Consider the following 67,447-nt stretch of genomic DNA (forward strand, 5'->3'; position numbering starts at 1 on the left):
TAAACAAATCATAAAAATTCAGATTAAGGAATCAAAGTTTATTCCCTGCGAAGAAACAGAAAAATAATTTTCAAATCATTCCTGCAAATAAGCGAAGAAGAAGGAATGAACAGCGATTGGCGAAAGCGACGGACTACGGAGGCGGGTTAAATAATGAGCGAAGAAACATAGAAGAATTTGGAAGTTTTAGAAGCGTCTGAATGGCCTCTAGCATCCAGCTCAGTTCAATTTCTGAAATTCCTCGCGATCTTCTCTTTGGACGCCGACAATTTCACGAATATCCTCAAGCATATCTTCCTACAATTTCACGAATTATTATGTTAATCGCCTCCAGTACCAGTATGAGAACGAAAGCCCCAAGTTATCAACAATTTTTGATGCTTCTGATCATTGGGCAGAAATCCCCGTCATACTACAGATCTGTCCTTCACTACGGCAGCAGTTTTGATTTCGAATCCCTCTTTCTCTTTCTCACGGATATAAGGAACGAACCAGGGGTTTCCATTGCAACCTAGTTCTTCTTCTTATCGATTTTCTCGAATCGTGTATATGGAGATCTCTCCTACTTCGTCTCGTATTATCATTGCTTATGATGCTACCAAGGATCGCACTGAACATGAGCTTCAGATGACTCTTAGGAACTTGTGGATGCGAGGCGACATTCTTCGCGGAGGCGATACGCTCATTGTGCTTGGAATCCTTCATAGAGTGCCTCATCCGAGTAAGTTTCTTCATCTGGATTTGAAGTAGTTACAATTTCTTCTTAGCTTTCTTCTGATCTTTACTGCATTTGTGTGGGATATATTGCTACAGTGGGATACCAATTGATAGCTTGCTCTGAATCGTTCGCTGGAACCAGCCTTCGAGCAATGGAGGATGAGGTTTCCAAGAAAGCTGATGCGTACATCGCCATGCTCCAGCAAAGTGCAGACATGTGTGAAGAAGGAGGGGTAATGCTTTGCTCTAACTCCTCATCATCCTCCATTTTTGATCAAGAATTACATGTTTCTTGAGTCTCAAGTTTTAAACTAATAGTTACCTTACGTTACAAGTTTTGTCTAAAAGTTGCTAATACTAATTTAACTGATAAAACACAATAATTAAAAACAATCTGATATACCTTTAACTTTTAATTTAAATTAATTAACAATTAATTAATTATTAATATAGAAGTTTTAATAAATTTGAAATATTCGGTAGATTATTAAATTTTAATATTACCTTAAGGGTTTAATATTAATGTTTATTTATTATTACTTTATTACATGATTTGTTTTTAATTGATTAATAACATATTTAGTGTAATAATATATTAAATAATATTACTTTTGATTATTGTTCTTGAGATCATTAATTTTTATTAATGATTGAAATGAAATAATTTAAAGCATTAATATATTCAATTATAGGGATAAATGTTAATGAACCAAGCTGGTAAAATAAACACAAATATTTAATTCCCATACATAGGGACAAGAATTAAAATATAGCTACTTAACAATTATACCCACCACCAAGTAATTCTCAACCCAAATGGGCCAAAAACAGTCAAATGAAGAAAAAAAATTTATTTATTAATTTCTAATTTTCCTATTAGCTTTTCCTCATCGGATTTTTTTTTCTTTCTTTCAATTATTTATTTATTATTATTATTATTATTATTATTATTATTTTGTGGATAATTGTATCATAATTACGTAAGTTCCGACGGGTTTTACAATAGGGAAAATGGTTTCACAATGATACCAAAATTAATAGAAACTCTCGTATCAGTATAAACTTAACTAAGTAGTTGAGACATCTATTACGAGTAGTTGAGACATCTATTATGAACGTAACTAAGTAGTTCAGATATCTATTATGAACGTAATTAAGTAGTTCAGACATCTATTATGAATGTCACTGAGTAATTCAGACATCTATTATGAACGTAATTAAGTAGTTCACACATCTATTATGAACGTAAGTAAGTAGTTCAAACATCTATTATGAACGTAACTAAGTAGTTGAGACATCTATTCTTTTCTAGTCCTAACATTGGTCGGACTCTATCTACGATCAACAAGTTCAGATACATTAAGTAAAAGAATTGCTAAGTACAAAAAAGAAACAAGGAGAAAAGCTCTAAGAGAAATGAAAGAACTGCTGTTGAGTTGCTTCAATATTTGGTTTTCTTAACATAGACTGAACTGTAGCATTTTTTAGTAGCACGAGTGTGTGCAGTTCTTAGGTAGATCGTATATACCCATTCCTATTGATTGATGGTGTATTAATATACAGGTCAGTATTGAAGTTAGAATTACAGCTGGTTTCCCCATTAAGAATGTTATTCTCCAAGAAATTATGGTCTTCAGCGCGAGCTGGGTTATACTTGACAGGTTTGGCAGTTTATCTGTTTTCTTATTTAGATAGCGTTCTGTTTAATAAATGATGTCCATTCTGCTACATGTTTTCTTATTTAGTAACTCCATTGCTTCTACACCCATAATCGTTTTATCTTTTTAGTTTCTTTGAAAGATGTGATCAAACCGGCTTAATAGTCATGCTATGTTTTTTATTATCATTTTTTTCTTGAGATACTCTTTGTTCAATGATATGTGAAATTGATGTCCATTACATCCATAAACTTTATAAATTTATATGAAACATCTTGGAAAAGTAAAAGAAGATCTTCTGAGAAGGTATTCTTTATCATTTCCTCGAGTGCCCTTTTCAAGTTTCTGAATTTCTGTTTCGGTTTGTATGGTAATTAATGACTTGAAAACTTTAACAGGCATCTTCGACGGGATGAGAGCTTTTACCTTAGACATTTATCTTGCAAGGTTGCTGTAATCCAAGATAACTTGTCTGTGAGAGTTCTGAGAAATAAGGCTACAACTGGGGCAGATAAATTAGAACATAAATTACGGGATAGTGAGCAGACTGTTATCTCCATCAAAAGCTTCTCATTCCAAAGTAGTTCTCTGGATAGCTCATCTGCACAGAGCAACTGGACCAGTTCATCTAGTAGCATGTCTAGGGAGCATGCATCGGATCCTGAGTCATCTTCTCGGCAAGAAAAAATAGGTAAATTTCTTATATCATCCTCAGATTTTGGTCTTGGGAGTTCACGATTCACTTCCTCGGCATGGAAATTAAAGCCAAAAATGGATGAACTTGATGTTAGTTGCATGAATAGAGTGGTTTTCTAGCCTCTATCGAACCTACGGCATTCTCTTTGTCATTGGTTGAACTTGCTGGATTTGGCGATGCTGATATTCGTGAAGCCTATGAAATCAAAATTGTTTCAAACAAATATTCCTTGATCTTGTTTCCTAATATCTAAATTTCAGGTCCTTGGTTATCAATAAAAAAATTGATATTGTCTTATAGGTACAGATTCCAGAGAACAGAATATTTATGCAACTGCTTCTCAGATTGTTATACTTCCAAATAAGGACGTCTTTCAACAGAAATCTTTAGAAGCACCAATTCTATGTTCTGTTTGTGGAACGAGGTCGGAGTTATATTTGAAGGATACCATGAGATTTAGTTTTTCTGACATACAGCTAGCAACTGCCGATTTCTCAGCAGGAAACTTGTTAGGAGAGGGTGGTTACGGTCATGTTTTTAAGGGCGAACTAAAAAATGGACTACTCATTGCTGCAAAAGTGCGAAAAGAAGAAAGTACACAAGGATTTGTAGAGTTTCATTCTGAGATACAAGTTTTGAGTTTTGCTCGTCACAAGAACATAGTGATGCTGTTGGGGTTTAGTTGCAGGGAAAACATAAACGTTCTGGTGTACGAATATATTTGCAACAGGTCTCTTGATTTTCACTTATTTGGTGAGTAGCTTGAATCTGACTGATCTAACTCATCTTCTTTTGATCTTTGCTTAGCTTCCTTTCAATGGGATTGACTCTAGTCCACATTCTGTTTATCCCTTCAATAACCGTTTTTTTCGGTAATTAAATAGGTAAGAAAACAACTGTTCTTGAATTACATCAAAGATATGGCATTGCCGTTGGAATTGCTAAGGGACTGCGTTTTCTGCATGAAGAATGTCGTGGAGGTCCTGTAATACATAGAGATGTCCGTCCGAGCAACATATTGCTCACACATGATTATGTTCCTATGGTAAATAATTATTCTCATCTTTTTTTGTCTTACCATATTGGCCTTTCAAGACTTGGTCATCAAACCATAGATGTTAAATTATTCCAGCTTCCAAGAAAGAATGTGTTCTATTTTTGCTCATCAGACTCGTATTTGTCTTTCTTCACCTTGCAATGTAGTCCCTTTGTCTTTGACATTCTTTTAGATAGGACTTCGGTGATAGCATTCTTTTTTGTATGTTGAGATAGAAACCTAGTCATCCAATGAAATTGAAATTCCTGGTCAGATAAAGTTCACTTTTCCTGATGTCTTTGGGCAAGAAACAAACAGTTCAAGGTTAAACAGTTAAAACCTTAATTTCAGATAAATAGCATCAAGCACTATAGCTGCACCCCTTGCAAGACTTGGGAGGGGAGAGATTTTTTGTGGAGATCATTGCAGTTAAACTGAACAGCATTTTTTTCTTTCTTTTTGTTGTCAACTCAGTTAGGTGATTTTGGTTTGGCCAAATGGAAGACAAAAGATGATACTTCGCATTCAAGCATACTCGGCACATTTGGGTCGGCACTTATGTTCAATAGTTGACCTTTTCATTTTATTTCTGGTGTTGCTAATTATTTATTTGTAATATGTAGATATGTTGCACCGGAATATGCAGAAAATGGTATTCTTTCAGTTAGGACGGATGTATATGCATTTGGAATTGTGTTGCTACAATTAATATCTGGACGCAAGGTGTTCGACGCGATGGATGATATACAAGGACGATCTCTGCGAGAGTGGGTGAGTAATCTGTTATAAGGATTTGTCAGTTGTTAATTTTTATGTTACATCAAGGAGGTTATAATGGGATATTAACATAGTCTCACATTGGGGAGAGAGGGAGAAGACCCTTTGTATTTGTAAGGATAATTTCTATATTAGTATAGGACATTTTGTGTGGAACAAAAAGTAGAAGCTTGTTGCTCCAACCATTATAAATATTATTAGGGGCATAAGATTATGGTTGCTATCATTTTTCCTTGTACAATTGTAAAATGTCATGAATGACAATGTTCTACACGTCTTAAAACCTTCATCAACTCACTCTTCCTCTTGATTTTCAGGCTGAACCATTAATTGAAAACTTAGCATTACATGAACTGATTGATTCTCGAGTTGCAAATACATATGACACATATGAATTATACCTCATGGCCCGAACTGCATACTTATGCGTGCGGATAAACCCCGAGAATCGTCCATCAATGGGAGAGGTAATTTGTCTTTCATGGTATCTTAAGCTTATCTTAGTTTTACATGTTAACCACATTGCTCGCTGATATTTTACCAGGTTGTGCGCCTTCTTGAAGGAGAAAATGATCATTTTCACTATCTGGGGGAGAAGCTAATACCTCGTTATAACAGATAAATGAACAACTACTGGTTTTTTGTTTTTAGCATTTCACTTCTCACATGCTTTTTCTTGTATTAGAACTAGTTTTGTTGCTTTAGAAGGAAGATTGTAGCTGGGAAAACATGCGTTTTTATACAGTTGCAGTCTTTATGGTTTTTCATTCCTTTCTATCCATTAATTTCAGAGGGCTTTACACATTCTAGTTCACTTAGTTACCATGAATACGATCACCAAATTTTATTTATAGAAAGAAATAAAAAGATGAATAAGAACAAAACAAAAAATATATCTTAAGAAATTGATTAACAAAGCTACTAAGATTAACCTATAATAATCTATAAATCAAGATGACAATTTACGGGTGAAAGATATTGATGAATCTTAAATATTTTGCATAAAAAAACTTAATCTAATTGTCGTTCGCCTGAGATCTTCATTTGCAGCTCTTGTTCGTTAGACTGACCACGCTTGGTGAGCAGAGGAGATCTGTGTTGTGATGACTTGAAGAGAATGCTTTGAAGAACAATTCTGCATTGCAAGTAGTTTTGGCATTTGAGAGGACGGCTTCTCTCATTTTTCTAGGTTTTCCTCTTTTTAACTTAACAGTTCTTGTAACTGATACCCATTTGCTTAGCTTAGCAGACTTTCGATTTGTCTGTATCAATATGATTGTATAATTTATTCATAAGGTATCAATAGACTGTTCTAGTTGTTTATAGACGATGATAGGAATGCATAGCAAATTTGTCCCCAAAGAAAAAATCCCTGGCTTGTCATGAGCTCTTCCCTCAGTTGGAATAGCTAGTTTTCCATTTACATCAAGTTGGATTCTATTCTTTCAGCTCTTGTTATAATTTGATTGCACACTTCACTTTTAAGTTTCCAGTAATGTGGCTAATCTATGAGGCTGCTCATTTACCTGTTAAAGATGGAAACAGAACACAATGGACTATTTCATTCTCTCTTGGTTTTTGAGTATCAACCTGCTGTATAATAGCATGTCTACAGGCTGAACATTTTACCAGTGAGGCCGCCTATGGCCTTTCTTCTTATTACATCCTTTAGTGCAATTGTTTGTGCTTCAACTCTATAATCTGTTTTCTGTCTCGTGTAGAATGTTGATTGGTTCGACTCTTCTCTGGTTTTATTGCTTCCAGCATTGTTGCCTCCAAATTTATCACATCTGTCTATTAGGAATCACAACTCTCCGCAATAGTATGATATTGTCCACTTTGAGCTGGTCTCGTACCAATAGAGATGTATTCCTTAATTAGCCAATGTGGGACTCCCCTTCTCGATCTGTTTCATGTAATCTGTGTTTGTTTATTCAAGAATTACTGTAATACTAGGTTGAAGGATTCTATCGTTGTAGAACTCATTGATGTTTCCTTTAAAAAGTACAGAAAATGCATATTCATTTTGCTCACTTTTATCTTTTTCATCAAAAGCACTTGCAACCTGAGTTTTCTTACCATTCTTTCTGTCTGTTGCTGCCAATTTCAGGATCCAAAATGATGGGTTGAGGTGAAAAACAAAATCAAATGAACCTGCAGATCGTAACTTCAGCAAATCCAACCTTTACAGGTAAACAGAATGATTTATATTTTGGAAGAAAGGAGAGTAGCATGAAAATGGTTGATATTCTGATTATGAGTAATGGATTTGCGTGTGAAATTGAAGCATCTCTGATTAGGAAGTCTTATCTAAATAACAAACAAACTTCAGGTAGGTGACTAGTCCAGTCAGATCTTTGAGGTCTAATGATTTGCGTGTCTCCCCTAATTATACGATCATGTATATATATTTTTTTATTGAATTGAATTTACTGTTGCCTTTAGACCTTAGAGACCTAAAAGCCATAACCTACTCAATAATTTACTACAAAAAAACATAGCCAAAAGAGAGAGAAAGAAACAAACCCAAATAATTTCAAAACATCAATCATGGAACCTGAGATGGAAATAAGATAATGAACAGAGACTAAAATGAGTGCAGAATTCAATCATTCATGAAGATACAGACAATATCTTTCTTAATGGTTAAAAGAAATATGTGTTAGGACTGCACAAAAACAACCGAAAGAGAAAATGCAAGGAGTAATTTTGCTAGAGAGAAAATGTAACGAGTAATATTGGCCAGAGAGAAAATGCAAAGAGGAATATTGACCAGATTTATATTCCAAATATCTACCCTATGAATTGAGGTTTAAAGAGAAAAAATACAAGAAGAAATATTAGCTAGAGGTTTATATAGATGACTATGCATAGACAATGCAGAAAATACATTTTCAAAAGTTGCAGGATATATATATATATAGATCGATTTACTATATGTAACATTACTAGATACAGTGTTTGACTATAGTTGTTTTTATTATATATGTTTTTTTACCATGATTATACATAATCATGAGTAAGCTCAGCAGCAAACTCCTAACAATAGGATATGTGTTAGAGAAGGATATGATGGGATGTCCTCCTAATTCAAAATGAAGTTGATGTCTAAAAGCATCAATTGAATGAAATGAATGGCTGAAATAGAAAGATGCCTGAGATTCCCACCTCAGTAATCTAAATATTTTGCCCAATTTGAAATTTTCATAGGACGACAAAGCTTACAACACCACGACATTTAAGTAAGCATCTCTTTACATCTGATAGAATGGTTCTGCTTTTTGAGCATCAACAAGTTTAAATGTCTTTTACTATTTCATTGTTGACAATGAATGTCCTCTACTATTTCATTGGTGATAATGATAACTACAAAATAACTAATATAAGAAACTCGAACAACTTTATAGTTCTCCTAAAATTTGGTTAACTTTCCTACAAAACACTAATAGTATCGGAACATTTTTTTTTTTTTTTTTATGTATATAGAACATATACCAAAAAGTGAAAATGATAACTATGAAATATTATTTTACTTCTTTAGCCATTTTGAGGTTTCAAAATGTATGTTTACCATTGACAAAGGCTCGGAAGGCCATGTTCACTAAGAGGTCCCAAGTCTAAACCTTTGGTGAACTTTTTGTGTTTTTTAATGGGTCGAGACAATATTGCAACTTTGTAAGAATATATATATATTTTTTTAAATTTAACATTAATAGTTATATATAAATAGTTAATTCTTTTAAATTTTATATTCTTACTCAAAGTTTTTACCATAATCCTCTTTGGCCCTTCAATATTAAAAAAACTATTTTCATAGTGATTATGAATTATTATATTTGTAAAAAATAAAAAATTAAATATCTGATTTGATATTTAACTAACCACCATTTTAAAAAAATGAAAAAAAAAACATGTTCAATTAAAAATAAAATATTGAGAATGGGTCTCGAAACAGACTATTGATGCTTTAGATTAGTCATTTTATTCGATTGTGTAAAGAAAAAGTTTGGATTTATAAAATATGATAATAATATTATATTACATATTTATCTCCTTTTATCAAGGGTATTTTGGTAATGTTCCATGTTTTTTAAAAAAAGTTGAAAAATAAAATTAATATAAAATCCTTTTATAGGATCACGTTTTATTTAAACCACACAATTAAAAAAAAAAAAAAAAAAAAAAAAAAAAAAAAAAAAANCTGGTTTTTGTCTTTGAATTTTATAAATTAAATGTTTATTTATAGTCATTGATTTTATTTTAAAAAATATTCACCGGTCTTAGTTCTTAAGGAATTTTGGAATAATATTCTTTATTATTATTATTATTATTATTATTATTATTAAAGGGAAAAAGGTATTTTAGAAAAATAGAAAAGGAATTGCTTTCGGCTGCGGCTGCGGCTGCGGCTGCGGCTTCTGTTTTAAGCGCGCAGAATCTTCTCCACAAGCCGCAGACTTTGTTTCCCGAATATATAAATAAAATTATATAAAATAAAATAAAATTGGATTTTTAGTTTTTTTTTTTAGTTCAATTATGGACCCTTTTATAGTCCCTACACAAAAAGAAGTGGGCCCGGCTCAAAAATCCAAAATCCATTTCCACACGCACGTATCATGCTTTCCACGTGGCGCAATTTGCACTGCTCGTTGTTGCCACCGGGCGTGATTTTTCTCCCTTCATCTTCCCTCTCCCCCTCTTCCAAGCCCCAACACTTCTGTCTCTTTCTCTCTCCCGTTCGTGTCTTTTGGTTTGGACGAATTTCGTTTATTCTTAAGGCAAGCGGTCCGAGGTACTACTAGCTTGTAATCTTTTTGATTGATCGTAAGATAACACATACTGGGTGTTGAAGCTTTGATCACTGGACACCTAGGCGTTTTTTTTCTTTAAATTTTCTAGTACTTGTGATTGCCTTTTTCTTCGCTCTGTCTTCTTTTTATTTCGTGTTGTTGTTTCCCTTTTGATAATCGAGGTTTTCTGTGTAAATTTTGTGGGTTTTTGTTTGTTTTCAAACATTGGGCAGCAGAAACTGTAATTTCTTGAACTGGGTCGCTCTGTTTTCTGTTTATATTTTGTGGGTCTTCGTTTGTTTTCGACCATTGGGCAGCAGAAACTGTAATTTCTTGAAGTGGGTCTCTCTGTTTTCTGTTTATATTTAGTGGGTCTTCGTTTGTTTTCGACCATTGGGCAGCAGAAACTGAAGTTTCTTGAACTGGGTCGCTCTGTTTTCTGTGTAAATTTTGTGGGTTTTAGTTTGTTTTCAACCATTGTGCAGCAGAAACTGTAATTTCTTGAACTGGGTCGCTCTGTTTTCTGTTTTTTCTTTGATCTTTGAAAGGAGTTGGGGATCATGGCTGCACCAGCCTTGGCCCTTTATGTTGGTTGCATATACAAAGATACCTGGTTTTTGCATGTCTTCTACTGGTTATTGTGTTGAGTTATAATCTTGCCTTTCTTTCTCTCAGGCGGCAGAAGCGAGAAAATTGTGGGAATTTTGAGTGAAATGGTTGGTAAAGACATTTTGAGGACAGAGGGCGTGAAGATGTGGTTTGAGAGAGTAATGAATCGACTTTGGTGCTAAAGGAGTTATAATATGGACGGTGGGGTGATAGCCGGATGGAAGGACATTCCTATGGAGCTCCTCTTGCAAATTATATCTCTTGTTGATGATCGAACTGTTATTGTGGCTTCAGGCGTGTGTCGTGGATGGAGGGACGCTATTTGCTTTGGACTCCTCCATCTCTCTCTCTCATGGTACTTGTTCTTATCTGCCTTGAACGCCTTTCTATTTCTTTTGAATCTTTACCGTTTAGTGTGGACGGTGCTTGGGGAGGAGAACGGAACATCCTTATAAAGGGTGTGGAAACCTTTCACTAGCCGACACGTTTTAAAGTCTCAAGGGGAAGCCCGAAAAGGAAAACCCAACAGTTACATTTAGCCTCTGATTTGACTATAGGCCTATTATCTTGTATCGTTACAGGCTTCTGACTTGTTGGGTGTCTGGTTGATATTGATTTTTCTCCTTCTGTTATAGTTTCATATGATATGATGAATTTGGTGTGTTTCTTCTGATTTTATTAGTACTTTACTTATGAACTATGAGTACTTAGATTACCTATTTCCTCGCGTAATCGCAAGAGTTTCGACGAAGAATTGGTGGGATTGGAAGGGAGATAGATGATGTGATGAGTTATGTGTTTCAAAATCTTGCAAGAAAAAGGGATGAAACACCTAATAAGCCCAAGCACATCATAATCATAACACATATCTTAATGATCACCTTGGAACTTGTTAGAAGTATTTTATTAGTGAATTTGTTTGATCAAGATGAATGCCTGGCAAGTCTGATGGCTAATTGTCAGTTGGTGTGAACTTCTTATTCAGGTGCAAGAAGAACATGAACAACTTGGTCCTATCCCTTGTTCCTAAATTTGCAAAACTGCAAACTTTAATCTTGCGCCAAGATAAACCCCAGCTTGCAGATGATGCTGTTGATACCATTGCTAGTTACTGCCGCGATCTGCAGGTCCTCGACCTGAGAAAAAGTTTCAAGCTCAGTGATCGTTCCTTGTATGCTCTGGCTCATGGTTGCCGTGATCTTAAAAAGCTTAATATTAGTGGCTGTACTTCATTTAGTGACACTGCATTGGCTTATCTAGCCAGTTACTGCAGAAAGCTAAAAGTTCTTAATCTTTGTGGCTGCGTCAAGGCTACATCGGACACTGCATTGCAGGTACAATGTACAGATTAAGCGCGTATAGCGGTTATGAAGTTGATTGGTGTAATCCCCGTCGTTTTTCGTGCAGGTTATCGGACAATACTGTAATCATTTGCAGTCTGTAAATCTAGGATGGTGTGAGAATGTGAGTGATGTGGGTGTGATGAGTTTGGCGTATGGATGTCCTGATCTCAGAAGCTTAGATTTGTGTGGCTGTGTCCTAATTACAGGTACATCTCTGGATGAACTGATCAGAGGTGGTTTTTGTTTGGTTGAGTATAATATCTGTGTGATTTATGATGTCTTTATGGAGGCTTTATCAATGAACTTTGAAGCTTTAGTGTATTACAGATTTCAACTAGTCGAATTTCATTGGCCCTACAAAGAGTATTGTTAGCGTCAAATATTCATCACTTCTACCTCTAATTGTATGAGATCTCACATCGGTTGGGGGGGGAACAAAACATTCCTTATAAGGGTGTGGAAACCTCTTTCTAGTTGATGCATTTTAAAACCGTGAGGTTGACGGTGATACGTAATGGGCCAAACTGGACAATATCTGCTAGTGGTAAACTTGAGCTGTTATAAATGGTATCAGAGCTAGACACCGAACATTGTGCCAGCGAGAATTTTGGGCCTCCAAGAGGGATGGATTGTGAGATCCCGCATCGGTTGGAGAGGAGAATGAAACATTTCTTATAAGGGTAGGGAAACCTCTCTCTAGCAAACACGTTTTAAAATTGTGAGACTGACGACGATACGTAACGGGCCAAAATGGACAATATCTGCTAGCAATAGGCTTGGGATGTTACAAATGGTATAGAGCTAGACATCGGGTGATGTGCCAGCGAGAACACTGGCACCCAAAGGGGTGGATTGTGAGATCCCACATCAGTTGGAGAGGAGAACGAAACATTCTTTATAAGTGTGTAGCAACCTCTCCCTAGAAAACACGTTTTAAAATCGCGAGGCTGACGGCGATACGTAACGGGCCAAAACAGACAATATTTGCTAGCGTAACTATGCTTTGCAATTGCCAAGCAAATAGTTTCATGAAGTTGATAGATTAACCAAAATCATGGCTTCTTTGCTTCTCTTGGAAGTCTGTTGGACTCTTTTTCTATACCTTTGTATATCTGTTTCATTTCTTTCTGTTGCTTTTCATAGTTGGATCTGTTTATGTGATCAGATGAGCTGCCTCATCAGAAACTTCTTTTGAGTGTAAATTACGCGGTTGTTTTGTTCTTCTCTCGAACTGTTGTTGAACTGGTTTATGGCTAATGGAAACAATGTCTATTACATGTAGCTGAATAATGTTGATCGTTTTGCCTCATCTGCAGATAATAGTGTGATTGCTTTGGCAAATATGTGCCCTCATCTGAGGTCCCTTGGCCTCTACTACTGTCAGAACATAACAGACAGAGCTATGTACTCTTTGGCCCATAGCATAAAGAACAAGCCTACAAAATGGGCACCTGGGAAATGCAAGAACGATCACGATGGACTTCGAACACTTAACATTAGTCAATGCACAGCTCTTACTCCCCCCGCCGTCCAGGCAGTTTGTGATTCGTTTCCAGCTCTTCACACCTGCTCGGGTCGCCATTCTCTCATCATGAGTGGCTGTCTAAATCTAATGTCTGTGCATTGTGCTTGTGCAGTCCAAGCTCACCGCACTGCTGCTTTTCATCATCCGGCTCATTGAACACTGGAAGAAGCTTAGAGAGTAATGTTATTCACGAAACAACACTTTTTTGTTTGGTTATGTACATGTGTACCTCTGAAGAACGGGAGATGGAACGTATGAAGACTTTGTTCTATCTGTTTCCCCGTTGGACATTTCTATGCCAAGCCTACGTTGTTAGAGACATGCTTGGTTAGTTGTGGAAATGCCTTGAAATATATAAATTTCATAAGTATACTTTTGGACAGAAAACTGCAACAGGTCACCCAACAATTGGTGAAGCAAAAAAATACTCGCCTTTTGACACGAGGCTACTGTTAGGGAAGCTGTGACTAAATAAAAATTGGAGGCTTGTTCTCTAGTGAATGTTGGAACTGAGAAGGATTATTTTCAGAACAAAATCATACATCATGCTTATTTGATACCTCATTTGCAATATCATTTCATATGAAAGTGAATATTGAATCATTGTGTTCAGTGTGCGGATCCTCGATTAGAAAGTTAAAGCTTTACACTTGCAACTCATTGGAGAAAATTATGTATGTATATATTATATGGATATAAAGAACTATTAACAGAGTTTGAGTAAAGTCGATTATACATGGTGGCCAACTTGTGACAACATGGAAGATCATTGATTTTAGCCCAACATTTGTCAACACAATTAAAGGCTGTGTGCTTGTTGAAAGATGAGAGATAAAAACCTTCTTGCATGAATGGATATATTCATCATTTGCTTTTATACACGATTTCTTCATCCTCCACATCAAATGCTGGGTTACAGAGACATCTGAAGAGTCTACCAATACCCTGCAAGACATGAATAATGATATAGAAACTTCAACCATGATCTATTTTCCCATCAAAGAGTGCAAAATATCAAGCAAATACTAAGCAAACTGTTTATAATGATTGCATACAGTGTGAGGTGCTGAGTATGTCCAAGGAATTGTCTTAATCAATCTGAAATGATAATAAAAACTACGTCGCACGAGTTAAAACACTATGGCGAAGACTTGTCTACTTTCAAATTCGTTTTCATTTTCTTGTATTAAGCTAAGAGGAAAAAAGACAACTGTTTTTATCTTCTTTTTTTTCTTTTTAACGTTACTATGGTTCAATTAGATAATTGAAACTTTGCACAATAATTTCAAGGTTAAATTACAGGTTTTGGTTTTGAAATTTCAAGTTTATGAAATTTCTAAACTTTAAAGAGCATTTAAAGGTTTCTAAACTTAAAAAATGTCTAATCTTCTTCAAGCTTTTAATTTTAAATCCAACACGTTAACTTATTTGAATTTTTTTTTTTTTTAACAAATATATTAGACATCAATTATGTGGAATAAGATAGTTTAGGTTTTGAGTAGGGAGAGAAGAGGTGATCCACTTGCCTGAGTAAGAAAAGGAGTTCGATATGATAGTGGTCTCTGGGGATCCTCATCATCGCTGCTCTCTGAACTCGTTCCATCGTCATCTACTGCAGCAGCACTTTTCTTTCTTGACGTTCCACCATTTTGTGCATGCTTCTCCTGCTGATAAGGACACGAAGTAGTTTTCATAACCAGGCGTTAAAAACTGAACATTATCACCCTTCTTCAAAATACATCAGAAAGTGCAAAATATGCCGGCATCTTATACTGTGTGACTTTGACATCACAGAGGAGCCACTATATCCAGTAAAAGGCATCATCAACTAGATCCTTATATAGAAAAGGAGAACTTGTGGGGTATCAATGAGATTTTAGTAAAACCAAGAAAAACTTTAATAATGGAAAAGTAACAAAAATGGTGAACGTGTCTCAAATCTTAATCTCATATTGAACCTGGAATATCTTTCCAAGAATCTTCATTGCCAGAGCACGGGCTTTTAGTTCTTCCTTTTTAACAGTATTATCCCGTAGGACCTGGGGAATGAATTGGACCACAAAAAATTCATTATCTGTGCCTAATAAGAATATTTTTTTTTCAGTATAAAAGTATCAATTCACCAAATACTTATTCCTAAGTCTTAATTGCCTAGGAATAACAAATGCATCATTATTAAGTGCGCCTAACTTCCCTGGTACTTCGATAAGTTCCCAAATATTCACTTCAAAATTAAAGAGAGAGAAAGCTCACCATCTGGCACACATTTACAAGAGTCAGTTCAATGTCCACTACGTTAAGCTTCCACAAAGAATTCAGGAATGTGTCTTTATTCGCTCGTATATGCGATTCAATATCATTTCCTGGGCCACTACCATCCATTTTAAACTGCCGGGAAATATCATCTTGAAGTTGTAACAACTGGAAAGCACCTGGATACATATAAATTGTTGATCTGATTAGGTAGCAAAATATCAAAGAAGAATACTCGATCATCGATGAGAAACAGAGGACGAAGTGTAAGCTTGAGATTTTCCTGCCTTTTGCAGCTGTTATCTGTGACTTCCAAAAATGTCCCTTGTTGCGAAACCATTCAGCCACAAATGGCACGCCAAGATAAATGGCTCTCTTTCCAAGCTCTTGTGCTGCTTGTCTTGAATAAATGTAGCCTATAGTGTGTAATATACTAGCACCAAAAGCTGCATGTCCATAATGAGGAAAAACGAGGATCATCAATATAAATACAAGAAGGCACCTGAATCAATAAGCTTTCAAGAAAATGCCAAACTAATTAAGGTGCCGTTTCACATGGCTAGGCACATAACATCCTTGCATAGAAAAACACAAGAATTCGAGTCTCACAACAAGAAACGGTCAAATTTAGAAATTAATGAAATCTGGAAGGAAAAAGGCGGGAAAGGAAGAGAGTAATTGCAATGTCATAATCATGGTTGTTGTTACCCGCATTTGAAAGTCTTTTGGCTTCAGATTCAGCATGCCGTAAGAATCCATCTTTGTCCCCTTGAACATATTGATTAAGAAAACCCTCAAGCACACGTGCAAGTTTTTCTTCTCTTTCTTTCTGGACAGCCTACATTAGATAAGTTGTATATCAGGGACGTGGAGATGGTCTAGAGAGTGAATCTTGAGCAAAAGGATACATTCTGTAAGTATACATCCTTGTTGGAGCATGGAAGGGTCTGACGTTAAGAGCTAATTTTGCGGGAATCGAAAATCACATCTTCTCAAAGATATTGGCATCTTTTCAAATTTTAAGAGATAAACAGGTGTAAGAGAGAGAAACAAATATGAAGATAGATTACGTTCCAGAGAATTTTAACCACAAAAAGGAATAGAAAAGGGAAAACAATGTTTTGGGGGAGAGAGGGAAGAAGGAACAGAATTCCTCCTTATCTATGATTGCTTATGCACATAAAAGTTGTTTTGAGAAGGATTGGTTACCAACTAAACTGTTGTAGCAAAAGCTTGATCTGACTAGATACAAAAGTGTCTTCAGTGTTATTTGTATGCCTTGAAATGGAAAACTTCCTATTTAAGGTTGTCTTGGCTTGTTGCCAATAATCTGGGTAGGGTAGGCAAAACTTGGCCAATCTGAATTTTTGTTGAGAAGGCACAACAATTCTATATTATCAAGGTCAATCTAATTGTAACTTTGTGGATAAAATTACCTGGTTTTGATTTGCAACCCACAACAAAAAGAAAATCTATATTATGTAACTTGTAAACACCATTAGGCATACTTGCCTTCAACTTATCATGAAGTCTCTCTGGATTACCAGTTTCGCTCTCTAATTCAGATGAAGCCATTGATGCTACCGCTAAATGTCCGATGTAGTCCTCAAATAATTCACTTCCAAATAGAAGTGCAAAGACAGCAGTAGGGTCAAGCATGGATTCCCTGGACATAACAAATCAAATAATGTCAAGAGAAAAACAGCAAATCATCAAATAATAATACTAAATAAATAAGAAGAAAAAGAAAAACAGCACAACACAGTCCAGAGAGAAAAAATCAACATCAATTAATGCCTCTCCACCAAGAGATCTAACCTAGTAATACCGTGCTTCCCATTCCTATCATATGCCTCTCTTTGGACTGCATCACTCAAAACTTGATAAGCTTCACCAAGCACCTACGAAAAGTAATCAAACTATTTCACATAACAAAAAGTAACGCAATACAAAATTCCGGCCGCTAGGAAAAAGCTCCACATTAAGCAAAACATAAACAGCAGAAGGTAAAGAACACGATAAAAACCAGTTTAGTACACTTGCCTGAAACCTATCAGCAGCTTGAGGATCATTCAAATTCTTATCCGGATGGACTTGTTTCGCCTATACAAGAAAAATTAACTCAAACTCCAAACCAATAATCCAATACATTCTCAGTCTACCTATTTCCAAAACCAAACAGAAACGAAACTCAAATTTCTTCAAACAAAATCAATCAAAAAACCTCCAACCTTGAGATAATAAGCCTTACGTATCTCCTCCTCGGAAGCAGAAGGACGAACACCGAGAACATCATAATACTCAGTATCGTTCACCATTTTCGTCCAGTCCTAGATCACGGATCTGCAGCAGAGCAAGATCCTCCAAGAGAGGGAGTAGAAAAGATGAGGAGAAGGGAGAGAAAATGGGGGAAAAGTAAGAGAGAGAGAGAGAGAGAGAGAGAGAGAGAGAGAGAGAGATAGGGCCATTTGTGAAGGGGGGAAGGGGCTTCACTGCGCCTCGCCCGCCCCACCGCCCACTAGCTTCTCCTCGTGCCTTTCCAGTTCTTCACTAATAAACTAATGAAAGAAAAACTGCTTTTTCGCGGGAGAAAACAGTATTTTTTTCAACTGTCATGAGAAAACTGCTTATGACGCTGCGCCAAACTTTCTCTTTCTGATTCGTAGCCCTATTGCGTATTGCCACGTGTATTGCTTTGTCGGCTATTACTTTGGGCCGTATATATGGGCCTTCTTTTTATGGGCCTGGGCTACTTTTATCTTTTCTTAGTGGGCTTTTGGCTTGGCCCACTGTGATGCAGTCTTGGAAATGGGAATATTTATTTTATAATTGGTTGACTTAGGAGGGTCCCCCTACAGCCTCGTATGGGCGGCCGTAATGATTCATTAGGACAATGGAGCTGTAAAACAGGCGGCTTTAATGATTTATGTGCAAGTTTATTATTTTATTTTCAAAAAATAGATTTTTTTTTTTATTTTTTTATTTTTTTTTTATTATCATTAATCTCATCAATATAAAGGATTCACTAAAAATTATTCAAATTAAATTTTGTTCTTGTCGTAGCATGTGACAGTGTTCGGTATTCAATAGCAGTTAAATTACAAATTTAATATAACAGTTTAAAAGTTCACTACTAGCAGATATATACGGTCTCTTTGGACCTTTAGGAGATTCTCTTTAAAGTTTTTAAAATGGGTTTGTTAGAAAGAGGTTTTGACATCACTCTAAAGAATACTTCGTTCGCCTCTTCAATCGGTATAAGATCTCATAATCTACCCTCTTTCGGGCTCCAACATCCTTGCTGGTACTTGTTCCTCTCTCCAATCGATGTACGATCTCAGAATCCATCTCCAGTGTCTGGCTTTGATGCCGTTTGTAACAGCTCAACCCACTACTAGTAGATATTGTTTGCTCTCTTTCGGGCTCCAACGTCCTTGCTGGTACTCGTTCCTCTCTCCAATCGATGTATGATCTCGCAATCCATCTCCAGTGTCTGGCTTTGATGCCATTTGTAGCCGCTCAACCCACCACTAGTAGATATTGTTTGCTTCCCCGTTATCCTGTTACGTATCGCCATAAACCTCACGGTTTTAAAAAGCGTCTATTAGGGAGAGGTTTCCACACCGCTATAAAAAATGTTCCCCTCTCCAACCGACGTGGGATCCATCCCTTACGAGACTCAACACTCGTTCCTCCCTCCAATCAACGTGAGATCTCACATTTAATTATTATAATTTAAAAAAAGTTATAAATATTAGAATTAATACGTACCAATACAAGAACGTAAGCTTTCTTTACGCAAATAAGTTGATAAGTAATTTTTATAACAATATTATGTTTACGAAAGTGAAACCTCTAAGAGTACATCGATGAAGATCGAACACACACGAAAAAGAACATAAGATTAACCTGAATGATAATACAGGGTGACAAAAACAAGTGAAACAACATCTGTAACACGAGTTTGAATCAAAACTTGGAACATATACACAAAAGGGCAATGCTTTAAGCAGTCACAGATGGAGCAGGAACGTTCTGAACACAAATTACATACTCGATTCAATACCAACAAATAAATAAGCTATAGGATCAAGGCCCTGTGGTCTTAAGACCAGTAACTCTAGTTCGTCGAGACATTTTGTAGGACAGAACTGCAATTTGCTGATTTGTACAAGTCTGATCGGATCGTATTGAGTTATGATAAACCAAATTGTACGATGACACACGTAATGTTGTCGGTACTCCCTCGTGCATAAGCTTCTTGAATGAGTTTTCTTGAAGCCATTTCTGCATCTTGGATGTGTTGCACTAATGATACAGCTTCCTGCAAAGCACAAAATAGAGATGAAACTTACAAAATATTTAGTTTAACTTGAGCTTTCTGTGTGTAGATCCCTGTGACTCCACTAAGAACAATTTGCCATAAGAGGGGAGAATCAGCTGGAGGACCTCCTTTTTTAGCTTCAAACCTTCGAAGATTAATGTTTTCTAAAACAGTTTATGCATACGACAACTAATCACATGAAATAGCCATCATTTCTAGGAACATTAGGATTCAAAAGCTCGTTTAAATGTTGTACGACTTGAATAAATGTCTACCAAAACTAGAAAATTATAGTAGCTAGTTATACCTTGTGACACCAAGGTTAGCATAACTCAATTAGTCTAGACATATGGAATTAGAGGTACAAATCCCCGAACCTCAGTGCTGCTGACCTCAAGCATGGAATTGCATAATAGCAAACTCAGCTAATACCCTCAAAGACTTCTGAAGGGATAAGTTAATGGAAATCTTATCACGTTGACTAATTTAGGGAATGATCATGGGTTTATAAGTAAGGAATACATCTCCATTAGTACGAGGTCTTTTGGGGAAGCTTAAAGCAAAGCCATGAGAGCTTAGGCTCAAAGTGGACAATATCATACCATTGTGGAGAATCGTTATTTCTAACAAATCTTATCCATTTTCAACTATCCTACGGGTTTTATTTTATTATTATTATTGTTTTTTTTTTTTTGTAGTTTGTGCCGCCCTGCCCCCTTTTCAGGAGGTTGTGGGGTAGTTGATTTCTAAGATTATGACAAGGAAGACGGGTGCGTGACAGACTATATCAGTCTCTTCTTTTGGTCAATTGATCAATAATGGAGAAAGCCAAACGACTTGAATCCTTCCAATCCCAGACAAGTATTCCCAGATTTAAGATCACCAAATAGCACTATCACATATTCAAAGGTCAAACTAAGAACAAATCTTATAAATGAATAATCAATCTCTCTAATAGAACAAGACAGAGAAAGTCAAAGTAATCTAAAGAATCAATCACCTCATTTGATATGACATTCCAAAGTCCATCGCTTGCAATAATTATAAAGTCTACACTGGGGATTTCTTCTTCCTATTCAAATGAATGAAAATCAGTGTAAAGGAGCAGCTAGAAATAGTGAAAAGTTCTATTCCAAATTTACAGAAGATATAAGAGCACAAGGAAAAGATAAATATTCAAAAAACAGAGCTATGGTTAACGTTTAACAGTTTTAAAGATTGGAATGATAGATCATTAACACTAAACATATCGTGTCCTCAAATATGGTTACCCATCTATATGATCATTAACACCGACATGCAACGTCAGCTAGTCTGAAACTATACAAGCTGCAGCCACACAAGATTTTGAAACAATGACCGCTTGGTTAATTCAAGGGTCATAGCATTTGCAAAATGCTCAGGATAAAGTTTCATTTACATTCGATGAACATATGTAAATTCAAAATAAAGAACAGAGTCGAATTGTACCGATGAGTCTCTTGTGCTTGACTGAATAAATGTATACTACGAGTTCATATAATAAAAGATAGCTTCCCCAACCTTAATTTCGGGATCAGCAACAACGTATCGTTTGAGTAGCTTATCTCCAAAGGCACGTGAAACTGCTAGAATACCACCAACCCTCCAAGTTCCTGGATTAAGTTAAGCAACAAATTAAAAGTTTCAATTCAAACTTTCATGATGAGTATGTTTCAACTAGTTGTTAAAGTTTGTTATGGAAATAATAATGGTGGATAAAGATGGAATTACGTCCTTATGGTTTGAAACTATAGGGAACAAATTTGCAATTTAACCATGATAATGTTAGGATTCACATTTAATACTGGCTACAAATGAAAGCAAAAAAAAAAAAAAAAAAAATNAAAAAAAAAATCTCCAAAACAAGCTCCTAGATGCAGATAAAGTGTAGATCTTATTTTACCAGCCCAAAGAATGAAACCTCCAGCATCTTCAATCCTTCGCCGTTCATCTGATCGATCAGGCTTGTGATCAATAGAGAGGGGAATAGCTGCAAGAAATAAGAAATGTTTCTGCATCTTAATAGCCCAAGAAATTGCAACATATCCTTTGATTCCAACAAATCTTCATTTTCAATACTTCCTACTATTGACAGAAAAAAGAATAAGCAACCTGAACCAGCTCTAGACGCGACTACTCTCGAATCCCCAACATTAGCAACAAGGAGACGATCCCCTAACAGGACAGCAGTTGATGCAGTTGACCCGGCATCTTTCTGCTGACCTCTCTCTTCATTAATATAGTCTGCATCCGTCTGTCTAAAAACCTCAGCTGCAAAATAAGTATTTTCTTAGTTTATGCTCCACTAGCAAGGCAAAAAGAAAACATGAAATCATAGACACAAATTATAACTTCTTACTAATAGCTGTCTTTGTGTCTTTGATAAAGTCTGGATGGCTACTTAGGTTCTTGAAAAGATTGCGCTTAAGATATTCAGCTGTTCTGGAACCTCCATGACCTACATCACAGTGTCTATTAAACTGGAGAAAAGAACGAGCGTCCATGCATCACACTGGACAACTTGGGAATCTTATAAGGAGAGTTCTTAAATGAAGTGCATCAAGTTAAATGCTGTAAAATGATGACTTACATATAGAAACAATTTTTAGAAGAACCCAGATGTAAATCAATCCCCTGATTCAATCTGGCAAGTAAATGATATAGAATTGCAAAGAAATACTAGGTCTTACCATCAAAAACACCAAAAAAAGCGACCATCTGCCCATCGACTTCAGAAATTCTAGTTTCGTAGAAGTCCTCCATTGATGCCCTTTTACCCTTGAAACTAGAATAGCCATAGCTAAACTTTCCAGTATGATTTCCATGGAGAAAACTGAGAGTACAGAAGAGAATATGATTGGATGTGCAAGTTTCACCGCTTCCAACACTTCACATTGTAATAAAATTACCAAAAGAAGAAAAAATTATTTTAGCCAAATGTCTCTTTTATGCTTATTATTTCCTTCAGATCACGGAAACCATGAGATTCATGGGAGCTAAATTTCAATTCTGCACAGAAATACAATTACTGAATCGGATATTGAACGTCTAGATTCGCCTCGCAACCAAACCATCAAACGCATAGAACTAAAGAAGATTAAAGAAGCTAAATGATGAATGGCTGAAAAATCCATTCACAAGGGCAACTCAAAATCACACCCAAGAGATAATGGGCCCTTTGACCACCTTTAAGAACGCTGCCATCGCACATTGATTGCTTCAAGTTTCAAAAAAAAAAAAAAAAAGTGTCGAATGGAATCATATTGCGAAAGCAGGAAGTTAAACCAAAAACTCAGGTCCACCATCCATGCAATGGCAGGTAATCTGGACCACTCTTAACAGCAAAGTCTAGTACAAAAAGAACAGGTCAAATAAAAAATCCATTAGTTTCTTCATTTCAACGCTCATTTACTGAAGCCAAAGGAACAATCCGCCTAGATATATACATCTCCCTCTACAAACAAGGAAAATTCCAAAAATGAACATAAAAATCTGTGACTCGGTGTCTGCATCCAGATAAGGAATATCACGAGAATCATCAATACAATACAACCAGTAAGAAGCTTGAATAGACCAATCCAACGGTCCAACACCATAAACGATCCTTTAATAGGAAGTAGATCAAAAAACAAGGGCGGGAGAAGGAAGGAAAAAAGAAAATCACAATCGAGAGATTAACAGCAGAAAACACCATTGAATTTATGCATGCAAGATGAGAAGTCATGGCAGTGAATAAGAAAAAAATCAAAGACCTGATACCGCCGCCACTGAATAGAACGTTGGAATCCCTCGAGAACATTATAATTTCTGAAACTACCGGCGGTGGTGGAGAGGAAGATGGTTCAGGCGGTTGTAGAGTGGTCTCTTGATCGGCATCCCCAAGCGGGGGAGAAGAGGGAGAGGGTAGAGGAAACAGAGTTTCCTCCGTGGAAGAGTTGGACTTTGTAACAGCGGCGGCGGCGGTAAACGGCGGCGCTGATGCTCCTACGGCTAGACGAAAGCAAAGAAAGAGAAATAGTCGATTTAGTTTAGTTGGGTAACGAAGTTTAGGCGGAAGCTGCCCAATAACACCGTGGAATATTTCTTATTTGGAAGTCTTTTCCTAATAAAACCAGAAAATTAGTTTCTTAATTAATAAAAATACTATTCATTTTTCCATTTTATTTTTTTATAAAATAATTTTAATTTTAGTGTGAGGGTCATGTTTATCTAAGACGTGTTGCCTATAGCTGCATGTCAAATATCTCGGTCGTGTTCGTCCATGATATATTGTCCATGATCGCATGTCAATTCTAAACCCCTTTTACATACTTTCATTTTAAATAGGTCTTTACTATTTCATGTTATGTTAACACCGGGTGTATGACCAGTCACTAAAATCATGTCTACACTCACTAAAATTCTCTCAAATGTACTATACGAAAATGGGACTAGTCGTCAATTCTTTCTAGCTTGAGTTATATGATATTTTAAGCTATGATGTACTTTCTTAACCTTACTTTCTTCCATTGTTTCAAATTGTTTTCAAATGTATTTCTTCACTCACGTTTACTAAAATATTTCTCACAAATGTGACCCAAGTTTCGAGCATACGCCAACATTGTCCACAAATTCTAAATTTCTCACTGCTAACTTGTTCGCTGGGTTAGAATAAGTGTTGCACAATCGTTGTTTCGTTGTCGTAAGAGTGCAACTGTGACATCGAGCGTGCTTCGTCGGGTGATTTTGGTCCAACTCAATTTGCCGGATTTGTACACTTTTGCACTCGCTAGAGCTCTGCAGTTGGCGTAACCAGCTCCGTTCACCACCACCACCACAACGATACGACCAAAGTTCAGTGTTTTTATGTGTGATGTCTCACATTGGTTGAGAAGGAGAACAAACCACCGTTTATAAAGGGTGTGGAAACCTTCCCCTAGCATACGCGTTTTAAAACCTTGAGGGGAAGCCCGAAAGGGAAAGCCCAAAGACGACAATGTCTACTAGCGGTGGATCTGGATTGTTACATTATGATATAAATTTTCATCCAACAACAACCATTGATGGGGCAGTGGCCACTGTTGTCTACAATTTGCTCGAACAAATTAATGTTTACCTTTAATATCGTATCAAATTAGTTTGAATGATTTTCTAAATAAAACAAAAACATTTTAAAGTACTTAGGTAACAACTCAAGTCCATCACTAGTAGATATTATCCTTTCTCGGATTTTTCACTTTTGGGTTTTCTCTCAAGGTTTTAAAATGTGCTTGACATACTCCCAGTGTTTGACTCTAATACCATTTGTAACAAAATATATAAGAGGCAGACAAGACACAAGGTAGTATACCAGCAAGACATTAGGTCCCATGCATATAGAAACCTCTCTCTAACAAACATATTTTAAAACCGTGAAACTAACGGCAATACGTAATAGGCTAAAACAAACAATATCTAAATTATAAAGGTAGGTTAGAAGTAGCACCGACAGCCTCCAAATGCTTAAATGACGATGTTTGATAAAGAAAAAAACAAACTTTATGAACTCGGGTTGACGACTAAAAGAGCTGTTAGTTGTGTTCTTGATTAGGTAAGTGACAAAATTAAGGTCATGTTCTTCCCCACATCAACAAATAATTGGTGAGAGAATATACCAAAAAAAAAAAAAACTAAATTAATAAAAATATTTTAAAAGTTTTTTATAATTTTTTTAAAAATATTTAAAAAAAACATAGCTCTTTACTATTAATATATGAACGAAAATGGTGTATGAACACCTCATAAATTATTTCACAATTAAACGAAATTAAGAATGAAAATGTTATCCAACCGAGTTTTATAATTATAAATAAAATGGGTTTGAATTTTAGGGTTTTGAGAAATCGAAGAAGAATAAATTTACGAATTAATTATTAAGGTCGGAAGATTTTCTTAACCTAAATCAGATAATTTTCGAACTTATTGCATTAAATCTATATATTTAAAAGACTTTCATATATGAAATCAATAAGATATTACAATTAAATGGAGAAATTAAAATCTTGGGAGTTGGAGGGTTTTTGGGTAAAAGAAAAAAAAACAAGACAGGATATACAAGAAAAATGTTGGAAGTTTAGATGTCGTTTTTTCACCACTTGTTTGGTTTTTGGTTATTGAAATTATGATGACAAAGAATAAATTAATCAAACAAAACCCTAAAAAGTCATCCACGACACGAGACTTTTAACAATCAAAGCTTATCGGTTAAATATCCACGTCTCTTTCGATGTGGAATTTTCAATAGCAATAACCCATCTCGAGCGTATGAATATAATAACAATTCATCGAGGACTTAGATTATACTATTATCGAAATATATGTCGGAGATTTATTGATCTGGTCGTACTACTCTCGAGTAAAGGAGTTAGCTTGAATAGATGAAGTTTGTTATAAGTTTCTTGCAACCATATTGATGGGCTGTCTCTAAATCTACTAATATCGATATCGACACTTTATACTAATGTCATATCTCTCAACCATCGAACCTAGAAGCTTCTATTACCTAATTTTATTACATCGAGAGTATTAAGATTAAATCACCGATCAACCTGACATTACAATGGTTTAAACTCGAGATCTCGTGCTCTAATATCATGTTAGATTATTAAATCATCAACCGAAAATCTCACTTTATGGGTCATGTTTGTGAGTATATACGTATATACTCTCGTTAGATCATTATATATGCATTAAAATTGATCATTAGAGATAACGAAAGGAGGGTTTAATAAATTTGTCAAAGATACAACTACGTTTAATAATTTTTACAGAGGAAGATCAAATTATGTAATAAGTAATTTGTTAGAAGAAATATATTTGATCTATGAAGAAACTCCGACTCCGAGGAAATCTATGAAAGGAACATCCTTGTCTGTAAGAGATTCATCTTCTTGTCGTTCTTGATCGTGAAGAAGACGATGATGACAATGACGATGACGATCAGTGTTGGCGATGAAGTTCACAAATGCTAATTCTCTCTTGATCACTTCACTATTGCTACCAAACTCATAAACCCCAAAGGGAATATTATGATTTGGATAGCAAACTCGAGCTGATGAGGGAGTTCTTAACTTATGATAAGTATCATGAAGAATGGGAATGTTATTATCGATTGAACCTTTCAAGTAGTGTCTGAAATTCCAGACCGTTCCATCTTTGTGGGAGTTTTGGAGTTCGAGGAAACTATTGTTGTTGTCGTTGATGTTGTAAGTACCTAAAGATTCTGTTTGGTTCCCGGGAAAGTTAGAAGCTGAAAATTCCTGGAAAGTTCTCTTGCTCCCACAAAGCTTGGATCGTTCTCTTTGTTTTCTAGCCATTATAACATGCCAATGATTCTTCACAGCATTATCCGTCCGACCAGGAAACAATCTAGCTATAAGTGACCATTTGTTTCCATGTATTTGATGAGCCGCCAAAAGTCTTTCCTCTTCTTCTTCACTAAACGGCTTTCTAATAATTCTAGGATCGAGTTGATTAAACCATCTCAATCTACAGCTCTTTCCTAACAAAAATCCAAACAAAAAGTCTATTAAATTAACATCAATACCGAACACGCAAAAACCCCATCAAAATTCATTGATCTTCAAATGAAATCGAGATAAGCAAATTCAAAATTGAACCCTTTTCAAAATAAAACCTTTACGTTACACTAATTATCATCTCAAAGTTCATAGATCGTTCTCTCGCTCTAAAACATCAGATGACTTCAATCGTTCGTTTCAATCACTACAAACGCAAATGAATTCATGATCGGTCGAAAGATTCGAGAAAAGAACCGAAACCCACCAAAGTTTTTGCAACTTGAATTGAGAATCAAAAAAACAAATCAAAGATATGAGATGATGAGATGATGAGATGATAATTAAGTACCTGATCTGCCTTGAAGTTTTTGAGCAATGGAGTTCCAATTCTGGGCACCATATTTGTCAACCAATTGACGAAGCTTTTCATCTTCAGCAGGCCTCCAATGGCCTCTTGAACAAGAAGACTTATACTCATAATCAACATGATGATCCAGGCCAGAGTCCTTCATCATCATCATCATCAAAGATCTTAGAACCCTAGCTAATGGAGGAGAATATAAAACACATATAAGAAATTAATAGCAACACACAGTATTAAAGCAAAGTGGGGTTGGTTTAAGACACGGCTGTGGATAGCCAGTCACTTTTGTTGCTTTCACACGACATTCTTTTATATACCTTTATATATTTATATTTATAATCATAATTTCGTCTCAAAAACTTCAAAATTCGTCCCAATATATCTCTTTCACCCCTCTCTACAATGGTATGTTGGATGATGAAAGTCCCACCACACCTCGTACCTGTTAGATGATGAAAGTCCCACGTCGGCTAATTTAGGGAATGATCGGGAAGCCCAAAGCTAATGCTCAAAGTGGACACTCTCCATTGGTATGAGGCCTTTCGGGGAAGCCCAAAGCAATATCATACCATTGTAGAGAGTTGTGTTCGTCCAACAATACCAATTAAGATAGTATTCCTTGATTATTCCCTAAATTAGCGGATGTGGGACTTTCATCCAACAACGATAATTGTTCGATATAAATTCAAAAATCTAGACTTTTCCAAATACCCATAAGATACGTACTTCAAACTAAGAGGAAAGCTTTCGGTTTTTAACTTAAAACGAAATCTCTCCTAGTGCAATGACTTGGATACGTACTTTAGATATTTACCTTTTTTTTCAACCACATATCACAGTGTATAAATTGAACTTTGGATTATAATTCGTCATGTTGCTTGTTATTATAAGATCTCACATCATCGTCCTAGCATACACGTTTTAAAATCGTGAGGTTGACACCGATACGTAACGAACGAATACAAATAATATTTACTAATAGTGGGTTTCGGCTGTTACAGTTATTATTATTATTATTATTATTTTCATGCATGCGACTAAAATATGTGTCGCGATTTAATGTTTGTTGGTTGGAGGAATATGAATTTATATGGTTTAGGGTTGATATATTTTTGGTATGTCCATTAATAAAGCTCTTGGAGTCATCATGGCGCAGTTGTTTTTGACTATGTAGGCAGGTGCACACTTAAAATGGAGGCAATCTTTATTGAAACTTCAAATTACACCATCACCTTATTATTAATAATAATAATTATTATTATTATATTGTTAAATCATGACGACATTTCAGCTTAAAATTAAAATTAACGACCTTAGTTTAATATGAAATATATATATATACACGAACTAAAACAGATCAAAGCATGAAAAAACGTTGAGCCATCAAACATAAGAGAGTAGGAAAACGAGGGTTGAAACTCAAAGTTCCTTGGTCAGGCTCGACCGAGACCAACCCTTTCCCTGATCTCATGGGTTCATGCCCGTCTTCTAATCTGATTCTCGAAAATAAGAGAGTCATATATAAATATTCGTCGAAGAAGGTAAATTTCTCGTGTGAAAAAAAATTATCTTGCAGGTAGCATTTTTCGTATATAATTTCATTGTTTAATTAACTAATGTCTAAGTGGTTTGCCAAATTATCGTTGACACTCTCAAAACGTCTCGAAACATAGTAAAACCATTATTTTTAGTTTATCTCTTAAGTTCAACGAACGTTATTAAATAATTTATTTCATTAGTAATTTGTCAAAACTTATAAACTTCTTCCTTCCAACAAGCTAAAGAAACAAATATTGAAAGTGAAGTGTTTTTTACGTTTACACCGTGTTCTCTCATAGACTAATAAATAATTAAACTCGAATAATCCTACGTCTTCGGTAGGTCAAGAACGGACCCTAGTAAATAGATACGTAGCAAATTAAATAAACATGAACTAACGTATAAGCTTCAGTATCGTTCGTTTATACGATTATACGACCAATTTTCCGACCTTCAAAATATCTAAAAACGAGTAAATAACGTTGTAGTAATTACGTAGACGTCGAAGGATCGAGATAATATATATATATATATATATATATATATATATATATATATATAAATAAGATGTGAAATGAATTGTAAGAAAGCACAGCTATAGGACTTGTTCTTATATGTTGACGTGTTATCCGACAAATGGCTGAAGTAACCCATAAGAATTAATTACTTATGTATTTAAATTTGCTTTTTTTATTTTTTTTTTTATTTTTTTTTTTCTGTTAGGAGTAAGCAACATTACAACTATTAATTAATTCAAAAAATAAACGAAATTATAATAAAGTTTCTTATTTAAATTTTAAAATAGTTTATTCGATTTATATATTATATGGTCAAGATGAACATAGCTCAACTGATAGTTCACAAATATTCATTCTTTTATGGTCGTAGATTTGAATTGTCACACTACGAGTTTGTTGATATATATATATATATATATATATATATATATACACACACAAACATAAACACGTTAGATAAAGTGGTTGGTTAGTATTGTCTGGTTGATTACGATATATATTGTCAAATAAAATGTGTAAAGATTTGAATTGTTCTAATCTCGTGTTTTATTGAACGTTCGTTAATAGGAGATTAGATATAGAAATTAAGTTAATTAATTTGTGTAGGAGATTAGATTTAAGTTGACATTATTTGGGTTGAGTCGGGTTGTGACAGTATCCATTTATGGCTTCCACAACAAAAGTCGTCATCCGACCAGTGGTCCTTTGCCTTTGCATAAAAAAAAAAAAAAAAATTATTATTTAAAAATACTCGGTAAGTAATTTCATATTATTATGATTGAAAAATTCACTCACATACATGTATCATGACTATTGGGACCTAAATTCATTATTGTCCTTGAATTCTACGGTCATTTTTAGATATGATTAGATGTATAGTACTTCTCTATGCATGGTTCATGCACGTGTATAAGAGTTCACTACACAGACTCGTTAATATACCTTCTAGACATGTATGAGCTATCGTACATTCATCCCGACTTAGATTTTAGGTATTCCAACCGTGAATGATGCTGGAAAAGGTTAGATATTTATACAACAACCTCAAATTAAAAGGTCCAACAGCTAAATCAAGAAACTTGTCAACGACCGACTAACTAACTAGGTATATATATATAAATGGTAATTATCTGTAAGGCGTAATATTTTTGCTAGTGTTACTCATAAGATGTCGTTTTTATCTCTACCTCCTGTTCTAATACTCTAGAAAACCCAATCAATGTCTCAATTCCCCAACGACTTGGTTTCTCAGAAAAGATCAATGCAACAACTTTATCAAGTTCAATCAGAGAGCGGAAAATTTATACATGTTTATTAAGAAAAAGACATTGATTCAGTGATTCGAGATCAATGAGAAACTCAGTGTAATAGCCTAAGTTCACCACTAGTAGATATTGTCCAGTTTAACTCGTTACGTATAGTCGTCAGCCTCGCGATTTTAAAGCGTATTACTAGTGAGAGTTTTCCAGACACTTGTAATAAATGTTTCGTTTCCCGAGATATTTAATACTAGAGATTCACCCGAGAAAATATTGAGTGGAGCAAACAAAGAGTGCTTTTATATCCACAAATTTTACCAACAAGTGCCTTCATTTCACACCACAAACATTCCCAAAATATCCTTTTTTTTTTCTTTTTTTTTTTAATTTCTCCAAATTTCTTAAAACCCTAATTTCAAACTTCCCAAAAAAAAAAAAAAAAGAATCAACTAAAAAATCATTAGGTTCAATGATAATGAAGCAGAGAANAGCTCCCAGTTGCCCTAAAAGCTTTATCCATCACCAATGGCGCTCGACAACTGTATACAACTGAGCACCGCCGCCGCCATGTATGGCACCACTTCCATCCCCAAATCTCACCCATTCTCTTCCACTTTCCACCAAAAGCCAACTCTCTCCCTTCAACGCTTCAACAAATTCCCCACTTCCACGGCGCGATTCAAGTCCTTCTCTCCTTCCACCTCCGTCTCCACTTTCGGCAAATCCCGCTCCGTCACCTGTAAAGCTCGCGGCGCCGTTGACGACGGTTAGTCACCCGATCTAATCTTCTCGGTATAACAATTTTTGTTTTACACAATCAAACAATCTCGTTTCTCCGCCTTCTAGGGTTTAGAAATTCGACTCTGTTTTTCTCGTAAATTGCAGTGAAGGAGGTTACAGAGTCGAGCTGGAATGAGTTGGTGGTGGAGAGTGAAAAGACGGTGCTGGTGGAATTTTGGGCGCCGTGGTGTGGACCGTGCAAGATGATTGAGCCAGTGATTAGGGAATTGGCGCAGGATTATGCAGGGAAAATCGTGTGTTTGAAGCTCAATACAGACGCCAGCCCAAATGTAGCCTCGAAATATGGGATTAGAAGCATTCCCACAGTTCTGTTCTTCAAGAATGGACAGAAGAGAGAGGGCGTCATTGGGGCTGTACCCAAATCCACCTTGTCCGCCTCCATTGATAAGTATCTCGAGGTTTGAAGAATCCCATTCATTAGAGATGGTTTTCGAATCTTCTTCTTCCTCTTCTTCTTGTTGTTCATCTTGTATATGAATATCATCATCATGTTGTGTAAAAATTGGAAAACTCATAATCGTTTCATCAAGAATCTCTTCTTTAATTCTCTGTTTGAGTTTGTGAATTTGAAACTTTTGTGCCCATTTTTTTCATTCTTGGCGGAAATCTATTACCTGTTTATAGAATTGAGAAGAATTTGTGACCAAGTTCAAGTTTATATAAAGTGATTCATGGACAAAAAGCTGCTGTAGCTAAAAGAAAATTGATGAAATTTTCTCTAATAATCATCAATGATCAAATTCAAGTTAAAATTTTGTTTATTTATCTCTTAAACTAAAAGAATGTGTTATAATTCTACAAAATTCATTGAAAATAACTTGAAAAAGCATAACAATTCATTACCTAAATTGAAGCTTTCCTTCACTTGGCCACTCAACTCAGGCAACCCATTTTTGGATTTCTTTCAAATGAACAAAATCCTTGAAGAATCATAACAAAACCCAAAATGCTATGAAGAAATTAAATGATGAAAACTAATAATAAAAAAAGAAGGATATATTAGTGGGAAAACTATAGAAATAGACAGATTACATTTGAGAAATCACAGAAAACCTGCCCCTATTCACCATCCCCAGCCATCAGACTTTCCTTTTTCGTATAATATAAAAGCATATATATTGGTACAAAGTGTGAATCATTATGTCCCGCACCTGTGTTTGCCATTCTGTGCCTGCCTTTCTCTTGCAGGGCCATCGGCAACAAACTCTCACAATTGGAATGAATGCTGCAGAAGCAGCAGCTGAGATCATCAAGGCACCAATCGCTGTATGTCGATTCGTATATATAGCTTGTTTTTCTTCATGGGAATGGCTTCCAGTCGTATTGGAGATTACTTAAGCTGTTTACAGCTCCGAGTCCGCTTAGAAGGTGGTTTCCCAAATCTTGCTGTTGACCATTCATGCTTTGTTCTAGAGCGAGCGACGCCATTCCTATTCGTCTGTTCATAATGGAGTTGTTTCCCATTGCATTTCTCATTCCATTAACCATGGCAGGCTGCCCAAGCCCACTCCCCATTGATCCATATCCACCTCCTCCCATGCCCGAGCCACCGTTGGTTGTTGTTCCGTTTCCCCCTATACAATTTCCCCCATTGTTGACACCTGTATTGCCTGTAGGTAAGATCCCATTCACATTTTTCATATCATTGACCACCGAACCCATGCCAACCAGACTAGACGAGCCATTCATTTGATTGTTCATCATCATCTCTTGTAAGATCTTTTGTACGGAGGACTGTGTATCACTAGGATCAGCATCCCCAGATAAAGCAGATTGTTGCATAGAGATGTTTGCCGGAGAATTAGCAGTACTCATCTGATTGGAACTCTTTGAAGCTGTATGCGTTGGGTGTGAAGGATTGTTGGATGACGAGGGAGTTGGCGGCTGGAATGTAGAAGGGTTTGGTTGTGTAGGTGGAATCGTACTGGATGAACCCGGGGACGGAATCTGAACAGAACTTCCCCCATTTGAGTTACTAGGTTTAGCCATAGTGTTCTGCTGTCTGGAGTTCATAGAATTCTGGTGAAGAAGCCCGACAATGGTGCTTGCTGAGTTTGATGTCGAAGGTTGGTTGGCGTTGCTATTTACACTGGTCACACCATTGCTAGCTAAAATCTGCACTGCAGAAGCCTGAACAAAACTCTGATTATTATTTGGGCGCTGGGCTATGGATGATTGTTGTTGTTGCTGCTGCTGCTGCTCATCAGAACCTTGAGCTTGTGTTGTAAGCCCTGATGACGAACTAGACCTCCGAGGAAACTTGGCTAGACTATCTGGTTGATAATAAAAGAAGATATATTCAATAATCTAAAGAAGAACTTGTTCTTTTAACACATTGACCATTTCTTAATTAGAAAAATATATGATCTAAAGAGAAGTGAGATCATTCGATCATCCGCCACAGAGACCACAATCAGATGACAGTTGAAAAAATATCTGCTAATGATCCATAGCACATAAATATCAACAACAAACATATAATCTTTTCTAAATTTTTAGGTTTATCTTGTTTCTGAAGCAAAACAGAGGACATAACCCACAGAAACTATACAAACTACGGTTAGGAAGCTTCAGATCCGTCCCCCTCCAAATCTCTCCCTCAATTAGATATGAAGGAGCCCTTGCATAACTTCAACAAAAGCTTCCTTTAATTCTCCATCATACCCTCAAGTTATCCCCCTTAATTATTTGACCAACGATCTAAAGTCACAACATAAAGCACCGCAGGTTCAGACTTTAAATCAAAACACTAGAAGGACCACTAGACGGTCACTTGATCCTAAGAATTTGGCAGTAAAAACTGGATAGTGCATTTAATATTCTATGAAAGGCATTATTATTTTGAACCTATGATCATAAAAGCGGTCTAGTTTCACAACTTGTTTCAATGATCATTAAGCCAACCCAGACTACAAAAATATGCTTCTTGCGTTAGAAAACTGTTTGTCATCTGTGGTAGCTTTTGCAGCAAAAACTGCAGTGTATTTAATATTCTAAGATAGGTATTATTGTTTTGAACCTAGAACCTCAAAGAGGTCTAGCTTTACAAATTGTTTCATTGATCATTTGGCCAACCCAGGATAATTAAATATGCTTCTTGAGTTAGTAAACTGTTAGTGTTGTGTGTGGCGTGCGGCACACATAATAGATTATTAACGCAGCCTCCAAACTGCCCTTGAAAAGCTGCCAAAAGCTCATAAAACAATAGCATCAACAAGATCCTACTTACCCATTGGACCGATCCCTGTTTCTTTGCTGTAATCAATCAAGTCCTTCATGCTATTAACCACTTCGGATATCTGAAGAGCCAAAAGAAAAGCCACAAGGGGGAAAAGGTCAAAAAGTAAATATAAACATGTAACAATGCTCCAGTTTTAGAGCGAGAGAAATGAATGGCTGAAACACATCGGTGAATCAATAGGTTACACTATATTCAATAAGCCATAAACAATTGAACATGAAAAGAAAAATATTCAAGAATGTATTCCAAAACTGAACACTACCACTACTGTACTTCAAATACAGAACCATCATCGCACAATCAATCAGATTTAACAAATATGGCAAATTCATAGGCAGATGTGATATTATCACAAATTGGCAACTAGTTCATATAATATAATAAAATTTAATAATACTCCAACATAAACCAAAAGCACTTGTGATCTTCATGATCCATCTAAGAATTTAATTATTTAGACTTCAAAAGGCTGGCAAAAAAAACGGGCTTCTAAGATATGTGGAAAAAGAAATGGCTACTGGGGTTATAAGATGAAGGTAAGGGAGTTTCATCTTCTGTAGAGGAATATCGAGTTATATAGGCAGGAGCATAGCACAATATTTGAATTGCAGAACAAGGTTAGGATTTAACTAGGTGAATCCACAATGCCAGTGAAACTATCAAATTTAACCTTAAATACGTGGTTGAACCTCATGAGAAATTATGTTTAAGATCAAGAAACCTAAGGAAACAAACCATTTAAAAGAAGGTACCCAATGTTAAACAATATGTTTTTTTTATCTCGCTGCCAAGGTAACTCGTGGAATATCACATCTTAAGTAGGAGGCTACCAAGGCTTAAACTCATTCCCTCTAAGCCCTTTATTATTACATGGCCCTTCTTAACCACCATGGTAAATAATATTCAACTACAGTGTAGTTATATTTACAAAAATATTACCCATCTAAAATACAATGAAGTCCAAATAATGGTAGGTAAACAAATTAATTATATGTCAAACATCTTCAATGCCCCAAGACTATAAAAAGTCAACCCAAACCTATATTCATAGGCAAGGAACCCTCATTTTTTAAGGACATGGAATAAATACCATGTCTATTAAAATAAAATTGATATTCATCTTCGACTTGTTTGACTCGTAATGACCACAAATTGATGTGAGTTATTTATTACCTGAAGACAACGTACATATCTCTTTGTATATCCCAAGTCATTTACCAGCGGAACTTCCAAGGCTTTAGCTAATTGCCGCGCTGAAGCCACAAACCTATGTGCAATTCATTAAGGGCTTCAATGAACTTCCAAAACATAATTAACTTCAAAACAAAGCACGTAAAGTTGGTGTGAACCAATTGATATACTTCATGTATAAGAACGTGAATACTTGGTGTAGTTTACATATAACATCTCAGAGTCCAACCTTCTAAAGAGGACAACATACACTATTATATAAGGCCGTCCATCTTATAGGTCTACCTAATATAAAAACCATGTCTCATTACATATAAATCTTTACAAACAAGGAATGAATGCCAAATAATTCCATTCTCACCGGTGAATGAATGGTCAAAATAATTTGAGAATCACAACGCAAATTAGAACGAACCACCAAGGCTATAGTAGTTGACAAGGAATGAACTAAAAAAATTATGTTTACGGAAAAGACAAGGCAAAGGCCCTATAGAATTAGAAGAAACAAATCATGATTCTAATGGATAGATTTAGAAGAAACAAATCATGATTCTAGTGGAAACCACTAGCAATAAACTATCCCTCATTGCAAAAGCAACACGTAAAAGCCCAAGGTCAGGAGAGTGAAAGAATGGCCTGGGAACATATTCATATTTCAGGATGCTATCAAAGAGTAAGCAAGTCACACTAAAATTTTACACGCAGGCAGAAGCAAACAGACAAAGTATTTGTCTAAAGAAATACACATGTTAAGAAGGACGTACATGTTACAATTATTTTGCAATTCAGGAGTTGATAAATTGGATGATGCGCTTTGAATGGCAGACTGGTACTTTTGAGCTGCTGCCCCAAGATGACTAACCTGCATTAAGACATTAATAACTGTCAGTCACAAATTGATGGATGACAGGCTATAATAGTGATTAACCGGGTCAATTAATGTGGGATAGTGTTTTTTTTTTTTTTTTTTTTTTTGGGGGGGGGGGGGAGCAATATGGGCAATTTTTATGTGTAACAAGATGAAGTTAAACCTGAGGTATCAATAATCTCCTCGGAATAAGTTCTTCATGGCGTCGAGCACAGAATTCCCATGAACATATCTGAAAGGAATAACGATGGAAAAACATCAAGAACTGAATATTGCATACAGGTCATAAAATATTCTAAGTTGTTGAAAGCACAACCACAAACATGCAGACACGCAGAAAAGGGAGGGAAAGTATACTTTGCACAACCTTAAGGTCTGGAGAAAAAACAATTCGAAGTTGGCCATCCCGAACAACGCGAAGTTGCTCAAAAACACTTTCCTGTATTGCTTTTGCATAATCCAGGACGATCTCACCAGAAGCATTATGATATTCACGGGGCATGTCAAGATAAAGTAGCTCCTCCATAGTTCCACTTTCATACTTGATCTTAAAAAGCCTGGGAAGAACTTCAGCAGTTGCTTCTGAAATAGTAAAAAGAACATATATATTCAAATTCCATCAAGATCAGAAGTCCACGAAAAAGAACCTTGAAGAAGTATCAATGAAAGTGCTCAACAAATGCCGTTAAAAATGAGCACGCAGCAGCAATTTAAAATTCAAATCAGTAGGCATGATAATCGAACCTACCAAAGCCACGCCCAGGCTTGCGTTTGCATATTTCACAATGCCATGCATCCTGAAAATTTCAAAGAAAATGGTGTTTCTATTGCATCAACGATGAAATGGGGACATGTAAATAGTAAGCTTTCAAAGAATCTACGTTCAAATGATTATGCCAAAAAATTAAAGCAAAAAGAAAATTACATATTATTCCACATAAAAAGTTCAATCAAATTTCTACTGCTATGATGCCAAAAAAATATAAGGACGCAGTGTATCTTGCAGAAGACCTGAGGAAAAACTCCAGTTGTTTGTCGCCCACTTCCATACATGGAAACGCACCACTTCTTTTTGGCATGAGGTGCAAAGTACTCGTTAACAAATTTTCTCCAGAAATCTATGTTGTTGTCCTACAAACAAATTAGATTTGTCAGATAGTCCTCCCCTTGGACACGACAAAAGATTCAAAGTAATATGTTCCTACTTCAGGTCTGTTTTGCTGATGATACATGTAATACGTCAGACGCCGAGCACACATTCCAGGTTCATATCCTGGTTTTACGGGAGATCTTTGCGGAAGGTTCTGCTGTTGTAAATGTTGTTGCAATTGTGGCCGTTGAGGAGGCATACTTTTTAAGAGATGTTGTTGCTGATGTTGTTGTTGTAATTGCAAAAGCCTTTGTTGGTGCATTAAATTAATTTGGGCAGCCGCTGCCTGAGAGGACTGTCTAGACATATGCAGAAACTGCTGCTGTTGTTGATGTTGATGTTGATGCGAATGCTGATGCTGTTGATGCTGCTGCTGCTGCTGCTGCAGAAATAATGACTGGTCTGATTGTTGGGGTTCCATTTTTACTGGTGCCAAACCTCGCATCGAATGAAGTCGTTGTGATTCTAATTTCACTGAACCAAGATTTCTCAATGTTTGCAAATGCTGCTGCTGCTGCTGCTGTCCATGTTGATCACTGCCGGTCACTTGAGGCTCCAACTTTACGGGTCCAACACCAGTCAACCCTCGAATTGCTTGAAATTGTGATTGTTGATTGCTCTGAAGTGCTGAAAACTGTTCCATAGACTGTTGACTTAGATGGAAGTTCTGGGGTTCAAGTTGTTGTGACTGCTGCTGATCTGATAACAACTGGCTGCTAGAAAGGTTGGAAAATTGTGGATTCTGCCCTTGGACAGACGATACGGGGTTTGTCATACTTGATGCTACAAAAGATGATGAAGGATTATTAAAGTTCATTCCATTGCCAACACCCGAAAGAGGGTCTGGCTCTGCTCCGGTGTCAACACCACCAGGACATGGAAGTCCAGAATTAGGAGCCCCATTTCCAAATGATTGATTAAGGAGAGATGACACATTGGACATATTACCAAGCATATTCATACTATTGAACTGATTGCGGGGCGACACGAGTGAAGAAAAAGCCTGTGAAGGCAGCAGACCACCTTGAACTCCCAGCAATCCAGAATCAGATCGCAGAAGTGAGGGTGAAACAGACTGTGCACCACCACCCATAGGAGTAGGTGGCCCCGTAGTTACCATCTTTCCCAATCACAAGCTGAAATCACTCGCCAAAGAGACGCCTACCTACAAAGTGAATACAGTTAACCTACGTGGGAAACTGAAACAAAGCTCAGCTCAGAGAGCATTCTTCCCAATACCCAACCCTACGGACTACAGGTTCATCATTTTGAAGCGATATAAGTGGATAAATTAACGATTGAACACCATTTGGTTCTGACCATTATGGAACCGCACTGTCTTCCCGAGAAGATCGAACCTGGATGTTCCGTATGAATCTCTGTAAAAAAAAAACATGGCAGATCCATTTTAAATTCAACATTCAGAAGAAAAGAAACTACTACAACCAAATCAAGAACACTGATCGATAACCATAATTTCATCAAAAGCACCCGAGACGAACTTCAATTTCTAAAAAAGAAAAAAAAAACAATTAAATCTCCAAGAAGAAATCCAAATCTGAAACCCCACACACCACAGAAAAAAAAAATGATACAAACAACCTGCTAAGCAATTAAATAAAAACCAATCAATAAACTTCAGGTTCACCGCTCAAACAATGAACTCCCATGGTAAAAATCCCGAAGAAAGATTCAAGCAGAAAAACTGAAACCGTAAGACATTCTTGCGCAATCCCTGCTCATATGAGGGAAAAGAAAGCAGAGAATAGGCAAAAGTGAGAGAGAGAGAGAGAGAGAGAGAAGAAAAAAAAAACAAGTCGATCAAAGGACAAATCAACGATCCAAAACATGAAACAACACAACACCTCGCACGTCGAAATGGAAGAGCATAGAGGAAATGAATAAGAAAGGTACTGGTTGAAAGTGAGAAAATATAAAATAAAGAACCTCAATAGCAGACCGAAATTGACTAAATTGTCGAGGCTTCAAGGTTACATCAGTAATTGAGTTTCCTTCGTCCTCCGCCGTCTCCTCCTCCTTCTTCCTCGTCTTCTAGCTCCTGTTCTTGTCGCTCCTCCTCTTCTTCTTCTACTTCCTTGTCTTCTTCTTCTTCTCCTTCTTCGTCCCGAAATTGATATCGGTGAGTATCAGATGAAGCTCAGAAGCACGCTCTGAAAACTCATGGAGGGATTCTCCCACAGAGGGCACGCCCTGCAACTTAGAGAGAGAAGGAAGGAGAGAGAGAGAGACTGTGTCCTTGCGGACGTCAAAATTATATTGGATTGGATTGAATTATTTCTCCATTCTTTCTTTTTCTTTGTTCTGCGTCTCTCTCTTTCTCTCACTAGCTCCTAATGAAGTCAAATGGTTCATGCATACATGCATACATGCATCCATACATACATACATACATACATAACATAACATAAAATAACATGTGTGGCCGTCCATGGTGCGCGTGAGGTAGGATTATATAGGTTGCGGTCCGGTGTCCCTATAACTCCCCCTCTACTTCCCCTAAATTACAACACTGCCATTCTTTTTTTATATTTTAAAATGGTATATGAAATTACATGTTTTTAAATTAAAGGAATTTTTTATTATTAACATTTAATTAAATCCTAAAAACATATTCAGAAAATAGAAAACAAAAAATTAAAAAAAAAAACTCATTTTTGTTAATATAATTTAGATGACAGTGAAATTATTTGATTAAAAAATAATAATAATTTACGAGAAAGTGGTTCAACCTCAATTTCTAATAACACGTGAATCAACAAATTAATAGTTTATATTGGAAAATAAACGATTATTTTTCAAAAAGAACCATAAATGAAGAACAGGATGGGAAATGAATCACTCGTTTTCAATCGATTCTAATATCAAATCGTACCTGTTTGAGAATGATACAAAAGTCGTTTCTTTAATTCAAAAGTATACTAATCACTTAAACTATCGACGTTTAAAATAGTAATCAACGTCTTAATCATTGAACAATTTTCGTATATTACAAAATTTAATAGCTTTTATTTCGAATAAAATAAAATAAAATACATAGTTACTTGTACCAAAACTTTTCCTTTATTATTAAACTTTATTTATTTATTTATTTTTATTTCTATAATGACTATTTTATTTTATCATAATTTTAACTTTATTTATTCGCTAATTTGTTTTTTTTTTTTCGTATTTGAAAAATATTAAAAAAGAAATAAAAAGTTATTGGTTGCGTGTGCAAAATTTTTAAATAATTTAATGCTTGCACACCTTCCATTTTAATTTCATTTAAAGCCACAAATAAATAAATAAATAAATAAATATATATATATATATATATATATATATTTTTTNTAAATATAAATCTTTTTTAATAGCTATAGAAATAGTTATTTTATAAAATTCAATGAGTTGGAAAACATACTTCTCAATTTAGAAGTACGTAAAAAAAACACGGCAATTATTTTTGTTAAGGATGATGCTCTGATACTATCTTAAGAATGAGAAACATCAATGAGATTGAAAGTACAGAAAAACATAGGTGGGATCAAAAGTCGCAGTGGGATCTAAAATACAAGTTTTCATTAACGTTCACACAGTTTAAATAGAATACAAACTACCAACTAATACCTCAAAATAAGAAAAATATAAACTAACGAAATATAAACGTTGTGAACATTAATCACAACTAGACTTTAGATCCCACTGCCACTTTTGATCTTCTGTTTTTCATTTTTAACAATTTTAAATCTTGTAATGTCGGTATAAAAATACACATTATCACGATACTACTTCTAGAGTCGAGATTACTTTTTTTTTAATGTTTACATTATACATTGCTACGTCGTTTTAATTAGTTACGCGGTGTAAAAATAATTTAATTTGGAAGATGTTTATAAAAAAATTAAAGAGTAAAAATAAAAAATAAAAACATCAACATTATTTTATTTATTTATTTATTTTCTTTTTACATTTATACCCCTCCCCCGTTGGACGCCGCCCAGCCACACACTCTGCCACGTCGTTCATATATTTTTTTTTAAAATAAATTTTTTTATCTTTTTTTTTTAAATATATATATATATATATATATATATGTTAGGAGACGGCAAATCAGGAGAAAATTATTATAAAAACACACGTTTTTTTTTTATTATTATTATTTTTAAAAATATTCTCTTATTCTTTAAATTTCAAAATATTAGTTTTATTTTTTAATTCTTAAATATCAAAAATACCCACAAAATTAAATATAAAAGTTAAATACTATATATAATATAATTCAATGTGGATTTTATGCTTAAATATATGAAAGGCCCAAAACGCGGAAGCCCAATAAGAAAAGGGCTGAAAAGCCCAAATGAATTGGGTGTTTGGAATCTTTTCATTTTTATTTATTATTAAAAAATTGTTATTATTATGATGTAAAATTGGTAGTCATTATTTTATTTATTTATTTTATTATGTCAAAATTTGAAGAATTAAATTTATTCTTAGAGAATATATATGTATATGTATATATATAAACCGCTATATTTATTTATTGTCATAAATATTCTATTAAAAATCTGACGGTATATATTTTATTTTTTTCTGCGATCAATAAATATTTACATAAAATACGTGTTAGAAGCTGTGACCTGATAACATTAGGTGTTGGATTTTAGGCTGTTTGAGTTAGGGCAGTTATGTCATTTGTCCAGTAATTCAGAATATATTAATTATTTATTTATGATTATTAAAAATAATTTTTTAACAATAAAAATGAAATAAATACAAGATTAAACAAAACCATTTTTGTTCCCAAACCAAAAAAATATAAACTATGGGTAGAAGTGATAAAATTGATAAAAGAAATACTAACCGGTTGCCAATTTGAGCTGAATTCATTTGAGAGAAAAAAACAAAAACAAAAACTTACGTCTCGTAAAGAGCGTGAGTGTGGAATGTTAAGCATGTGTTGAGTAAGTTTAAAAGTGTACGTTTGAGGGATTTGACTAGGGATTGTCGTTTTTTTTGTTTTGAAGTGGAATTTGAGCTGGACGATTGAGAATCACTCAGACCCTGATATAATTTTGAAAATAAGATTATCTGGGTTTCACTCAGGCCCTGATATATTTTTGAAAATAAGATTATGTGTTCGGGTATGGCACGTGATCGAGGGTACGGTCGCTCGGTGGTGGTGCGATAGGAAAGGGTGAAACCCTAATGGAGTGGTGATGGTTTTGTTGTGGTTCAAAGGGGGGGAGGAGGGGGTATTAAAGGCGAGTAGCCAACCGTTTCCAAAGCTGCAACATACAAACAAGAGGAAAAGACGCAGTGTAGCAATTAATGAATTGGCCTGAGATTAATGAAAGCCCCTCACTTCACCTCCACATATCCAACAAATTATAATAAATAATAAATTACCCATTTTTTTGTTTTTTCAATTTCACTCCCAATTCAACTCACTGCTACCAACCACCGAATCGAATATAGTCTCTGACTTTCAAGTTTGTGTCTATTTATGTGAGATTTTGTATTGGTTTGAGATGAGAACGAAATATTCTTTGCAAGAGTGTGAAAATCTCGTCTTAGTATACACGTTTTAAAAACCTTGAGAAAAGGGAGTGGACACAAGATGATGTGCCAGTAAGGAGAGTAAGGAGACTGAGACCCAAAGGGGAGTGATACAAGGCCCAAAAATGGATGGATTGGGGGGTCCCACATCGATTAGAGAAGTGAACAGGTGGTAGCGAGGACACTAAGCCTCAAAACAAGGTGGATTATGCGATCTTACACCAGTTGGGGAGGAGAAAGAATCATTCCTTATAAAGGTGAAAAACCATTCGAGGAAGCCCAAAACAGAAAAGGGAAGATAGTGGTGGGTTTGGGCCACTACAATAGAGGACAATCTTTGATAGCAGTGACTTGTGTACGATCCCACGTTAGTTGTTAAGTATAAAAACTTTGACGGTAGACTTAGACGGTTACAATTTAGAACGAAATGGATATGAATCGAGGTATGTAAATTAATTTGATCTTAGAAAGCAAGTTGTTTGGGAAAGAAAAGAAAGTAAGAAAGTAAGGAAAAAAAAGGCATAATTATAAAAGAGTAGGAGAGAAACGGTTGCATTAGAGGCAGTAGAAAGAAAAAGCGGCAAATGTGCAAGTTTTTCTGCACTGTCATCATGGCTGCCACGTCCCCAATTGCTTCACTGGCATCGACCCCTGTTCCGCCCCTCCACTATATATACCCACTCCCCTTTCACCCATCAACACCATCCCAACTCATTCAACATTGAACATTGAACATTGAACATTCAATCAACCTCCTCCGCCCACCCAAATATGGCAACCAACGGCCAGGCCAAGCTCGAGAGGTCTCTCTCCTTGACATCCGAGCCCAGGACCCTTACCAAGAAGCAATACCAAATGGTCTACCTAAATTCAATTCCTCAACCCTTTTCTCTACATTTCACGTAATCTAACCTTCTCTCCATCTTGCAGGCATTGGCTTCCATGCAGGCCATAGACAGACAACAGCGCCTCATCGATGCCATTGTAAAATCCCCTCCCAAGAACACATTTTGAGAAACCCCTTTTGCTTTTTTCGATCAATTTTTCAATTTTTCATCAAAAAGGATTCATTTTTCATGTTTTTCTTGCTTTTCATCAATATCATCACACATCAGTTTGTTTTTTTGTGTTTATAGGATGCTGCCGAACCTGGACCAGAAACTATAAAAGCTATGACTCAGAATCCGCCGTCCGGTGAAACGTCGGCGGCGGCGGTGGCGGCGGAGGAGAGGCTTCCTGCCTGAAATATGTCAAACCGGTAGCCTAGCACAGCCGGCCGGCCGGCGGAATTTGGGAGTTACTTAGACGTTTACTTCTTTTTTTCCTCCTGCTGCGCGTTTGTTTAATGTACTACTCTCTCACGTGCCTTGCACGTGTTTTTAATAATAAACTGTGCTTCTTTATTGTACTGATGTTATCTTCATTATTCTTTTTTAATTCTTCTGAAAAATATTTATTTTAAAAAATTGATATCTTACTAATTAAGTTATATTTGTAGTAGGTGAAATATATAATTTAAATTTTAATTAATTCATGAAATAAAGAAACAAAAATATTTATATTAATTAATCATATAAAGAATTAATTAAATTTTAATTAATTTATTTTCCAATAATTCTATGTGTAATTAAATATTTAAAAATGTATTTCCATTTAATTAAACCACAGATAATTCTTAATAAATAAAAAAGCTATCTAAATATGGAAACTCAACTGTTTAAAATATTAATAATTTTTACAAAATTTCTAGCTGATCATTTTTGGATGAACAAAAAAAATTAATTATTATAAAATCTAAATATTTATATACTAAATTCATTTTTAACATAAACATATAACTTAACTAATATAAAAATACATTAGCTAAGAGTTAAATTTTTAATAATTATTAAATAATATAATCTTGCTTAAAATTGAATATATTTAAAAATTTATTGGATACAGATATTAGTTATGGAATTTGATTTTTGTATTTTTTTTATTTTTTTTAATGTAAATACTCTAATAAATATTAAAATATCTTCAAATTTGTTGATTTTCCTTCTATATATATATAAAATACATATATTATCTTCAAAAGTGAAGATAATATCATGGTTAATTACAAAATACACACATGCATACATATATTATTTATTTTTTTTATATATATATAAATATTTATTTATATAAATATTTATTTTATATATATATATATATAAATATATATTTATATATATATTTATTTTATATATATATATATATATATATATATATATATATTTATTTATATATATATATATATATATATATATATATATATATNTGGTTAATTACAAAATACACACATGCATACATATATTATTTATTTTATATATATATATATATATATATATATATATATATATATATATATATATAAAATAAATAATATATGTATGCATGTGTGTATTTTGTAATTAACCATGATATTATCTTCATTTTTTTATTGAAGAAATATGGTAAAACTTCATTAATTAATTAATAATTTTTTTTTGTTAAAAAGACAGTTAATTAAATGACCAAAATATGGTTAATTAATTTAGTAATGTTCTATTTTGTTACTCTACCTTTGTCAACAAAATAAAAAAAAAAACATAAATTTGTCGTACTCGGTCGGACAATAAAATCTAAACTTTTGTCGTTTAATTTAAAGAAAATAACTCAATTTGTCGCGGAGTGTCGTGATGATGATATAAATATATCTCAAAGGTAACTCATCGATAAGATATTTTAATTTAATATCTTTCCGAATTCTCGCTCTCAATTGTACGCTTGTCAATATAAAAGGAAACTAAATTTGTCGGATGATAAAATCTGAACTTTTGTCGTTTAATTGAAAGGAAATAATACGTTTTGTCGTGGAGTGTCGTGATAATGATATTAGTAAATCTAAAAGGTTATCGATTGACAAAATATTTTTAATTTAATGTATTCTTTAATTCTCACGGTCAATGATACGTTTTGTCGTATCTTGTCGGATAATAAAATCTAGACTTTTGTCGTTTAATTTAAAGGAAATAATATATTTTGTCGTGGAGTATCATGATAATGATAGTAGTAGATCTTACCGTTAATCAGTTGAGCGTTTTTTTATTTCTCGCTTTCAGTTGTATGTTTGTCAACAAAAAGAAAAACAATTTTGTCGTGTTCTTGAACGATAAAATCTAAACTTTTGTCGTTTAGTTGATTTATCTAGTTTGAGTTTAAACCTAACTTTAATATTTTCTTAATATATTTTAACACAAAGTTAAATTCATTTGAAAGGTAGTTCTTCAAGTAATAATTTGAAATTAGATGAAAATGGATGAAAAAACGATAATGAGAGAACGAAGGTTGCCTAGTTCTGTGTTACGTATCGTCATCAACCTCACAGTTTTAAAACCGTCTATTAAGGATAGGCCTCCACACCCTTATAAGAAATACCCTCTTGGGGACCAGTGTCTTTACTGCACAGTGCTTGGTGTTCGCTGATATCATTTTGTAACAGTTCAAGCCCACAGCTAGCAAATATTATCCGCTTTGTCGTTACATATCGTTGTTATCCTCACGATTTTAAAACATGTCTACAATGGAAAGGTTTCTACACCCTTATAATAGATGTTTCGTATCCCTCTCCAACCAATGTGGGATCTCACAATAGTCTTTCAAATTCTATACGATTGGAGTAAAATGCGACTGAAATGTACTTGCATCTTATGCTACCAGATACTTACACCGTGAGTCAAGTTCATCGTTTCTAAGTGTTTTTAGGAGCCTACAAAAACAAAAAAACAAAGTTTTATTTTTTAGATAATGTTCATGAAAATTCATGTTCAATTCAATCTTTCAAATTCACACAATGTCTAAACTTAATTAGGCTTGCTCTTCAATTTCATAATAATAAGAACACTTATACAACGAGCACAAAATACAAATCGTCCCGGAAGGAAACTGTCTTGTCCGAACCCATAAAACTTGTTTCCATTACTATTATTTTTCTCGATATGATACATATATTGTTGTCCATTACGTTTGTTCTATAACTCTATTATTCTTCGATTCTCTACTTATTATAGTCTTATTCAAGAAAATGACCATTTTGAGGGCATTCCTTGAGGAACTCACCACTTTGGAAGTTCGAAATACATAAGAGGGAAATGGTTCAATGAGACATGTCGTTCGTCTTCCTCTCCGACCATTTTGTTCGGATTGCAGATCGACATGTCGTCTTGTCCATTCTTAACCCACAACAAAACCGAAAGCTTAAAAACACTGACACAAACTGTAATACGCAGTAGTAGGACAACTTAGAAGGGCATCACAAGCACATAGTGCCTAGACTTGATCATCGCGACCCACTTTGGCAGTGGCCTGTGGCTTCTCTAGTTGGGGCTTCTGTTGGTCCATCTCCACGTTGGATCCATCGCTCGTGGGCTTCTTCTCTGGCCTTGGCTGCCGACCTCGGTAGATCACGTAGAGAATCAATTGGAGCGCTCCCAAGCCACATCCGAACCCATTTGGCACCTACATGCACCTCAATTATTGCATTTATAAACAAACCACCTTTTCCCGCATCTTAATTAACATATACTTTCCATCAAGAACTCGAGATTCAAATAAGCATCCAATAAACATATACTTTCGATCAAGAACTCAAAGATTCAAATAAGCATCTAATATTCGTTGAGGGTAGAGAGTGTATGGTGCTGTAATATGCATGGATTGTTACGGTATTGTAACCAAGCAAAAATGCCAAAAGAATGAAGTTGAAAATAAGGGTGTTCATATGGTCCGAACACTCGACCGACATGGACTACACAATTCAAACTATAGAAATGTTCATATGGTCCGAACACTCGACCAACATGGACTACAGAATTCAAACTATAGAAATGTTCATATGGTCCGAACACTCGACCAACATAGACTACATAATTCAAACTATAGAAATGTTCATATGGTCCGAACACTCGACCAACATGGACTACACAATTCAAACTATAGAAATCTTCATATGGTCCAAACACTCGACCAACATGGAATACACAATTCAAACTATAGAAATGTTTATATGGTCCAAACACTCGACCAACATGGACTACACAATTCAAACTATAGAAATGTTTATATGGTCCAAACACTCGACCAACATGGACTACACAATTCAAACAATAGAAATCAGACTAAATTAGTTTTTTTTTTCACTTTATTAGGTTGAGTAAATTATTGGAAAACCAAAAATTCAGCCATGGCCAGCTAACTTAAAAATAGAGTTCCAATCCAATCCAATCCAACCCTATTTCTTTTAATATTAAAAATATTTAATTTTATAATTAACGTTGGTTACATGTTATTATCTATAATCTTTAAATTGGGCTAGATTTTAGTTATTAATATATAATAAATAATAAAAAGTAGGATAAATAAGTAAAAAAAATTTAAGAAATAGTTGAAAAACAATAAAAAAAACACCCACCAATCTAAGAACAGAGGGCTGGATTGTGAACTTAACCAGAATTGTTGGGTCATCAACCCAATCAACTTAATCTTAGAAATTCAGATTGATCTAAAAGATTATTGGAGTTGAATAATACTTACGGCAAGGAAAGGGTCGTGACCAAGAAGGCCATATATGAACCAACAGGTGCCACACAAGAACACGAACAGCGACAGGAAAAATGGCATGAACTCGACGCTCTTTGTCTTTATCACTGTTCTCTGTACACCACAAACATCAAATCAAATTTGCATTTCTTCTATTTCAAAAATGTTTTTACTCCAATTTTTTACCATTTCATCATTCATTTATTACCTTCGGTAAAAAAAAAAACGTCAGCAGAAAGCGCTTGAGATTCTAACCTTTTAAAGCAATAAATAGAAAAGAAGTTCTGCAAAAAAAATTGACTTACCATTATGGATAGTGGCGAGCCGTACATAATGATTGAAAATACCAAAGCAACCAAACCACAGAACACCTTACGGTTTTTGCCGTGCAAAGCAAAAACCGACACCAACGCAACGCTCACGAACGCGCCTATCGCTATCGCAAACAGCGCTCCCATTTTCGCCTTCTCTTTCTTCGAAACGTAGAATATGAAGATCAAAACGTACACGATCTCTATCAATGCTCCTGTTCCGTTGATCGAAGTAACCAGTATATTGTGTGGCGACACAAACGGCAGGCCGTACCTTCATCATTTTTCAAAAATCAGATTCGTTCAAAACAGAGAGAGTTCGGAATTTGAAATCTGAAAGAGTACCAAGCGGAAAGAAGACAATTAAGCATCGTCATAACATAGGGAATGCCGGAGAATTGCTCAGTCGATTTGCTTTTGATGATTCTCTTGAAAGTAATTCTAAGAAATCGAGTCAAATCCAGAGCCGATTAGGTTAAGAAACAGAAAATCGGAAGAGGAAATCGCAGCCAAGAACATGCAAGAACAAAAAAACAGAGAAACAGAGGCTTATTGTACATACATTGGCGATAAGAACAGAAACAGAGCAGTCGCGTTTCCTGCAAACCGAATCAAAAAGTAAATTGAAAACGCTGAATAGATCAACAAACTCGGAAATAAAAAAACGGTGAATAAACGAACCGAGAGCACCGAAGAAGAAGAAGAGAATGTCCATTTCGTCGATCTGGTTAAGGTGAAAAAGAACAGAAGGAGTAGGAAATGAAGAACGCCGGAAAGAGAAGGGCGGCGTAGAGGAGGAGGAGGAGGAGCGCCGGAAGAGAAGGGCGGCGTAGAGAGGAAGAAGAAGGAGTTTAAATAGGGAGAGAAATGGATGCCGGATGGATAAGTAAATTTTCAGTAAAAAAAAATAATTACTGACAGTAATTGGTTTTATTCTTATCCACTTACTCAGTTGCTTCTACACTTGCTACAAGCAAACAAGAACAATGTGAGTGTTCTTTGTTGTTTTTAAAAACTTTTTAATTGCTTTTAACCATTTAATTAAATTACATAATATTTTCTTATAAAACATTATCATTTTTAGTCCAATTTTTAAAAAATAATATATAAAAAAAAATTAAAAAGATAAAAATTAGAGTTTAACGAATATTTGAAAGATATTTATTATATTAAAATTCAGGTATTTAATTATTAAACAATAAAAAAATAAATATCTTGGACGTGAAATTATTAAAATGGTGTTCCTCGTGCATTTTAAATGATTTTTTTATTATTACGGCAAAAATGAGGTATTTTCATGGGTCGGTTTTGGAAATATTTACAGAATAAAGAAATATTTTTGCGGATTTTTTTAATTTTAAATATAATTTAACTCGTTGAGGATGGTTGGGATGGAGTCTCATTCGCTAATTTAGGGAATGATCATATTCCCGTTGGTACGAGGCCAAGAAGCCCAAAGCAAAACCATGAGTGGACAAATCATACCATTATGGAGATCTGTGATTCATAACATGGTATCAAAGTCATGCCCGTCAATAGAATTCTCAAATGTCGAACGACAACATGAGCTTTTCAACAAAATAATGTAAATTTTTGAGTTACTGTGATCGAGATATATATACTTTGTTGGTATAAGTAATATCTTATCCTCATAATTGTTCTTATTCAGCTGTAATCATGATTCATTCATGTATATTTCCATTATTGGATATCATATATTATGATTTTGTAATTTACGACGACGATAAAAGAATAATAATATAAAAGACTCAATAATCATTCTTATTTAATTAAAAAATAAAAAATAATTTAAAGAGAATATAAAGTTTTATTTAATTTAAAAAGAATAATAGAAAAAAATAACATTATTTGCATGTGAAGTAGTTGAAGGTTTTATTTGTAATTAATAAAATATGAATATTTATCATTTTCCGACGCTTACGTCACCAAAAATTCTTTTTCCAGTGTCACAGCTACACACGACAATGTTAGGGGTAACGTAACGTGAGAGCAGACATGAAAATTTGTGCATGTGGGGCCCACTTCCTATTTTACGTCTTAATTTCTAATTACCGCCTTAATTTTTTTTTAATTCGATGAAGAAATTAACTTTAAACTCATGTAAATATAATTAACTATTAACTAATTAATTTAGCAATTTTAATGAGCCTCTCCGGACACACGACACCCGTGTAACAACGTCAAGAGAGGCTCATTATAATGAGATGCTCACGACACACGTTAAAAAGGGTCTGGTGAGCTTCTCCCGACACCCTTCTTAACATTATAAGATTTTTTTTTTTTTTAATTGAGATCTCGACATTTTCATCGATATCAACGGAGATTTGGTGCAGGTTTTGAAGTTAGCCAATAAGGACGACTGAAGAAATTTACGAAAATTGAATTAGTGGAATTTGGATGTTGTGTTTGGCCAAATGTTTGATGTTTCACTATGTAAACATGTGCCATTAGGTTCATTTCTATATATGGAGTGACACTTCTACCACTCTCTTTTTCACTAACAAAAACTCGAACAAAAATTGAATCATGATTTCAATTCAAATAGTAAAGTTTGGTACCAATAATATAGTTTGAGGAATCGTTTATTAGTATTTCTATTCACGTGTAAAAAAAAGTTTAGGATATCTTAGTAAACGTCCAAAGTGGAGAAGGGTATGTGAAGAGTGTTAGTCGAGTTCATGAGGTCGGCCACCACGAGTGTCAACCAAGGTTTGAGATTGACCTAGCGAAAGACGAACATGGTCGACTCATCAATGCATATTTCCCTTCATTATCACAATGATTTCTATAATAAAGTTATAGCACTCTCGTATCACAATGATTTCTATATCACCCAATAAGCACGATAAGTTTGTGAATTGAAAGTGTAAGATCTCACATCGGTTAGAGAGGGGAACGAAACATTTCTTATAAGGGTGTGAAAACCTCTCCCTAGTAGGCGGCGATATGTAATGAGCCAAAGCGGACAATATCTGCTAGTGGTGGGCTTGGACTGTTACAAATGGTATTAGAGCCAAACACCGGGCAGTGTGTTAATGAGGATGCTGGTCTCCCAATGAGGGTAGATTGTGAGATCCCACATCGGTTGGAGAGGGGACGAAACATTTCTTATAAGGGTGTGGAAACCTCTCCCTAATAAAGACATTTTAAAACCATGAGACTGACGATGATACGTAATGGGTTAAAGTGGATAATATCTATTAGCGGTGACATTGGGCTATTATAGAAAGGTACGACCAAAACACAGTTCTAGTTAATTATATACGTAACAATCCTAAATAGCTCAATAATTGAGTTGAACTTACTTATTTCATGTTATCTCAAATCGACGATCTAAATTGTTGTTCAGTAAACTATTATACTTCTCGCATGCAGTATCCGAGTCTTGCCCATTTAAGGAATATGGAGGAGGTACGTGTCCTCTCGCTCGGCTTGACCAATCACAGATCAGCCCGACTAACGGTAGCTTTGATCCGTTACACATCAGTTCAAAAGTACCCCTTTCCATTATGATGGTAGGGGTGAACGATAGGGCTAAAACGGGCATAATCGTTGGAACGGCTAAAAGTGGGCTGACTCTCAATATACAATTAATTTATTTTGTGACGTCAAACTCATTAAATAGATTACCATATAATTTCACCAAAATAAGACGGATTTCGAAACATCTCAAGAAATAAAAAAAACTATTGACATCGGTCCATTTAGTGAAAGCAACTAAATCAAATCAATTTAGTTCTATATGTGTCTTTCGCCCTAAAAATCTACCCAAACTATACGTGCCTATTCTAATGCAAGAGGGAATCCTCTTCGTCTTTGATCACTTTAGAATACATTGTCATGTTACAAAATCTACGAACCAAAAACATGTCACGTAAACTCGAGTTTACAAAATCGTTACACTATTCAAACATGGTGTTGCACAAACTCGATATCACATGAATTCAAGTGGTATTAAAACAATAAGCCAAACATGTTGAAGATGATATCCATTTCCTGTTCATACTCCCTTCATTATCTTAATTGAGTATCATTAATGTAACAAGGGTGGGTGGCCTAAGAACAGGTAAAGAGTGTGCATTAAGTAAGGGATAAACAATGAACAAGTTCCCAAAACTTGCTTGAATTTGCATTCCACGTTATTTATGATCTTCTTCAAATGCTAGAATTCTGTGTTTGTATCCACTTTTGGTCTCTTCAACGCCCCTAGTCTTTTTTTGAGTTCTAAAACTTTCCTGTTCTTTTTGCAGTAAAAGACAAACTGAAACAAAACCAACTTTGTTTCTTTTTAATAAAAAAATGTTGAATTAATTCGTTCTTTAAGTTAGAATTTCGTGTTAAGTTTCGTGTTTAGTTTGAGTACATGATAGCTAACTGTCGCGTAATGTTCATGTACCAGTTCAAGTCAACCGCTAGCAAACGTGTCTGCTTGGGAGAGGTTTCCACACCTTTATAAGGAATGTTTCGTTCTCCTCTCCAACCGATATGGAATCTTACAATCCAACCCCCCTGAGGTCTTGCGTCCTCACTGGCACACCGCCCGGTGTCTAGCTCTGATACCATTTGTAACAGTCAAAGTTCACCGCTAGTAGATATTGTCTGCTTTGGCCTATTACGTATCGTCGTCAGCCTCACGGTTTTAAAACACGTCTGCTAAGGAAAAGTTTACATACCCTTATAAGGAATGTGTCATTCCCCTCCCAACCGATGTGAGATCTCACAATCCACTCCCGTTGGAGGCAAGCGTCCTTGCTGGTACACCGTCCGGTGTCTGGCTCTGATACCATTTGTAACCGCCCAAACCCACAAATAGCAAAGATTGTCTGCTTTGGCCCGTTATTTATCGCTTTTAACCTCACGGTTTTGAAACGCATCTACTAGGGAGAGATTTTCACACCCTTATAAGGAATGCTTCGTTCTCCTCTCCAACTGATGTGGGATCTCATAATTCAAATACCTTTTAAAGGTAAAGACTACACTATTTATTGGGTTTTTATCGGAAATCTATTCGACGGATTAGATTCTAACTTTCTACCGATCCAACTTCATTACAAAAATGGTTTTCTTTTGCAGAAAGCTAGCCTGATTACAGTGCTAGATGGTAAAAATAAAAAACTGAAGAACATAGATAGGAATTGGATGCCTGTGTAATGTGTTGTTTTGTAACGTTCAAAGAGTAAATGGGAAAGACTATACTGAAAAGGTCCATAAAGGCACGAGTTCTTAGGCAGAAAAAGGGGTAGTAGCTCACCAGTTTTAGAGGCTTGATTTTGAATTTTGATTCTGATTTTCTTGTCGGAATTATATAGCTTCTTGGGTGTGTTCTGTTCTTGTTCGTTTCTGATCTGATACATAAGATGGGGAACAGAATGTCACGAGAAAATATGCCTTTTTTCACCCTTAATGATTTGATTGGAGAATTTGGTAGTGTCTTCGTTTCTAAATGAATTATGGGTTGTTTTGTATTGTTGCTCCACAATCCCTGAATCCTGAAGCTATCCTTTGGAGTGATCTTATAAAATACAAGATTTTGATCCACAATTTCCCCTCCCAAGATCAAGATTTGACTGACCGAACTGAGCTAAATGTGTCGAGTTTACAATCATCTTTCTATGTTCAAGAAGGGATACATGAGTATAAAATGGGAGGTTTAGCGTGAGTCGACAAAAGAAGAGTCAATATCGAAACCTGTCGCAGGTAGGCGAAGACAAGAAGTTCTTTGCTCATGTAAGGTCAAAAATCACATAATGCGACTCACGCTAGACCTCCCATTTTATACTCATGCATCCCTCCTCGGACACAGAAAGAGTTGAAATTGAAACCTTTCACAAGTGGGCGAAGACAAGAAGTTCTTCGNAAATAGCAAAGATTGTCTGCTTTGGCCCGTTATTTATCGCTTTTAACCTCACGGTTTTGAAACGCATCTACTAGGGAGAGATTTTCACACCCTTATAAGGAATGCTTCGTTCTCCTCTCCAACTGATGTGGGATCTCATAATTCAAATACCTTTTAAAGGTAAAGACTACACTATTTATTGGGTTTTTATCGGAAATCTATTCGACGGATTAGATTCTAACTTTCTACCGATCCAACTTCATTACAAAAATGGTTTTCTTTTGCAGAAAGCTAGCCTGATTACAGTGCTAGATGGTAAAAATAAAAAACTGAAGAACATAGATAGGAATTGGATGCCTGTGTAATGTGTTGTTTTGTAACGTTCAAAGAGTAAATGGGAAAGACTATACTGAAAAGGTCCATAAAGGCACGAGTTCTTAGGCAGAAAAAGGGGTAGTAGCTCACCAGTTTTAGAGGCTTGATTTTGAATTTTGATTCTGATTTTCTTGTCGGAATTATATAGCTTCTTGGGTGTGTTCTGTTCTTGTTCGTTTCTGATCTGATACATAAGATGGGGAACAGAATGTCACGAGAAAATATGCCTTTTTTCACCCTTAATGATTTGATTGGAGAATTTGGTAGTGTCTTCGTTTCTAAATGAATTATGGGTTGTTTTGTATTGTTGCTCCACAATCCCTGAATCCTGAAGCTATCCTTTGGAGTGATCTTATAAAATACAAGATTTTGATCCACAATTTCCCCTCCCAAGATCAAGATTTGACTGACCGAACTGAGCTAAATGTGTCGAGTTTACAATCATCTTTCTATGTTCAAGAAGGGATACATGAGTATAAAATGGGAGGTTTAGCGTGAGTCGACAAAAGAAGAGTCAATATCGAAACCTGTCGCAGGTAGGCGAAGACAAGAAGTTCTTTGCTCATGTAAGGTCAAAAATCACATAATGCGACTCACGCTAGACCTCCCATTTTATACTCATGCATCCCTCCTCGGACACAGAAAGAGTTGAAATTGAAACCTTTCACAAGTGGGCGAAGACAAGAAGTTCTTCGCTCATGTAAAGTCAAAAATCACATAATGCGACTCATGCTAAACCTTACATTTTATACTCATGCATCCCTTCTCAAACATAGAAAGAGTCGATATCGAAACTTGTCGCAGGTAGACGAAGACAAGAAGTTCTTTACTTATGTAAAGTTAAAAATCACATAATGCGACTCACGCTAAACCTCCCATTTTGTACTCATGCATCCCTTCTTGAACATAGAAAGAGTCGATATTGAAAGCTTTCACAGGTAGGCGAAGGCGAAGACAAGAAGTTCAAAAATCACATGGTGAATTACATAAACTATATAAGAATTTCTCTGAATGTTATAGAGCATCATTTTACATTCCAAGTATGAAAATACTAACTTTCAGACTATGGTAATGGGCGACAAGAACAAAAGCAGGCAAAATGGATGTCATATTGTGTTTGTGAACGTTTTGTCAAGGCAAGGGCATAGGGGGCTTCCAATTTGCGAACTCAACTAACTGCCTATTTACAAAAGATGCATTGTGCAACCAAAATGTTTCAGTTGACTGGTGAAATAGCCTAACCTTCCTCTGAAGTTCCCACAGAATTCCCTGCATGGTAGAGCATGGTGCTGAATCTGAGGCATAAACCCATAGGCATCTAATTTGTCGACCTCGCGCTATCATCTCTTCTATGGTTGCATCTGCAAGAGCGAGCGAAGATTCGGGATTTAAGTTTTAAGACAATAGCATGTTGATCAAGATATAACAGGTGAGTGAATTAACCTGGAATTGTTTCTAGGTACTCTAACAGTTGAGGGCCTATTTCACTTGATGGCCATTTTATTGAGATCCGAGAGTAGTCGATAACGTTCTGGAAAGGCAATTCGACCTGATCCGATAGTATAACTGGTACACACTCCTGTAAACACACAGCATGATATTATCTTTATTACCAATTCCTCTTATCAGCCTAATGCGTGTGTGAGACAGAGAGACATACCACAAAAAATGACTCGTAAAAACGAAGTGTCCACGATGACTCTCCACGTGGTGCAAGACAGAACTTAGCGTTGCGCAAGTGCTCGAAATAATCCAGCTTTCTGAATTTGTCAGGACCACTGAACTTCAAAACTGGAGATTCCAACTGTTTGGGATATCATATCCATTTTATATATATATATTCTCGATCTTAGATGACAAGAAGCAGGAGTTTTCATATCCCTCCCTATATTTGTTCGACTCGATTCAGAGAATGAGATATATTAAGTTAAGGAAAACAACGCACCTTTTCAGGAAATTGTTTAGAAAGTTCGATCAACTTTAGACGACCAACTTTTCCTTGATCCCGTCCTAAATAGTTGGCCAAATACTTCCTTTTAGATAAAGGCAAAGGCTGGACTATTTTAGTTCCATCTGAAGTCATCCCATCATCAACATTGCCAGGAATGATGATATCTTTCCATGTATTGAAAGCACTAATGTCTTTCTTATCCGTCCGATCCCCCTATACTAACATGGAAAACAAAGATGTTATTGTTCTTTAAAAAAATTAGAAGACAAGTCAAGAAAGTTGAAGTCAATATAAGGCTTAACAACCATCCAACCAAAAACAATTAGACAATGTTTAGTTTCAAATGCATCTAGTCAAATGTTCCATCAATGAATCACCTACTGCCATCATGTAAGGATTGCAATTCAGGAGAGTATAATTAGGGCCAAAAGTGAAATGACCCCAAAATCAACTGCTTCAGGAAACATTTGATTACTTAATTACATAAATAATCAATATCTGAAGTGCAACAATATCCTATGAAATTGTTTCTTACCTCAGGTGTAAGAATTATGGAACGATTTATGTATGTCGCCCAAGATTTAAATAAGTGAGCTCCTGCACCACTGCAATTGGATAGCAGGAGTGTAAGTAATGAAAGTTAGAAGCAACACTCAAAAAATATGTTCCAATATAACCTGAAATTACCCTATTCTTGCTCAATGTGAAATTTGAACAAACCATGAAAACTGAGACTAATAGCTATATGTTGAATACAATGTTTTAAAAGGCTATTTGAACAAACCATGAAAACTGAGACTAATAGCTATATGTTGAATACAATGTTTTAAAAGGCTATTGAGGCTTACGCCTTGAGGCTCACAAAAACTTATAATGTTTTTTTTATTTAAAATTGAGGCTATGCCTTATATTGTTTCTTCAAGAGGACGAGCCTCGAGGCTGCCTTTAGCCTTTTAAAACATCGGTCGAATACTAAAAATGTATTCGTTAACAGGCTCAATAACTAGCCCCTAGTGCTGTCATTTCCATGAATGTCTAATTAGAATAAAGACCTTATACCTTGGGAAAACAAATATGTGGTCACGACCCCCTGAGAGCCTGAAATGTGGCATTTGACTTAAAACCTGAAAGATGGTTAAGATTAGCACAATATGCAATATGATTAGCCTTTTCTATACTCATCGCTAAAGTGATGCAACTGTTTTTGCCTGTTGCAATATCAATAAAAAAAAATGCACCTGCTTATATGCTTGATTAATCTCCTTGTCATTGAGACCACCTAGCATCCTAACACATTTAACATAAGCTGGTACAAAGAAAAAATCTGCTTCTTCTTTCTTTCTTGTTCGAAATCTCGATTGTTGAAGCAATGTGTGAATTTTCACCTGCAACCAATCAATGAAAGATATAGAAAGGGAGATGATTGTCAATGAGAAAAGGCCTATAAAAGATGTTTGTATTGAACAAAAAAGAGTTAAGAGGTGAGAGGAAACGGTGATTAGGAGTCCTCCCTAACATGCCCAGATGGCTCACAAAAAGCCTCGAGACATCTGAAGATTAAAAAGAGGGGTAAATGGTTGAAGCTCAAATAGGAACCTCAAAGACGATCAATCTTAATCCCAACCCTCAATAACTTCTATTACTCAATCTCAAAAATCAATCAGTTCTCCTCTTTCCACAATTCCCACGAGATGAAACGGATGGCCCTGGACCAGAGAAGAATTTACGAAACTTGCAATTATTCCTAATAATTAAGGTAATGTCAATGGAAGTATAAGCTTGTGCAGAGTTCCGGGTAGATTTTGCAACATGTTCTTTTTCATAATCTCCTCTGATGTGAGTTGGGCGGATATTTTATGTTTTGAAACAGCCCAAACTCACCGCTAGCAGATATTATCCTCTTCGGATTTTCTCATTCGAGCTTCCCCTCAAGGTTTTTAAAACGTGTCTGCTAGGGAGAGGTTTCCACACCCTTATAAAGAATGTTTCGTTCTCCTCCCCAACCAATGTGGGATCTCACGATCCACCTCTCTTAGGGGCCCAGCGTCCTCGCTGGCACTCGTTCCCTTCTCCAATCAATGTGGGATCCTCCAATCCACCCTCCTCCGAGGCCCAACATCCTTGATGGCACACCAACTCGTGTCCACCCTTTTTGGGGCTCAACCTTCTCGCTGACACATCGCCCATGTGTCTGGCTCTAATACCATTTGTAACGGCCCAAGCACGAAAGGGAAAGTCCAAAGAGGACAATATTTGTTAGCGGTGGACTTGGGCCGTTACATGTTCCCTCTCCTTAAGCATTTTATCAAAATGATACACATAGAACTTCCACAAGCAACACACTCATCTCAAACTTCAGCTGTTTTCAGAAACAGGAAAAATACCATCAAAATCAAGCCTAAACGCATTCATAAGACGAAAATGGTCAAGTTTACGAACTGTAAGCAGCAGCTAAACACTAAATAATCTCATCAGAGGTCTCCCAAATCAGTTTAAAAAACGGAAACAGGGGAAGCCGAATAATAGAATTACAAAACAACAATACCTGAGTGCCCCATTGGCCTTTCAAACAAGCAGCAGCCGTGATTTTCCCGTCCCTCCCATACATCAAAGGTTTAAGCCCCTGAATTTCGTTCTCATCATAGACATAAATCTTGAGCGAAAGACGAGAACCGTACCCTCTCTCAGGCCACGATACAGATCCATCGTCATTCGATTCCACAACATAGTGTGACCGAAGGAATACATCAAACGAGTTTTCAGCAGAGGAAACGAGCAATCGATCGTACGCACGGGTAAGGAAGAAGGTGGAGCAGACAAGAAGCAACGCCCCGATCTGATGCGACCTGGTACAAAGTGGAGGATTGCTGTGAGCTCCGAATTGTCTCCCTTTGTTGTTCATGCTTCCCAATCTTCGTCTCCCGCACTCTCACAGTCCCTCCCCCTCCGATTGACGACGGAAGTTCAGAAATTCTGAAGGGTTTTTTGGGAACTTCACAAATTGTTTATCATTATTATTTTTATTTAACATTATAAAAAATAATTTCTATATAAATTTCAAAATAATTTAACGTTTGGTTGACTATTGAAAAACCAATTGACTTATTTTTTGAATTAAGTAGCTAACAATCAGTCTAAAATTAGTCAAATTAGTAATAAAAACAACAGTAAAAAAGTAAAAAATTAATACAAACCAGTAAAAATTGATCTCGGTTCGAACGGTTTTTGTTAGAAAGAGTAGAGAACGATCCGTCCTCAAGAACGACATATCTACCTACCTCGTCTCGTTCTTTCCGATAAAAAAATGCTTACTTTAAGATACTTCAAGACCTATTTTTCGAACTTCCGAAACTTAATTATTCACGAACAGATATTGTTCAGTAATTTAGAGATAAGTCAATGACAGTAAATGGACTAAAAAAATATATTTTAATTTAAATTGAATTTTTTTTTTTTAGTATAAATTGAAGGATGTGAAAACGTGAATGGAACCGCCATCCATTTACCAAGTTCACACCTTCTATCAGTCGAGTAACTCGCCTAGGGCATAGTTGAGCTTGCGAATTTTGGTCGTTCCAGTGAGCTTGGCTTAGGGCACAGTTGAGCTTCTGAATTTCGGTTTCAGAGATGCCTCGTCGTAGGGACGACGATGAAGATGACGATATTGATGCTGATGATGAAGAGTATGAGGATGAGATGGAGCAGCCTTTGGATGACGAGGAGGAAGAGGAAGATCGCTCGAGTAGGAAGCGGAGGAGATCGAATTTTATAGACGATGTTGCTGAGGAGGATGAGGATGAGGAGGAAGAAGAGGAGGATGATGAGGATTTTGGTGGCGGTGCTAGGCGGCGGCGTGCTAAGAGGCCTAGTGGTTCTCAGTTTTTGGATATTGAGGCGGAGGTCGATAGCGAGGATGATGAAGAGGAGGACGATGGAGAGGACGGTATGTTTCACGTAGTTGGCTTTGTGTTTTTATTGGTCCTATTAGTTCAAATTTGAGGGAAAACTGGTTAGCGTATGAATTAGAGTGCGCTTAGGGTTTTTCTTTTTGGGATTTCCTCAGTATGTATTCAGTTTAGTGGTTAAAAATCGTTGAAAATCCAAGCTTTTTCTGGATGGCCTATTTCATTTGAGGCACATTCAGTCAATCCAGTTGAATAGTGAATTAGAATGGCTAGTCAGGAGTCTAAATTGCGAGTTTCAGAGATCGAGAAGTATTCCTGTACTAGTTTCTGGCACGTTAGTCATGCCTTGAAGTTTGATTATTTGAACGGGAATTCGATGTATATGGTTGTGACCAATTGTTTTTTTTTTTTTTTTTTTCCAGTAATTTGGTGAAATGGCTGCAAGTCATTTTTTTTTTTAACAAGAAAAAAAAAAACTCTTAATTGTTATGTGAAAAATTAGTTATAGTATAAAAATTTATAGCTCACAATTCGAGAACACCATCTGAAACCCTCGGTAAGAGTTTACAAAAAGACACCCCTACTATAATCAATTTCACAAGGAGAGGAATTATGAATCTGCTGGACATGGCCAACCGATAAGAGGCTTGAAATTTAGCAACATCCAGTCAAATGGTTCTTTAGTTTGTGCCATTAATCCATTAAAGCCTAGTATTGCCTTAGAGCTCCACGCTTCGAAGTAATACGTTCTCCTTAGAGGGTTTATCAGACATTCACGAGCAACCAAAATTTATGAAGACATGTTCTCAACATCGTCTCTATGAAACATGAAAAAAGGTGTGAAGTGTGAACTGATTTGTTTGTCCTCCTCTGCCTTTGTAAAAAGTGCACATGTTTGGTTTAGGGTTGCCAACTTATTTTTTCTGTGTTAATGCCATCCTGTCATACAATCCCCTACAAAGCTTCCCCCTTTCTGGACTTCTCAATCTCCAGAAAACATTCATCCAAGTCTTCCTTCAAGAATTGAAGATTCAATGTTCTTGTGTTCAGCCGTTGCAAAATACTAATACTAGTAGTAACAATAATACAGTGTGAACTGGAGTGCCACAATCCATCCACATAAGCACCATTCCGAAAAAAGTTTTCCTATCATTACTGATCTTGATTACCTCCAGTTTTTGTATACGGAAACAACTTTTTAAATGTTTCACCAATAATTTCTTTCACTGCCACATTTCCTCTTATTTATAGTATTACCATTCTCGCCCTTTCTGTAATTGCAAGCCACCACCTTATGCTGCAATTCATGAGGTTCGTCAGTAATTTTCTTGAATCATTCAGCTAACTGAGCTTCAATTTTCTTCCACTAGTTGCCAATTCCTTAACCTCCACACTCCAAGGGCCTGAAACTTTACTTTCCTTTCTTCATCAGCTACCAAAAAGCCCCTTGACTTCTCAATCTGAAGAACTATCCCCTTAGCCATGAGAAATAAGGACGTATAATACAAAAGAAAGCTTGAGAACCAGTTACAAACAATTATCCAATCCCTTTTATAAGATACAAAACTTTCCATCATCTCACAATTTAGAGCACCTTCTCTACTGCACGGCTTCAAGATTCTAACTGGATTACCATGTAATACTAGGGAAGTGCCATTTTTACATGTATCTTAAATGGTCAGTCTAGTTGCTTTCTGTCAAACTACTGATCTTTGCCTAGGTTGTTCAGGAGTAGGTTTACTCTAAGAGTATTACAATATGGGGTGGGGTTTAAGAATATAGGATTGTTTGGTTCAAACTCTCAGTAACCTTAATGCTTGGAACCATTGATAATTACTACCAATTTTCATGAGAATGTGCACTGTAAATAAGAAAATGGTCAATAAACACTTCTGGTCCCTGCTGTGAGTAATCTCATAAAAATGAAGTGTCAACTTTTATTATGTAATGGTTTTGTCTTTATTTTATGAACACATTTGATCTCTAATATGTTTATCAATCTGCAGACGTGAAAAAACTCGATTAACTCTTAATAATGTTTTCACGATAAGACCAAACCATTACAAATTTGACAGTACTTGGTAAGTTGTTACATAGTAAAGGGGAGGGACAAAATTGTTACATATTTGAAAGTGTAGGTACTAAATTGTTACAATTAATGTTTAGGGACTAAATCATTACTTTGTTGTGAGTACAAGGACCATAAGAGTTCTTAACCTAAGAAAATCAATATGGCAAATAACTGTAGAATTAATTATTCATTTCACTAGTTTCTTTATACACGTGACTTTCATTTATGCATGGGTCAAGTAAATCAGTAATCTTTTAATCTTGCAGACTTCATAGTTGATGGTGCAACTGATATACCCGATGAAGATGAAAATAGAAGGATGCATCGCCGCCCATTGCTACCCCGAGAGGATGAACAGGAGGATGTTGAAGCACTTGAAAGAAGGATTCAAGCTAGATATGCAAGGTCAAATCATATGGAATATGACGAGGAGACAACTGAAGTGGAGCAGCAAGCGCTTCTACCTTCTGTAAGGGATCCAAAGTTGTGGATGGTTAAATGCGCGGTATGCCTACCTATACTCACAAAAATTTCATATTTTCTTTAGTTTCTTATTCCCCAAGATCTTTCCCTTTTGGAGTACTTGTCTGAGAGAATGAATGCACATGATTAATGCATACACAACTTTTTGTTTGTTAGATTGGCCATGAGAGAGAGGCTGCTGTTTGTCTAATGCAAAAATGCATTGATAGAGGGCCTGAAATGCAAATAAGATCTGCAATTGCTCTTGATCATTTGAAGAACTTTATATATATTGAAGCGGACAAAGAAGCCCATGTTAGAGAGGTATATTATGCTCTTTTATCATATGTTATTGAATAAAGATCACATTCAATTATGTTGGCAGTGGATCAAATCTTCAAATTTGTTTTGGTTATTGGCACATCCTATTTTTAGACTGAATTCAATTCTGTACGTAGTCACTAACTCTTCATTTTTTTTTCTTTGTTTTAGGCTTGTAAAGGTCTACGCAACATATATTCACAAAAAGTAATGCTTGTTCCAATTAAAGAGATGACTGATGTTCTCTCTGTTGAAAGCAAAGCAATTGATCTTTCCAGAGATACGTGGGTCAGGATGAAGATTGGGACATACAAGGGGGATCTTGCCAAGGTAATTCTGGTTCTTTCAGTAAGTTCAGATATTTCACTCAATCTATCTCTCTTTGATGCATCAAGCTTTTGTTTCTTTAGGTGGTGGATGTTGATAATGTGCGGCAGAGGGTTACTGTGAAACTTATTCCTCGGATAGACCTACAGGCTCTTGCAAACAAATTGGTAATGTTTTGAAGGACATTATTTTTTATTGCCTTTGGTATTTCCTCATTATGGTATTGAACTCACAATCTTCAAATGTTGTCTCATATCGGGAAGTTTCTTAAGCTTTACTTTTTAAGTTTTCATCTGTCTGCAGTCCTTGTTAATATGTTTGTAAACATATTTTGTAGGTAGCATTTCATGTCTTCATGGATTTTAGTATATAAGTAAATATGAGTGTTTATATATTTATGTATTCATGTATAACATAGGTTCCTTCTCTTGGATATTGACATCTTTCTATGATTGAGAAGGAATGCATTTATTTTATACCAAGTTCTCTTTCAGGAAGGTAGAGAAGTTGCTAAGAAGAAGGCATTTGTTCCTCCACCCCGTTTTATGAATATTGATGAAGCTAGGTACCCAAATTGTTTCTCTGATTGTAACCTTGTCCCTTATATTTGATATAAATTGTTGTTTAAAGTCCATATTTACTTACTCTTCTTCATATCCAGAGAGTTGCATATCCGTGTAGAGCGCAGACGCGATCCCATTACTGGAGAATACTTTGAGAACATAGGTGGCATGTTTTTCAAAGATGGTTTCTTGTACAAAACAGTGTCCATGAAGTCAATAAGTGCCCAAAACATAAAACCAACTTTTGATGAACTTGAGAAATTTCGAAAGCCTGGGGAAAATGGTGATGGGGATATTGCTAGTTTGTCTACCTTGTTTGCAAACCGAAAGAAAGGGCACTTTATGAAGGGTGATGCTGTCATTGTTGTCAAGGGGGATCTCAAGAATCTGAAAGGATGGGTAGAGAAAGTAGAGGAAGAGAATGTCCACATCAGACCAGAAATGAAAGGCCTTCCTGTAAGAACTCAACTAAACTGGTTCTATCTTGTTTTTCATCATTTTATTCAAAGGATCAAGTTTGTATCTAGTGTGACCCTTTTTTTCTTTCAATAGAAAACTCTTGCTGTGAATGAAAGAGAACTTTGCAAGTACTTTGAGCCTGGAAATCATGTAAAAGTTGTAACGGGGACTCAGGAGGGGGCTACTGGTATGGTTGTGAAGGTGGAGCAGCATGTGCTTATTATACTGTCTGATACAACCAAGGAACACGTGAGTTAGACTTTCTTGGAAGTATTATTGAATCATAGGTCTTGCTTATTACTGAATGGTATTTTACTGATAATGTGCTGAAATGCCCTAAATCTTTATCATCTTCAGATCCGGGTATTTGCTGATGATGTTGTTGAGAGCTCTGAGGTAACAACTGGTGTGACGAAAATTGGGGATTATGAACTTCATGATCTTGTGTTATTGGAGTAAGTAGTTGTTAACATCATTTTTTAGTCTTAACTTTTATGTATAAGAATTGGATTCATAGAATGTCATTAACTTCTGCAGTAATATGAGCTTTGGCGTGATTATACGTGTAGAAAGTGAGGCTTTTCAGGTGAGTATGCTTTGGATCATGTATGCTATTCTGTCATTTTGTAGTCAATAATTTCATGAGTGTGATTTTGCTCTAGGTTCTTAAGGGTATTCCAGATAGACCTGAGGTTGATATCGTTAAGTTGAGGGAAATAAAAAGTAAGATTGACAAGAAAATCAGTGTTCAAGATCGACACAATAACACAATTTCCGCCAAAGACATTGTCAGGATTCTTGAAGGTCCTTGTAAGGTTAGATCTCTGTTTCATGATATCTATTTCCTTCTAGATGTCAAATTTTTTTTTTATCAGAATGTTGCTTTGCGCCTACTATAGGGAAAACAAGGTCCAGTGGAGCACATATACAGAGGTGTGCTGTTCATTTATGATCGCCATCACTTGGAACATGCTGGCTTTATATGTGTTAAATCACATTCTTGTGTTGTTGTGGGTGGATCCCGAACTAATGGAAATAGAAATGTAAGTTCTTGTTTTGATCTAATATGGGATCTTTTCTAGCACATTTTTGACAATTATATCTTGATAGTTGATTTCTGCTGCATTTTTCATCTTGCAGGGTAATTCGTACTCTAGGCTTGCTGGCCTTGGGGCTCCACCTCGTTTTCCTCAGTCGCCTAAGAGATTTTCCAGAGGAGGTCCCCCGAATGATTGTATGTTGTGGATCTCTTGTTTATCATGTACTCTTATTATTGTTTTGTGATTTTCTGATAAATGATTATTCTCTGGTTTTTTATTAAGTTGTTTACTTGTGATTCAGCTGGTGGAAGAAATAGAGGTGGAAGAGGGCATCATGATGGTTTGGTTGGATCAACAGTGAAAGTTCGGCAGGGTCCTTACAAGGGTTACCGTGGGCGTGTTGTTGAAATAAAAGGCCAACTGGTT

General features: G+C 35.6%; 10 protein-coding genes across 17 annotated transcripts in view; 4 read left to right on the forward strand and 6 right to left on the reverse strand.

Annotated features, from left to right (window-relative positions):
* The first annotated feature begins 24 nt into the window (after positions 1–24).
* LOC111788861 (probable serine/threonine-protein kinase PBL18) lies at positions 25–5,703 on the forward strand. The gene is made up of 10 exons (XM_023669422.1): positions 25–721; positions 814–950; positions 2,281–2,378; positions 2,774–3,066; positions 3,373–3,825; positions 3,957–4,117; positions 4,583–4,656; positions 4,732–4,879; positions 5,203–5,352; positions 5,430–5,703. Exons 1-10 carry the CDS (start codon positions 550–552, stop codon positions 5,505–5,507), a joined length of 1,764 nt encoding a protein of 587 aa, XP_023525190.1. The 5' UTR covers positions 25–549; the 3' UTR covers positions 5,508–5,703.
* Positions 5,704–9,576: 3,873 nt separating this feature from the next.
* LOC111788896 (F-box protein SKP2A-like) lies at positions 9,577–13,716 on the forward strand. The gene is made up of 5 exons (XM_023669469.1): positions 9,577–9,677; positions 10,351–10,639; positions 11,270–11,618; positions 11,692–11,833; positions 12,944–13,716. The coding sequence occupies exons 2-5, from the start codon at positions 10,479–10,481 to the stop codon at positions 13,306–13,308; spliced, it is 1,017 nt and encodes a 338-aa protein (XP_023525237.1). The 5' UTR covers positions 9,577–9,677; positions 10,351–10,478; the 3' UTR covers positions 13,309–13,716.
* LOC111788870 (chaperone protein dnaJ 10-like) lies at positions 13,367–18,000 on the reverse strand. Of its 4 annotated transcripts, none has more exons than XM_023669434.1 (11): positions 17,637–17,741; positions 17,449–17,508; positions 17,224–17,306; positions 16,918–17,071; positions 16,114–16,243; positions 15,693–15,851; positions 15,406–15,584; positions 15,111–15,191; positions 14,679–14,819; positions 13,992–14,097; positions 13,367–13,456 (listed from the first exon to the last, which is right to left on the reverse strand). In XM_023669434.1, exons 1-10 carry the CDS (start codon positions 17,721–17,723, stop codon positions 14,017–14,019), a joined length of 1,155 nt encoding a protein of 384 aa, XP_023525202.1. In that variant the 5' UTR covers positions 17,724–17,741; the 3' UTR covers positions 13,367–13,456; positions 13,992–14,016. The 4 variants fall into 4 exon arrangements, with proteins under 4 accessions (XP_023525202.1, XP_023525210.1, XP_023525226.1 ...); XM_023669442.1 differs by lacking the exon at positions 13,367–13,456 and adding an exon at positions 13,585–13,661; XM_023669458.1 differs by lacking the exon at positions 13,367–13,456 and having other exon boundaries at positions 13,813–14,097; positions 14,679–14,816; positions 17,637–18,000.
* A 1,275-nt stretch (positions 18,001–19,275) lies between these two features.
* On the reverse strand, positions 19,276–23,789 carry LOC111791069 (probable protein phosphatase 2C 11). Of its 2 annotated transcripts, none has more exons than XM_023672272.1 (8): positions 23,503–23,789; positions 22,441–22,583; positions 22,110–22,208; positions 21,863–22,021; positions 21,654–21,740; positions 21,272–21,363; positions 20,730–20,801; positions 19,276–19,729 (listed from the first exon to the last, which is right to left on the reverse strand). In XM_023672272.1, the coding sequence occupies exons 1-8, from the start codon at positions 23,547–23,549 to the stop codon at positions 19,601–19,603; spliced, it is 828 nt and encodes a 275-aa protein (XP_023528040.1). In that variant the 5' UTR covers positions 23,550–23,789; the 3' UTR covers positions 19,276–19,600. The 2 variants fall into 2 exon arrangements, with proteins under 2 accessions (XP_023528040.1, XP_023528031.1); XM_023672263.1 differs by lacking the exon at positions 23,503–23,789 and adding an exon at positions 22,937–23,474.
* A 2,755-nt stretch (positions 23,790–26,544) lies between these two features.
* On the reverse strand, positions 26,545–27,854 carry LOC111781030 (transcription factor MYB52-like). Its single transcript, XM_023661429.1, has 2 exons — positions 27,638–27,854; positions 26,545–27,269 (listed from the first exon to the last, which is right to left on the reverse strand). The coding sequence occupies exons 1-2, from the start codon at positions 27,810–27,812 to the stop codon at positions 26,590–26,592; spliced, it is 855 nt and encodes a 284-aa protein (XP_023517197.1). The 5' UTR covers positions 27,813–27,854; the 3' UTR covers positions 26,545–26,589.
* Positions 27,855–31,458: 3,604 nt separating this feature from the next.
* LOC111788711 (thioredoxin-like) lies at positions 31,459–32,331 on the forward strand. The gene is made up of 2 exons (XM_023669164.1): positions 31,459–31,734; positions 31,854–32,331. The coding sequence occupies exons 1-2, from the start codon at positions 31,494–31,496 to the stop codon at positions 32,171–32,173; spliced, it is 561 nt and encodes a 186-aa protein (XP_023524932.1). The 5' UTR covers positions 31,459–31,493; the 3' UTR covers positions 32,174–32,331.
* Positions 32,332–32,719: 388 nt separating this feature from the next.
* LOC111788693 (transcriptional corepressor SEUSS-like) lies at positions 32,720–40,522 on the reverse strand. Of its 3 annotated transcripts, XM_023669153.1 has the most exons (12): positions 40,167–40,519; positions 39,540–39,598; positions 39,168–39,384; positions 38,275–39,002; positions 38,081–38,200; positions 37,818–37,866; positions 37,437–37,651; positions 37,233–37,301; positions 36,966–37,063; positions 36,184–36,277; positions 34,999–35,068; positions 32,735–34,042 (listed from the first exon to the last, which is right to left on the reverse strand). In XM_023669153.1, exons 3-12 carry the CDS (start codon positions 39,337–39,339, stop codon positions 33,069–33,071), a joined length of 2,589 nt encoding a protein of 862 aa, XP_023524921.1. In that variant the 5' UTR covers positions 39,340–39,384; positions 39,540–39,598; positions 40,167–40,519; the 3' UTR covers positions 32,735–33,068. The 3 variants fall into 3 exon arrangements, with proteins under 3 accessions (XP_023524904.1, XP_023524921.1, XP_023524912.1); XM_023669136.1 differs by having other exon boundaries at positions 32,720–34,042; positions 38,275–39,384; positions 40,167–40,521; XM_023669144.1 differs by having other exon boundaries at positions 38,275–39,380; positions 40,167–40,522.
* Positions 40,523–47,727: 7,205 nt separating this feature from the next.
* On the reverse strand, positions 47,728–50,525 carry LOC111779844 (bidirectional sugar transporter SWEET1-like). Its single transcript, XM_023660019.1, has 6 exons — positions 50,372–50,525; positions 50,253–50,289; positions 50,036–50,131; positions 49,685–49,964; positions 49,374–49,493; positions 47,728–48,299 (listed from the first exon to the last, which is right to left on the reverse strand). Exons 1-6 carry the CDS (start codon positions 50,403–50,405, stop codon positions 48,111–48,113), a joined length of 756 nt encoding a protein of 251 aa, XP_023515787.1. The 5' UTR covers positions 50,406–50,525; the 3' UTR covers positions 47,728–48,110.
* A 6,363-nt stretch (positions 50,526–56,888) lies between these two features.
* Positions 56,889–60,865, reverse strand: LOC111792609 (probable glucuronosyltransferase 47 A). The gene is made up of 8 exons (XM_023674123.1): positions 60,419–60,865; positions 59,112–59,258; positions 58,933–58,997; positions 58,409–58,478; positions 57,868–58,086; positions 57,583–57,726; positions 57,366–57,501; positions 56,889–57,283 (listed from the first exon to the last, which is right to left on the reverse strand). Exons 1-8 carry the CDS (start codon positions 60,773–60,775, stop codon positions 57,054–57,056), a joined length of 1,368 nt encoding a protein of 455 aa, XP_023529891.1. The 5' UTR covers positions 60,776–60,865; the 3' UTR covers positions 56,889–57,053.
* A 488-nt stretch (positions 60,866–61,353) lies between these two features.
* LOC111792595 (putative transcription elongation factor SPT5 homolog 1) overlaps positions 61,354–67,447 on the forward strand; it is a 10,009-nt gene continuing 3,915 nt past the window's right edge. Inside the window, exons 1-14 of one of the 2 annotated variants that reach the window (XR_002814827.1) lie at positions 61,354–61,816; positions 64,116–64,354; positions 64,489–64,635; positions 64,804–64,962; positions 65,043–65,126; positions 65,454–65,524; positions 65,621–65,978; positions 66,075–66,230; positions 66,339–66,436; positions 66,519–66,567; positions 66,644–66,796; positions 66,881–67,024; positions 67,122–67,215; positions 67,323–67,447. The exon at positions 67,323–67,447 is cut by the window's right edge and continues 37 nt beyond it. Coding sequence is in view for 1 of the 2 variants with exons in the window: in XM_023674110.1 (XP_023529878.1) it covers positions 61,501–61,816; positions 64,116–64,354; positions 64,489–64,635; positions 64,804–64,962; positions 65,043–65,126; positions 65,454–65,524; positions 65,621–65,978; positions 66,075–66,230; positions 66,339–66,436; positions 66,519–66,567; positions 66,644–66,796; positions 66,881–67,024; positions 67,122–67,215; positions 67,323–67,447 (2,193 nt within the window). In the remaining variant the exon portion in view is untranslated. The remainder of the gene's footprint in view (positions 61,817–64,115; positions 64,355–64,488; positions 64,636–64,803; positions 64,963–65,042; positions 65,127–65,453; positions 65,525–65,620; positions 65,979–66,074; positions 66,231–66,338; positions 66,437–66,518; positions 66,568–66,643; positions 66,797–66,880; positions 67,025–67,121; positions 67,216–67,322) is intronic. The other variant, XM_023674110.1, reaches the window with a different exon arrangement.

The sequence above is a fragment of the Cucurbita pepo genome, chromosome LG01 (genome assembly GCF_002806865.2).
Source record: "Cucurbita pepo subsp. pepo cultivar mu-cu-16 chromosome LG01, ASM280686v2, whole genome shotgun sequence".
NCBI classification, from domain to species: Eukaryota; Viridiplantae; Streptophyta; class Magnoliopsida; order Cucurbitales; family Cucurbitaceae; genus Cucurbita; species Cucurbita pepo.

Excerpts from the sequence above, each read along its gene's own strand:
- LOC111788861 (XM_023669422.1), top strand. The coding sequence starts at position 550 with ATGGAGATCTCTCCTACTTCGTCTCGTATTATCATTGCTTATGATGCT. Across the intron at positions 722-813 it reads TCATAGAGTGCCTCATCCGA|TGGGATACCAATTGATAGCT; the intron begins GTAAGTTTCTTC and ends ATATTGCTACAG. Across the intron at positions 4,657-4,731 it reads AGCATACTCGGCACATTTGG|ATATGTTGCACCGGAATATG; the intron begins GTCGGCACTTAT and ends TGTAATATGTAG.
- LOC111788896 (XM_023669469.1), top strand. The coding sequence starts at position 10,479 with ATGGACGGTGGGGTGATAGCCGGATGGAAGGACATTCCTATGGAGCTC. Across the intron at positions 11,619-11,691 it reads CATCGGACACTGCATTGCAG|GTTATCGGACAATACTGTAA; the intron begins GTACAATGTACA and ends TTTTTCGTGCAG. Across the intron at positions 11,834-12,943 it reads TGGCTGTGTCCTAATTACAG|ATAATAGTGTGATTGCTTTG; the intron begins GTACATCTCTGG and ends CCTCATCTGCAG.
- LOC111788870 (XM_023669434.1), bottom strand. The coding sequence starts at position 17,723 with ATGGTGAACGATACTGAGTATTATGATGTTCTCGGTGTTCGTCCTTCT. Across the intron at positions 15,192-15,405 it reads TTGTAAATGTGTGCCAGATG|GTCCTACGGGATAATACTGT; the intron begins GTGAGCTTTCTC and ends TTCATTCCCCAG. Across the intron at positions 14,820-15,110 it reads TTCTTGGAAAGATATTCCAG|CAGGAGAAGCATGCACAAAA; the intron begins GTTCAATATGAG and ends TGTCCTTATCAG.
- LOC111791069 (XM_023672272.1), bottom strand. The coding sequence starts at position 23,549 with ATGTTCTCGAGGGATTCCAACGTTCTATTCAGTGGCGGCGGTATCAG. Across the intron at positions 22,584-23,502 it reads TTCAGTGGCGGCGGTATCAG|TTTTCTCCATGGAAATCATA; the intron begins GTCTTTGATTTT and ends CTGTACTCTCAG. Across the intron at positions 20,802-21,271 it reads TTGCTGATCCCGAAATTAAG|GAAGAAGAAATCCCCAGTGT; the intron begins GTTGGGGAAGCT and ends TCATTTGAATAG.
- LOC111781030 (XM_023661429.1), bottom strand. The coding sequence starts at position 27,812 with ATGATGATGATGATGAAGGACTCTGGCCTGGATCATCATGTTGATTAT. Across the intron at positions 27,270-27,637 it reads AAAACTTCAAGGCAGATCAG|GAAAGAGCTGTAGATTGAGA; the intron begins GTACTTAATTAT and ends GATTTTTGTTAG.
- LOC111788711 (XM_023669164.1), top strand. The coding sequence starts at position 31,494 with ATGGCGCTCGACAACTGTATACAACTGAGCACCGCCGCCGCCATGTAT. Across the intron at positions 31,735-31,853 it reads TCGCGGCGCCGTTGACGACG|TGAAGGAGGTTACAGAGTCG; the intron begins GTTAGTCACCCG and ends CGTAAATTGCAG.
- LOC111788693 (XM_023669136.1), bottom strand. The coding sequence starts at position 39,339 with ATGGTAACTACGGGGCCACCTACTCCTATGGGTGGTGGTGCACAGTCT. Across the intron at positions 36,278-36,965 it reads TTGCAAAATAATTGTAACAT|GTTTGTGGCTTCAGCGCGGC; the intron begins GTACGTCCTTCT and ends AATTGCACATAG. Across the intron at positions 34,043-34,998 it reads AACAGGGATCGGTCCAATGG|ATAGTCTAGCCAAGTTTCCT; the intron begins GTAAGTAGGATC and ends ATTATCAACCAG.
- LOC111779844 (XM_023660019.1), bottom strand. The coding sequence starts at position 50,405 with ATGGACATTCTCTTCTTCTTCTTCGGTGCTCTCG. Across the intron at positions 49,965-50,035 it reads AATTGTCTTCTTTCCGCTTG|GTACGGCCTGCCGTTTGTGT; the intron begins GTACTCTTTCAG and ends AAAATGATGAAG. Across the intron at positions 49,494-49,684 it reads GCTCGCCACTATCCATAATG|AGAACAGTGATAAAGACAAA; the intron begins GTAAGTCAATTT and ends TGTGGTGTACAG.
- LOC111792609 (XM_023674123.1), bottom strand. The coding sequence starts at position 60,775 with ATGAACAACAAAGGGAGACAATTCGGAGCTCACAGCAATCCTCCACTT. Across the intron at positions 58,998-59,111 it reads TTAATCAAGCATATAAGCAG|GTTTTAAGTCAAATGCCACA; the intron begins GTGCATTTTTTT and ends ACCATCTTTCAG. Across the intron at positions 57,727-57,867 it reads CTAAACAATTTCCTGAAAAG|TTGGAATCTCCAGTTTTGAA; the intron begins GTGCGTTGTTTT and ends TATCCCAAACAG.